Genomic DNA, 72,089 nt, shown 5'->3' on the forward strand with positions numbered 1-72,089 from the left:
CAATGCCATGCATCAAAGCCCTATTGGGCGATAACATTTTTATAAACTTGTAGCCTCTTTCATTTGTATCACCTCATGAAAGGGCACACAAACCGACAAGGCTATCATAACATAATAACATATATCATATATTATATAGACCCAGCTGAATCAAACTGACATACACAACCCATATATACATGTCTATAGTCCTCTAAAATATTAACGACAACATATGACAAGACAGGGCCCCTGTTGTACCCCTGAATAGACAAAAGAATTTTATACATCAGTGGTAGTACCAAAAAACTAGGCTCCGATACAATGGAGCCTCTTCCAGCTGAGCTGAGCAGAATCCTAAGCTGACGGACTCCCAAAACCTGTATATGTACCTATGGGCATGAAACGCAGCCCCCCGAAGGAAGGGGGTCAGTACGACATATGTACTGAGTATGTAAAACATAATATAGCACAACTGGCATATCTGAAAAAGAAAAGCAGGGGATAAAATATCAAATCAGAAACCTGTACCTGTACTCTGTGAATTACAAAAGCATGCATGTTCAAATTATACCATATAGCCGGCCCTACCAGGGATCCAATGAATACATCTGTAAAACCATCATAGGCCTCGTGTTATCACTACCTTATTATAACATATCATCATATATATACATATGTAACAAGGCCGTCTTGTGAGGAGAGGTGGACAATGCAGTGAATTGCACAAATCTTATAACCAGCCCGGGACTCGGTGAAGAAGTGTTATAGTATACACGAATAGAGTAGTGAGTGTCTATATGCAATTTAAATCATATCGGAGACTCGACAGAATAAGAAAGTTAAGCTTTTACCTAAGGACCCGAGTAGTGGTGTAGTCATGTTGAGTGTCCGCTAAATGCCATTATGGGCCATCTCAATTGTAATCTCGGGGACCCTAGACATGTATTAACATAGGGCCAAATCATTTATGGAATTTAAACACGTGGTGTCATATAGTCTTTAAGATTTGGAGCCTGTACATTCATTATCTCCTTAATACATAGAAGTTTTCAGGGAACTAGTTCAACTATTACAAGAGTTCGATATTCAAAAGTAAATAGGAGATGTTTAAGAATGGAGTTACCCTGAAGCTCGTATCATATTTCACTTATAACTAAGATATGCAAGAAAAGAAAGAGAGTAAGCTCTACATAGTCTGTATCTCCCTTCATGTGGTCATCCTGTACATATTTTGTATCCGGCCCATCCTGGGGCTCGGTGAACAAATATGGCATCATAGTCTCATTTTCATACCAAGTACATATCAAGATAAGGGAGAGATATCTTTCCACACACTACTTTTTGACACGTAGAAGCCTTAACAGGCAATACTCAATTCTTACAAAAGTTCTAATACTAAGCAGTGGATAGGGGTTATGAGGCGTACTTGGAGTTCTGGGAATGGAATTATCCCCTCATTTTACATACCATTTACTTAAGGCTAATACATGCCAAAAGGGAAGAAAGACAGCTTTACATACTTATTCCAAAAACATGCCAAGAGAAAGCTTCACATACCTCGTACGGGTTACTCTTTGCCACATTCACCTCGTCGTCCTTTGAACCTATTAAACACAGAAGTAATACGAATATCAACCACTCTTGACATTCCAGCACCGTAAGTTACACCCTAGTATTCATGGAACTTATTTCCTTGTTCGTCTCCTCGACTAGTTCTTTAATTAGTTAGGGCGTTAACAAAAATTGGGTAGCACCTCCCCTATAATGTGCCCTATCCGAATTCCCAATTTCACTCCTAATACCTAAAGCCAACAAAAAACAACCTGAATCATATGTTTAATTAATTCACATCAACAATATACAACATAAACTCCAAACGACTCGCTCGAAACTACGATACCAAAATAAGGTTTCTAGTTTCTATTTTGCAAAACCTTTAACCGTACGAAGCGGGGGGTCATGTGGCTGTAACCAGAAGCTCCCCCAAATCCTTTAGGAAATTTTTAGTCCCTTCAAAATACCACCACACAACCAGCAGCATCCCCCACACGTACAACGCCTCATTTCGACTATAATTTAACTATAACGATTCTAATTTAGTTTATTTCAAACGTTGAACATTTCCATGATTTTTCTTAAACTTACAGCAGACTATAAGGTTTGTAATGCACCCTATAACTACACCATAAAATTCAAATTAGAATAAAAGACCTTACCTTAGTCGAAATTAGCCAAAACTCGCCAAAATTGCACCTCAGAACTTCTCTAGCGCGATTTAAACGTCATGACTGCTTTCTGTCCGATTTGTGCTGAACCAAGACATGATTTTATACTAGTAATACCTCCATATCATTGTGGTATATTCTATATAATTAATTTACGGAACAAAATCTGGACTTACCTTATTTTTCTCCCAAGCCATCACGTTTTTCTCTCTAGGATTAGGGTTGGTTTTCTTGATCTTTGGCTTATGTTTAAGTGTAGGAACTGCTGTATAAATTACATATACACATATATGGGTGGTCCCAAGAAGTGACATGTGTCAGCCCCTATTGGGCCACCGTGTCCATGCAAGCAAGGTGGGGCTGCCACGTGGCAGTGGGGCCCACCTCCCCCAAGCAGGTGGGTCACCTCCTTGACCCCAAGCAGGTGGGTCACCTCCTTTCTTGAGGTGCTTCCATGTGTTACGCCTTCATTGGCTTCCACGTGTTATCTTCTCCTTCTTCTCGTGGGTTCATAATCTCGTCTTATTTTAAAAACTCGTATAATCCCTACCACGTAAGCTTGGTATGTCCTCAAGTATCTCAAGTATGTAAGACTTCTAAGTTAGTAGCTTCCGTAGGTAAATCTAGTCCTACGACTCATTACTTGGCCTCCAATTCCTTTCGGAATCTTATGTCTCTATTTCCAACCTTCTCTACTACAGGATCACATTCTCCCCTCCTTAGAGTCATTTGATAGTGTCTGGACAGTAGGGGTCTCATGGCCACTTTCAACAAGACTAGGAACACGTTTCAAGGTTCAAAAGTGCGGGGTGTAACAGAAGTGGGCGAGATGGCATTGATTGGTCAAGATTTGGTATTAGATGCAATGGAGAAAGTAAGGCTCATAAAATAGAGACTGAAGATGGCTTAAAGACACCAAAAGTCATATTCGGATACAAGAAAAAGAGACCTTGAATTTGATATGGATGATTGGCTCTATTTGAAGGTTTCTCCCATGAAGGATGTAATGTGTTTTGGAAATAAAGTAAAATTGAGTCCTAGGTATGTAGGACCCTATAAATCTTAAAGCGTATTGGCAAGGTGGCATATGAGTTAGACTTGCCATTGAAGTTGGCTATGGTTCATTCGGTGTTCCATGTTTTGATGTTAAGGAAGTTTGTGGGTGATCCAAATCCCATTGTACCATTGGAAAATGTGGGTGTTGAAGAAAACTTGACTTATGAAGAGGTTCTGGTAAAAATTTTAGACCGGCAATTGAAGAGATTAAGAAATAAAGAGGTTGCGTCTGTATAGGTATTTTGGAGGAATCGGCAAGTAGGGAGTGCTATATGGAAAGTGGAAGTGTACATGATGAAGCGATATCCATATATCTTTCCTTCACTCAAGCCTAAGGTATTAGGTGGTTCTTGCTCAAATCACCTAAATTCCTACGTTTCAGTTTTCCTATGTCTTTCAAATGCATGCATGTTCATGAAGTTGATTTTTAAAGTCTATGTTTTATATATGTTCATGAAGTTGATTTTTAAAGTCTATGTTTTATACTAAGTTTGAAAATTTCCATGGTTTATGCATTTTAATGTGTCATTACATTCATATTGGGTTGCTAGTCCTTTTTTCATATCCTTTCTATGCAAGTTGAATCTCATTCAAGGATGAATGATCCCAAAGGAGAGATGTTGTAAGACCCCAAAAGTTAAAAAGTTGGAACAAGGAAAAATTTAAAGAAGAAAGTGAATTTAATAATGTTACGAGAGGACCTACGAGTCTTAGGAGCTACTACAAATCGTAGGAGTGATTCGTAGAGTGGATGTTGAGGCTGGAAAATTGGTTAAGATAGGAAGTCAATCTATGAGTCAATTGACGACTCATGGAAATTATGATAAATCGTAGAGAGAGTTGTAGAATGCATGTCTGATTTGGAAAAAATACAAGCCTTAGTAATTTGGTTACGACTCAATAGGACGAGTCGTAGGAGTGATTATGACTCATAGGATGAACCATAGGAGAAGTTCAGAGACTCATGTTTCAGGTATTTTTTAGAGTTGCCAAGATAAATGGATCTTATGACCCGTCACAATTTTGACGAGTCATAGAATGGACTCGTAGGGAGGGTCCTGAATTCTAGAAATTTTTCTAAGTATAGGATTGGTCTAGGAGTCATTCCTATGACCCGTAGAAAGGATTACGACTCGTAAGGATCCACTCGTAGGATCTTCCGATCAGATTTAATGAGTGGTATTTTGGATCTTTCCCTATATTCCATTAATGAATATGGATAATTTTTGGGACTAGGTTCTCACCTTTTAACTAACCCTATATTCCTAAACCTCTCATTCTCACATTAACTCTCAAAATCACAAAACCTTTTCTCCCAAAGTTCCTCTCAAGAGTCTTCTTCTTCATTAAGAAATTTCTAGGGTTTTCTTCCAGATCAAGTCTCCTTTTCAATCTCAAGACTAGAATTCATCAAGTTATGTGGGACTTCATCCATGGGTACCTTTCACCCATGGAATCCCAAAATTCTCTCTCTAAATTCTCTATGATTCTTTTATTCAAAAAGCCCTAATTTTATGATAATGCATTGAGTCTTCTTATTCATGGTGTATTATATTATTATTGATTAAATTATGCATCTAAATAATATTATTTTCACTAATTATACATGGGTTGATAGAAAGTGTATGGTCATGCATGTTTTCAATCAAATTTCATGATTTCCAAGTCAATTGGTCATGTAATCAATGTTTTACCCTAATTTCAAGTATAAGCTATGATTATAAATTTCAAGTATGAAAGAAAGTTTATGACAAGAGGTAATTTAGGGTCCTTAAACGGTGACATAAGATCCTAATGATATTTCTTATGACAATATGATGTATGAAATTGAGCTAATCTATGAACTATGAACAAGCTTATGAATATATATTAAGTATGATTTATGATATATTTTGTGGGGTTTGACTTAGCACCGAATGAGGTTTGTGGTGGGGGATCGACCTATGGGGTTCTTATATAAAGTCTCTTGTCTCATAACTACGTGCCACCGTAGGTTTGCCTTATCGCCTAGCTAGTGGATCCACCTATAGCACATGTTCATGACCCACTTAGTGGCGTAGAGTTCTACCTTGGCAAGTAGGACTCTCTTTTCCAAATGTACGGGAAGAAATTGGGATTCCATAATATATCTCTCTTGGTCTTATTGTCGGTTAAGGATCTATCCCACATATGTTTACTTTCTTTATGTACTCCTTATGATTTCACTTATGTCTTCCAAATGCTTTGATCAACAATGGTTTTCTCATGACTCTACTTATCATCTTATATAGCATGTACGTTATTTGATCATTGCATCTCATGTTTTATATTGCATAGCATGCCCGCATACTTAGTACATTCAAATGTACTAACGCATACTTTTGCCTACATTGTATCATAATGTAGGGGTTGACGAGCATATCCACCTCCACGTGGTTAGAGGTGAGTTCCTACTTCCTCTGTTGGTGAGTCCTTATTTGTCGATGGTTGGATTATGGTTTCTTCCTTTCATTTCAAAGAATTTGGTTATGTTACATTAAGGGTGAGCTAGGGACATGTCTTAGCCCCTACCCATATTGACTACGTAGAGGTTTGTTAGGAACTAATGTACAATTCTATGTGGTCTTGAATTCTTTCAAGTTTGTGCTTTGTCTTTGAATTTTTATGAGTTTTCGCTTAGTGTTTACCTTATGTATGCTTACGATATGCTAACAGACTTGGTTGGGGTTTCTTCGGGAATTTTATTTGTCGTGTCACGACTAGGCCCTAGTCCAAGTTGTAACATGTGTTCTCGATATCTCCAACTTTCGAGGCTTTAGGTACTCTTTTACTTTATATTCGAGGATGAACATGGTATTTAGTAGTGGATAATGTAATGACCCTAAAGGTCATTTTTTGTTATTTTTACAAAAACCCTCCAGTAGTTGCCTCGAGTCATGTTTGATCATTATCGGAAGTCAGTTTTGTGAAATTCTTTGAAGAGTTAAGGTTTTTGGAAAGATTTGAACTTTGAAGACTTAAGTTGTCAAAAAGTGGTATTTGGTGTCATTCGAAGTTTTGAGTCTTAGAATGGAATTGCATCGATTCCATCAGCTTTGAATGTGGAATTTGGTATAGGAGAGCTGACGAAATTAGATTCGGAGTTATATCGAGGATTTGAGGTTCTAAGTTGGAAATTCTCAAAATTTTGATCATACAGTTGACTTTGGTCAATATTTGGAGATCCGATGCTCAAAATTGAATTCTGACGACTCCATTGGATTCGAGAGGTGATTTAAGGACTAGGAGTGGTCTTCATTGAAATTTTAGAGTTTCCGAGCTTTATTTGTTGTTTTTAGGGCCTAAAACTTCTTTCATTGCGACTTTATCAGATTTTGGATCATGAAGACCTCGAATTAGAATTAAAATAGTTCCATTAAGTCAGGAACATCGAAATTAGTATGGTAGCATATAAGGTTTGTATACACGGGATTCCAAATGAATCTCGAGGTTCATTGAGAACGAGAACTTTGAGTCTTATTTGATATTGTTGATATCTGGTGCCATTTTCCCTTCATCGCATTTGCGAGGCATTATGCCTCTTTAGCGAAGGCAGGCCTCTATGGCTCTTTGTTAGCATAGCCATAATCGTGATCGCAGAGGGCCAGATGGCCTGACCCTCACGTTCGTGAGGTCGAGGTCACAATCGTGGAGGAGGTTAATTTTGTGCATTGGGTTCGCAGGCTAAATGAGCCATGATCGCGAAGGAATAAAAATCCCTAAATAGTGAAACTTCCTAAATTGTCAGGAAAACCCTATTTTCACCATTTTTCTTGTTTTGGAGCTCGTGGGAGGCGATTTCAAAGGGGGATTTTGTGGGAAACCTTTGGGTAAATGATTTCAAGCCTTAATCTTGATTACCCGTTGATTATAACTCATATTTAACGTCAAAATCAGTGTTTTGAATTTCGGAAATTAGAGGATTTTATTCAAGAACTTGAGTTTGATAATTTGATGATTATGAGTTTAATACAACTCCATTTTTTAAATGGTTTTCGCCAATGAGTTCCAAATACTTCAAAGAAGATTTTTGAATAAAAAATTCCAAATTTAGACCCCATTTTTGAAATTGGATTTTTGAGTCATTTTGATCTTTTTTTCTCGAATTTAATATTTTTGGTGTTGTTGGACTCGATTTTTAATGATGAATCATTAATTTGATTAGATTATATCTATTCGGATCATCGACTAAAGGTAAGACTTAAGTTCTGGAGTAGTCGAGGTCAAAATTAAAGCAAGTGAAACTCTAAACCTTCGTAAGTTTTGTAGAACCTTGTGTTCTTGCTATGGGCTTTATGAAGTAACGTGAACTTGGGTTGGGTTGAATCATGAACATACCAAGGGGTGTCAAAATAAGCCCAAATATAAGTAACCCGCCCAACCCGCCCAAACTTTTATGGGTTGAGCTCAAGATAATTTGTATTGAGTTCAATTTCAACTCATTCAAGCCTTAATCCATTTTAAAAGGATCTTCAATTGAGCTCAACTTAATGTTCAATTTCAACCCGTTTTAAGGCTCTTTATTTGCATTGGTGTAATGTATATTCTCATATTAAAGGTATGAATTGTTATCTATTTTATATCTTTTAGGATTAATATATCTATTTTTAAATTTTTATTTTTATTTTCTTGACTTGAAATTCAAATTGTGGTTATAAAAGATGAATATAATATGTTAAAATTATTGAGATTAAGCAAGTCAAATTGGGCGGGTCATAACCTAGCTCGAATTTTAGCTCAATTGAGCCCAAAGTAAATTTGAGCGGGTCATGACCCAACTTAATTTTTATTTTAACCCATTTTAATATTCTCAATTTCAATCCAACCCGCCCATGTGACACCCCTAAACACACCTAATGTTGATTATCGGGGTTATAAAAAGGAAATATGATCTAATGAAGTGATATATTTGAATTGATTAACATTGTTGACTCATTGTGGAGATTACACTGTGATATTCTTGATATGAATTGTGTATAGTATTGGACGTCATTATATGCCTATTGATTACGTGAGCATTTTCATATACATTGGGTAGAATCTTATCATTGAAGTCCAAATTATCACGCCCCGAGAGGGTACCCTAGGTGTGACCGGCACTCAAAAACCATCTCTAGCCTCCGAGAGAACCACTTGGTCTCATCACTTATTCGTTCATCAATGGAAGTCTTAAAGTGAAAATAAGAATACTTATGTGGGCTCTCCATCATCAACATCAAAGGAAAGAAATAATCCTTAGAAGAAGTAGTTTCAAAGGAGAACTATTCTAATTACATCATCAAACTTTATCTACGAAGCCTCTAACACTATCAGACGGTGTTGATGACATTTCAATGGCTACCTCAAAAGAAACATAATACTCAACAATAATAAAAGGATAAAAAGTTTCTCCGAATACAAGAATGACTTACCAAATAACTAGAAGTAATGATCTTCAATGTTGCGCCAGTTGAGGATCTCTAACACCTGTATTTGTATCATAAAATGATGCAGGTAGAATGACGTTAGTACAGGGAATGTACGAATATGTAAAATGGAAGGAAAGTAAGGAAAATATCAAGAAACTCCTCTTAGAAAGACTCAGCTCAGAACTCAACATCAATATGTAATGCAAGTTTAAAAATAATAATAAGAAGAAATGCTTACTCAATTGGGAGTTTCTCTGATCGACAACCATCACTTATGAGATAGTGATGATAGAACAAAGCGATGTTGTTGACATATCCATCCAATACCTTACCAGGGTAAAGGACATAACCATCTAAAATCCAATCATCAAAGCCCTCTTTTTGGGACTTAAGAGGTATAGCCTCCATCCTACGCTGGTGTTACACCCCGTACTTTGATACCTTGGAATGCTTCTTAAGTTTCTGGGAAGACTCTTAAATTTTGTAGAAGTCATCATGTGAGTCGGATAATCTATAATGCTATCAAATAATCCTAAGGAAAAGAGAAGGAGATACTCCATAATAGAGAAGATTGGAAATAGGGTCATAAGAAATCGGAAGAAGTTGGAGGTCAAGTAGTGAGTCGTAGGACTTGACTTACTTGTGAAAGCTATTACTTGGGACATTTTACATACTAAGCTACTTGAGTATACTTTGAGCTTAAGTAGCAAGGAATACATAGGCTCTTGAAGTAAGACGAGATTACGGGCTCACGAAAGAGAAATAAGGAAACGACGCGCCTACTCGAAGCAAGTAGGTGATGCACCTACTTGGACAAGCAGGTGATGCACCTACTTAGGGTCAAGTAGGTGATGCAGCAGCTTGGGTGGACCCCATGCTGCCATGTGGCGGCTTTGGATTAGATGCATGATTGAGGTGGCGCCCTAGGGGGCTGCCACGTGTCCCCACTTAAGGACACATATATATACATGTGTATTGCTGGATCAACTCACTTTTTAGCATCTTTACACTTAAAAACAATTGGAGAAAAACTTGGAGAACATGGAGAGAGAGCTATGGATTTGGTTAAGCAAGGTAAGCCCTCCGATTTCATTTCGTGAATTAATTATTTAAGGTATTCTTCGGTTAAGCAACGGTGTTTAACAACATAAAATTTATAGTTGGGATTTTGAGGAGGTTCTCGTTCTTGTCAACAAACCCATTTTTGGAATGAGACTGTTGTTAGCAATAATAGTATAACTCCTTGTGTAAAGCGTCGTTTCGAGTGATTCAAGATGTTTTGGAAAGATATTTCATAGGGATATAACTTTTGTTTATATTATAAAACCCAGTTTTTCTTTTATCTTCTTAAAAAAGGATGATGAAGTATAGGTGAGGTGCTGCCCAGATTTCATTTCGGAAATCCTACACGGGCTGTTGTTAGTATTTTGGGCATATCTTTTGGTATAGAATTATTGTAGGGTTGATTCAAAATTGTATGCGACCCTAAGACACATGTATATAAATTTAATTGAGACCACAAATCTTGTTTCTCTAAATTACCCCTTCGAAACTAAGCGACAATACAAGATAGTAGGCTGTCAAGAATTCACGTTTTGATAGTTTTGGAGACTTTGATGAGTTTAGGTTAAGGTAAGGGTTTTTCTTTCAATTTGGAGTTTATGGTGTTGTTATGAAGTGTATTACACGTTGTGTAAGTGGCTGGAAATATGAAAATTCCATAAATATGCCTGATGTTCGAAACAAACTAAATTGGAGTCGCTATAGTTAAATTGTAGTCGAAGCAAGGTGTTGTGCTTGTGGTGTGTGGATACAGATGTGTGGTGTGTGTTTCAGGGCCTAAATGTGTCCTAAAAGAGGTGGGGGAGCTTCTTTTTGTAGCCACATGACACCTCCGCTTCGTATGGTTAAAGGTTTTGCAAAACGGAAATTAGAAACCTTATTTTGGTATCGTGGTTTCGAGCGAGTCATTTGGAGTTTATGTGGTATAAGATTGATGTGAATTGTATATATATATGCTGAAGGTTATCATTTTTGGTTGGATGTATCTATTAGGAGTATAATTGGAAATTCGGATAGGGCACATTATAGGGGAAATGCTGCCCGATTTTCGTTAACTCTTTAACTAGTTAGGGAACTAGTCGAGAAAGAGAGCGAGGGGATGAGTTCTACAAATACTCGTGTGTAGCCTAAGGTTCTGGAAAGCCAAGGGTTGTTAATACTCTTATTGCTTTTATGTTACTTAGGTTTAAAGGACGACGAGACGAATGGAATAAAAAGTAACCCGTAACAGGTATGTAAAGCTAACGTTTTCTTCTTTTGGCATGTTTTGGCATACGTATGTAAGGCTTATACTTTCTTTTAGCATGTCTTTTGCATAAGTATGTAAATATTATTCCTTCTCTTAGCATGATTTGACATAAGTATACAAAGCTAATCTCCCTTTTGGCATGGTTTTTACGAAACAAGTATATGACTTTCATATGATTCCAAAGAAGTTCCTATTCTTAAAGCCACTAGGATGGCCAATTTCTCGACTTCCAAAAGATATTTTGTTATGCCTTGATACATATATATGATTCCTAGAAGTTCTATTTTGATATAGTCCATAGTGACTTTCAAAAGGTACTTGATATGACTTTTGTCTCGATTTTGAACGAAAGCTCATTTTGATTATTCCGTCGAGTCTCAAATATGATTTAAATTGCATATAGTTTCTCACTACTCCACTCGTGGATGCCTCAATGTTTCCTTCACCGAGCCCGGGCCAGGTTTTGTTATCGTGCGTACTTCTCTGCATTATTCGTCGTGCCCCAACGTGAGGGGGCAGGTACGACCTGTACATGGGATTTATGGAGTTATGATGTGCCATGTACACATATGATATGACATGATCTGATATGACCATCTGATATGATATGATTTGTTACGGAGATATTTCCTACTCTTGATGTATGTTGTGATGTGGCACCAGTGACGGGGTGGAGACCACATTTTGTTCACCGCGTCCCATAATAGGGCCGGATATGGCATATGTTTATCTGCATACATTATTTGTGGTTATGAAAAACATTTTGATATTCTGGGTATTTAGCTCACTTTTGCACCTTCTGTTCTGGTAATGGCTTTACTTGTTCCAGTCCATGATTTACATACTCAGTACATATGTCGTACTGACCCCCCTTTCCTCGAGGGGCTGCGTTTCACGCCCGCAGGTATAGATGTTAACTTTGGAGATCTTCCAGCTTAGGGTTTCCACTCAGCCATGTTGGAAGTGCTCCACTATTTCGGAGCCTAACTTTTGATACTGGTCATTTAATATAAATGTTTGTTTATTCAGGGGTACGATGGGGCCATGTCCCGTCATATGACTAGGCTAGCATTCTGTAGAGGTCTGTAGACTTGTGATGTGGGTTCTGTATATATATTTTGGGCTTTATGTTCCGTGATGGCCTTAACGGCCTTCGTATGCTACATCTATTTTCGTGCGCTCTCTAGCGATATTTTTTGATTTCTTCATATGTTTATTCGGCTAACATACTCAGTGGGGCTAAGGGTACGTATGGGTGCCCTAATCGGACACCAGTCACGGCCTATGGAGTTGGGTCGTGACAGCTGGCTATGTAGTTCTAGGGTTTGAGTCAATTAAACTCTTACCCAACTTGGTGCGCAATACTACTTTCAAAATTTGTGCTCATATTAACATTATCATCCAGTCTTATTGTAATTTTATTTAAAACATCAAACTCATCTCATTACCTCTTCATCAATCATTAGACTTCAAAACATCATTTACATCTCATCAAAACATCTTGGTCAAAACATCTTTTAATCAAATTTATTTAAATTCAATTCTTTTGCTTTTTCAAAACTCAATAAAATACATATATAGTATTAATTCAAATCACTCTTTTTGTCAATGAATATTAAAATCCAACATCTTTACTCAAAACACGCATAAAAATATTCATGAACATCAAATCAATTAGGGTTTATAGGAAAGTAGCCACGAACAATAATTCTAATAATATAAGAGATAAAAATAATAATAATCTCAATGCATAAATATATCTAAGTCAATAGAAGAAGAATTAATTCATTTGAAATTCAAGATTAGGGTAAAACTCAATTATAACTCAATTATGATGAATTTAAATATTGGGCGCATGGACGAACTCAATCCAATGCTATGAATAGCCTTACATACCTGTAATGTGAAGCTTTACTCCAAATTGAAGAACTCAATGAACACTCTTGAACTCCTAGCCTTTTCTCCTCACCAGAGAGTTTTATGTACTACCCGGAGTATAAGAATCACCGAAATAGTATTTCTACACTACTAAAAATTAAAACTATATTTAAAAATGAGTAAAGAAGTGTATAGAGAGAAGAGTTGTTTGAAAAAGCTTGATGAATAAAATGAGGAAATAAGGTGGGTATTTATATGTGTGGAGGAGAGATCTAACAATAAATAAAAATAATTACAAAAGATGATCTTGAAAATTCAATGGAGGATTGTGATCTAATGGATGATGTCAAATGGAGGACTATTGATGTCATGGGTGATGTCAAATGGATCTAGATCTTTCCATGGTTGGTGAGATGAACATATACCTTTTTCAGAGCTGCGTTTGAAGGATTTGGTGTCCATATGAATTGTATATCTAGAAGTCTATTTTCATGTCATTCAAGAATCAACCGATTTGGAGCATCCTACCATGAGATATGATTTATTTTCTACAAATACTATATTTCATCACAGCACCATGTCTTGCAAAAATTAATTTATTTGACCTACTTATCCTCCGAATCTTAAGATATGGTCTAACCAAAGTTGTAGATAATGACGTTGGAAAAATTTGAATCACCTAATTTGGACTAACCTATGAAAAGTTATGCCCAAAATACAGAAGTAATATTATTTTCATCAAGAATTGAAACACCACATACAATATTTTAGGGGGTGTTACACAAATTGATGGTTATACCGATGGAAAATGGTTCTGACTAAGGTATGATGAAAGAGAAAAACAAAAAGGATTTGAGGGATATGCCACACGCCTTGGTTGTTACTTTATGACATTCGAGGGACGTGCCACACGTCATGGTTGTTATTTTATGATATTCGAGAGACGTGCCACACATTGTGGTTGATACTAAGTACTAATCGAGGGTCGTACCACACGTTGTGGTGGATGCATGGACATGCATGCATTATTTTATTGGACACTCATTGCATTGCATTACATCCATTTAAGTATTTGAGAATTTGTCCATACTTTGTGTAATTGTGACTGATATACATGCGATATTGTTGATACCTAACTAGCCTATCTAAATTGTTGAGATGCACTTTGACTTATGTTCTACATGAGTTATATATATTGTTAGACTGGGATGTTCTACTTGTAAGTTGTAGTTATGGAGGTTCAGATGGCATGTCGGGAGTACTGTTTCTATTTAGCTTTATATTTGTTTAGTGTCTTGTTTGCTGAGTACCGTGTTGTTTGGTACTCAATCTTTTCTATCTACACTTGTGTAGGTTCTGATCCCGGATAGTGATACCATTTTCTTTTCTTCATCCACGACTATTTGAGGATGCTTTAGAGGTAGCTATCAATGCTAGTCATTATGTTTTGTTCTGTTTGAGAAACAAAAGCATCGAGACTTGTATTTATCTTTCATTTCTATTGTAATAAAGGCTTGTACATGTGACAATCAGTCCTTTGGGTTATTGTAGTTGACTAGGACTTTCGCTTTTATATACTTATCTATCTACTTAAATCGTTTCCACATTATTTTTCATATTTTTTTGGATTTGGACTGACTTATCTAGTGAAAAAGGATAAGTGTCATCACACCCGGAATCGAATCGTGATAGAATCAGTGCATTTTTTTAATCAAAATACATGTATTTATGTACTGATATACTAAATATTTAACACCAAATACATTAATAAAATTGACATGAAATATACGGGATGAAATTGATATCAGATATACTAGATGAGATTGATTTTGGATACACAAATACATGAAATTAATATTGGATACACATATACATAATTTGTGAAATTCAGATACATTTTGAAATATAAATACATGGAGAAAGAGGTGAGCGAGAGAGGGAGAGAGGTGAGCGAGAGAGGAGGAAAGACAGCGAGAGAGTCAATGTATTCCAGATACATGTGAAACACGCTTGGATATAGTGTATTTAGAACAAATTACGCTAAATTTGACCCACATGTATCTGAGATACATTTATCTGAGCCCGTTAAATACATGTATCTAATGAACAAAAATAATCTAATGAACTATTGTGTGCAAACGTAATTACAATCTAAACTAGCGATATATATTCCCTATTGATTGTGGCCTCCCCTCCCCTAACACACCTCATCTAGCCCTCATCCTACAATCTCACACCCCTACCTCTCTAGCTCCACCTTCCATGGTATTTGTCTAAATTATATACAAATGCTTTTAGAATTATATTTTTAAATTTACCAAACACACACACAAAAAAAAGAAATTCACTTATTTTCCTAAAAAAAATTAAAAAATATTTTCCTTCGCAGCGGATACACCTTAGAGTAAAACAAAATTCCCAAAATTAAGTAGGCGTTTGGACATGCTCTTTTACGTTGATTTCATATCATGAAATAAAATCTCAAATTCACCAAAAATCATGATATGGGAATTTCAAATCATGATATGGGATATTTTAAATATAAAAATCGACCCACAAGTTTATATTTTATAAAAATAACTCATATTTAATTTATATATATCTACTAGGTATTTGTTTCATATGTAAATAAAATTTATAATTAATATCATTACTTTTAAAATCGTTTATATCTTAAATAACAATTATTCTCTCCAATATAAAAAATTTTTTGACTTCAAATCAATTCTCAGTTTATCATTTATATTCACCAAATTTATTATTTTTGATCAAATTTATTACTACTTCGTTCAAGCCAATGTTTAATAAAAAAAATTCATCATTATATTGAGTGGAGAAAACTAATTATCACTATGGTATATGTCATTAATTGAAAAAATAATTTTCTTAGCTACTAATAACTTGAACACTACAACTTATGTTCAATTTTATTTTTTTATTGAATTAATTAAGGATTGATCAATAAATGTTGTATTTTTTTCGAATAACTTTGTGATAATGTATAATGTGATTTTATAAACTTTTATTTATTTGGTAAGATTGTATAAACAATTAGGACAATTTTGATAGTTTTACAACTTATGAAGTTTTCATGTTTATGAGAAAACATACAACATAAAAAGTCCAAATCGTATGTCCAAACAAAACTTCAACTTCATTTCATAATTTCATATTATAATTTTATATCATAATTTCGTATCGCATGGCTAAACGACCCATGGGCCTAAGTATCTTTTTCAGTTTTGAGTTTTGGATTCAAAATTCGATTCTTCCATCCTCTTTTTCTTCTCTCTTTCTTTTTTTTGGGATAGAAAAGATATTTTATGTTTTTACAGTGATGGTTATGGTGACTTTGTGGAGATCGATGGTGTTGCTAAGAAAATGTGAAATATACGAAAAAATTTGATAAACACTAATATACACGATAAACTCACATGATATACATTATGGCAGTGACTCTCCCTGAAAATCAGTGTATGCACCTTGTATTTCCTATATCTCAGTGTATATATTTCATGTATATCATGATTATATATACATTTAAGGAAAATGAGGCAAATGATTAGAGAAGACATTATACCTTCTAAATATTTTTTCAAATTCACCATTTAGTCTTTTCTTTTCGTTGTAAAATTATTATTTTTAATCTAAATGGTACTAGGTATTATTTTATGGTGAATTTTTGTGAGAGTAGATGTTATAGCTCGAAAAGAAGGTCTGAGTGCAACATCTTCATCCCACGAGAGTTGTATGAGTTGTATCAGCTCTTCAAGTAGCTCATCATGCTGCTCCGGAAGTTCTGGCCTTAACCCATTTTCTGCAACTTCCAATGCTATCTATTATTCCATCACAATGAGTCAGTCAAAAAAATATAGTATTACTCTCTTCCTATACCATATTACTTATCCACTTCTCTAAAAATATATCTTCTTATCAATTTACAAAATTAAGATAAAATTAATTAATTTTTTCTCACTTTGCTCTTAAAATTTATTATTTTTTTTAAAAAGTTTTTCCATTGTTAATCTTGGTATTGATGGATAAGGCACATAGTTTTAAAAAGAGTTAAAAGGTAAATTAGTAAATTAACATACTGATTTCTTACGAGGACGGTACTAATATTTTTTGTTTGTCTCTTATTTCTTTTAAGAGAAAAGGATAGTCCGGCGCACAAGGCATTCTGCGCCTCAAGAGGTGTGATGTAGATCGTCTACCTTAATACAAGTATTAGTGATGGCTTCCACAACTCAAACCTATTATCTATAGACTCACACATAGATAATTTTACCATGGCTCCCTTTTTCTTACCGAACGATAAATGTACATATTTACAAGACAAGAAAGGTGTACGTACCTTAGAAGGAGTATAATGAGTTTGAATGTAAGGATATTGTCCGGTGAGAAGCTCATTGAGAATAATGGCAAAACTATAGACATCGGACTTTTCATCATAAGGTTCTGACCGAATCACTTCCGGTGCCATGTATACATATGTTCCTGAAATCTCAAAACTTTAAGCGAGATAAAATGTGGTGGTCTACAAATAATCTCATTATTAGGGCTATATATATATATATATATTTAAGTAATTAATTATGTCTTGATTTTCTAAATCAATAGTTATTTTAGTTAATACCACAATTAACGAGACTAAATAATTAATTAACAGAGAAGGCTGACCTATTTCTCCTGTTAAAGCCTTTTCTTCATGATTCAAGAACCTAGCATGTCCAAAATCTGCAATCCTAACATGCATGGAATCATCCAAGAAAATGTTACTCGGTTTAAGATCGCGATGAATCACCATGGGCTTGTGTTCATGAAGATATTGCATGCCTTGAGCAATTTCCATTGCTTTACCAAGTCTCTCTTCAAAAAGAGGAAGAGGAATAGCTCTTTGTTTTCTTCTTTTACCAGGACCATGCAGCCAATCTTTTAGTGTCATTGCTAATAATTCTGTCACTATCCAGCCGTGGTGCGGAGGATCAAGGCATGCCCCCATAAGCTGCAGCACAAAACGGTGTCGTTGCCTCGATAGCGTCTCGACCTCTTGAGCAAAGAAGCTAACACCGTTTTCATTCAAGAGAAAGAACTCGGGCAATACGCATTTAACTGCAACTTCATATCCTCTCCATCTTCCTCTGTATATATGTGCTGTGCTTCCTTGAGCCACTTCTTCTTCCACTTCAATCTGGCCCAATGCATGAACTATTAATAGATGCATGTCACTTAAAAGTTTTAGTTGTAAGAGAGAATATACTTTTAATTGGAAACTATGTTTCTGATAATTCAACACCAATTATGTTTCGTAGATATTTCAAAATCCAGCAAATGGTGAAGCTATATAACAAACATTCAAAAATCGGTACATGAAATTATTAATGAACATGAATTACACTTTCTTATAATTAAATGATTATTTATAATTATCTTTTAGCTAATTTTGTAATGTAGAAATCATTTACATCTACTATTTAGTGTATAAAAGTAATTAAATTCACTAGAAAGTATACTAGCAATATCTAACTGTTTGCAACTATAAATTCATGATAAAAGCTCAAAGTGAATTAGTGATATTGTCTAAGAATTTTTCAGAAAGAATAGGTGAACTTAGGTTTATAAGCAGTATAGAACAGAATGAAAACTAAAACTATTATAGGGTTAGTATGTCAATCCTAATTGTATAACGGGGTCTTGGTACGTCAAAATTTCAATATTTAGAAAAAGTTGGTATCATGATTATCCAATTGTTCAACTTTTAACTACTGCGACTATTAATTACTCTTTCACTTTTGGCCCAATATGCAAATGTTGTTAAAAAAATAATCAGCAACTTAATTTTCAAGATAATGGAGAATCCAAAATATTGTACAAGGAGAATGAAAGAAGAACTCTAGAAGGTTTCTAGCAATAAGTGGAAGGTGCAATTCTAGAATATTAACTCCACTAAATTCTTTCATCACCATTTAATTTTTTATAAATAGAAATGGTTTATTTCATGAGATGTATGTTTACTTAAAAAAAAATGAGTTCTCAAGCAAATCAGAAGTCAGTGACCAAGTGACAAATAACAGAGTATATTGCTAGAGGGCTAGTGAGAGAAAATATCCTTAATAATAATAAAATTCAAGTTGGCAGCAATCAATCAATTATGTCTGCCCAATAATTCTCAACAAAGTGGTATCAGAACACAGTGAATCAAGAGAAGTAGCAATTCAAAGGAAATCCACCAAGCTACTTTCAAAGACTACATGTCAATGGACATTAATGAATGAAAAATTTTGCAAGCACCCTCGACAAATTGAGAAGCTCAACGCAAGCATTTATGGATCATAAAGCAAAACAATGCAATATTATTTTTGTAGAAAAGAATTTTGAGATATTATTGGTGGCTTAGACGCCACATCACCAACTCTGTTGAATCAACAAAAAGGAAAGGTTAAAGTGAACGTTTTCTTCTAAATTTTGACCGTTATTTTGTTGTCTCCCTCGATGGGAACGCCGTCGGTGCCGTCACTTGATCCAAAGCATCTTCCACCTGGAAGTACCCTAAGGTTCAATGATACTGATGGAAACAAGATGTCTTATGCGAACAAGCTGACTGATGCACCAAGTTCCTCTGTGGTTGCACATCGCCAGGAACAAGAAAAGGTGAAAGTTAGAAAAACGACACATAATGGTATGCCAGTCGTGATTTTCAAAGCTAAAGACTACTATGGTGTGATGGCAAATCAATGTAGAAGGACTATTGTTGGAAGATTTCTGAAGATTCGACCCCAAATTGACAATCTAAGGTCAAAATTTTCAGAAAAATTCCCTCTTAAAGGTTCGGTTAAAATTGGTGTTTACGATAATTTTAATGTCTTTATGAGTTTTACAAACGATGAGGATTACAATTTTATTCTCTATAAGCGAGTCATTGAGATTGACGGACACCAAATTTGACTACAAAAATGGACTCCAGATTTTAAACCCGAAAAAGATCTGCCGATCGTTCCTGTGTGGATTTTATTGCCAGGTTTGCCATTTCATATGCATAATTGGCATTATATTCGTCAAATTGTGGGAGAGGCCGGTACCCCTATAGAGCTTGATGTTGCTACGAAGAGCATGACCAGACCAAGTATGGCCAAAGTAAGGGTTGAGATTGATCTTCTCAAACTATTGGTTCACAAAGTATGGGTTGGATTGGAAGATGACAAGTGCCCTCTCAAAGGTTATGAACAAAAATTAGAGTATGAGAATATACCTAAATTTTGCAAGCATTGTAAAAAATTAGAACACAATGTGGCTATTTGTAGAGTCTTGGAGAAGATGAGATTAAGGAAAGGAGATGAAGCAAAGAACAAGAAAGACAAAGGTTCTGATGAAAAAAGAGAGGAGGAAAGGAATAGAAATAATAGTGACTTAGACAAATCCAATGAGAAGGATGGTGGTACTGTGCTAAAAAGCTTTGAACAGAACCATGATGCAAGGGGCAGGGCAGCACAGAGGAATAATGGCAATATGAACAATAAGCAAAGAGGAAGAAGTGAACCTCCTAAAGCTATTTTTAAACCAACAGGATCAATCTTTGGAGTTGACAAACCATGGCCAATGAATAATTATTTTACCAAGGATATAAGTTGGGCCAACGGATTTCTACAAAAAGATTTCAATAATGGGGAACCAGGAAAAGAGTTTAACATCGAACACAATACGAACAAAATTGATGACACACATTAGAAACCTATGAGCTATAAAAGAAAAAATGTACAGACTAGTGAGGTTCAGGTGGAAAAAGAAACTGCTGCAAAGGATGACATAAATCAAAACAACAACATGGAACTGGAAAGTGAATACATTCAACTCAAGAATCACAATGAACTGCAAGTTGTTCTGTTTGAAGATGGTTGGAAAGTTGCAAATAATAAAAAGTCCAACAAATCATCTGGAAAGAGGGAGAGCAACAAAAAGAATGTGATCTTAGAAGGTGGCAACAATCAAAAGAAAATCCTTTTTAATGCCAACATTACTCAAAATAGCTTTGATGAGCTCATGAATGAAGAAAGCATTCAACAATCCAACCCAAAATTTACAACTACTTCCACTAATAACAAAAAAAAAACGGGGAGATGAAGATGATGAGGATGAATGGGCTGATGTTACCTCTTCAGAAGAAGAGGATGGAGAAGAGGAAGATAATACATCAGAAGAATCTGTAGATGAAGAGCCTGACCAATCAATTCAAACTATTGCGGGAACATCCTCTCAAACAATGAATTCGAAAGGTGATCATGCAGATATTCAAATACAAGGCAATGTATCAACAACGGAACTTGGAAAAATCAAGATAGGAAATATAGTCAGAGGTTCCCCTATTACTAGGAATCAAAAGATGAATTTCCAAAAAACCAATCAACCCCCACCTTCTCAATGATCAAAGTCCTCAATTGGAATATTAGGGGGATGAAGTCTCGAGCTTCTATTGAGAGATTAAAATTCATGGCTGATACTCACAAAATTTCTCTAGTTGCTATTCAAGAGCCTTTCATTAAGGAAACAAAAATTGAGGATTACAAATACATTCTTGGAATGGAAGGATGTTATGCTAATATGAGCAATAAAATATTGTTGTTCTGGAAGCATAACTTGGATTGCAATATATATGTTAGTGAGGATCAGATGGTGACTTGTAAAATTTATCACAATTCTCAAAATAAGGAATTTCTTCTTTCTGTAGTGTATGCTAAATCTAAAGCAATCGGTAGAGAAGATTTGTGGGGTTATTTGAGGACCATCTCCTCTGTTATCAGTTTGCCATGGGCTGTTTGTGGTGATTTCAATAGCATTTTATCAGTTGAAGAAAAGCTGGGAGGAAAGGATCATAGACTAACTAAGAGCATTCCTTTCATCGAATGTTTGCAAGACTCTGATTTAAAAGATGTTGGTTTCACCGGTAACAGATTTACTTGGTCTAATGAAAGAAAGGAGCAGGCTGTAATAAGGAAAAGGCTAGATATGATGGTGGTAAATGGTGATTGGGATGATTGTTTCTCTACGAATGATGTTCAACACCTACCACGGGTAGGTTCGGATCACTGTCCACTTTTGATATCCTTTGGTAACAATCAGGAGACTCATATTAGCTATTTTAGATTTCTTAACTTTTGGACTGACATAGATGGCTTCCAAGATGTGGTTAAAACTAATTGGATGTCTTCTACTAAGGGAAATATTTTTTGGGAGGTTCAACAGAAGCTGAAATGCACTAGCAGAGCCCTTAGCTTATGGTCTCGTACCAAGATTGGAGACATCTTCCTAAAGGTGCAACAATTAGAAGAGAAGGTTAATCAATACGAAGAGATCTATATAAACTCTATGAACCAGATAGACAGGATGAACTTGAATAAGTCTAAGGCTGAGCTTATAATGTATCATAAGCATGTTGATGCATTTTGGAAACAAAAAGCAAATCTTAAATGGCACATGGAGGGGGATGAAAACACCAAGTTTTTCCATTCAGTAGTAAAAGGGAGGAGAAAATTCTTAAAAATCCATAGACTTAAAGTTGATGATCAGTGGATTGAAGGTGATGAAGATATAGTCATGGCTGCAGTGAACTTTTACTAGAATCTTTTCTCTCAAGGCAGTACTAATATTGATTCAAACATTATGAAGCATATTCCCAGATTCATAAGCGATTCAGATAATGAAATGTTATTGGCTTCTCCCTCTTTAGAAGAAGTCAAGAAGGCTGTTTTTGACATCAATCCTAATAGTGTAGCTGGCCCCGATGGTTTTAGTGGTTTATTTTTCCAGAAAGCTTGGGAAATTGTGGGTTCAGATGTGTTTGAGCTTGTCAAGGCTGTCCTCAGTGGCAAGCAGATTCCTAAATACTTTACTAACACTTGTTTAGTTCTTCTTCCTAAAGTTGATTTTCCTCAAACATTTTCTAAGTTTAGACCTATCAGTCTAAGCAATGTTACTCAGAAAATCATTTCTAAAGTTTTAGATAATATTATTCCTAGAATTATCTCTAACAATCAAAGTGGTTTTGTGCAGGGCAGGTCGATTCGAGAGAATGTTCTGCTAGGGCAGGAAGTCATCCATGAGATCAAACATCCCATTAAAGGAGGCAATGTTGTGTTCAAGATTGACATGGACAAAATATATGACAGGATGTCTTGGTGTTTCTTATGCGCTGTGATGAGGAAGATGGGATTTGAAGAAGCCTGGATTCATATTATATGGAATCGGTTGTCCAATATGTGGTACTTTGTCGTTACTAATGGGAAGAGACATGGCTTCTTCAAATCACTGAGAAGGTTCAAGCAAGGAGATCCTATCTCCCCTTCTTTGTTTATAATTGCTTCTGAAGTTCTTACTAGGATGCTTAATAACTTATATACTAACCCAAATTTTAGAAGTTTTTACATGTTACCAAATGGACCTAAGACCAGTCACCTTTCATATGCTGACGATTTAATTATCTTTTGTGCAGGTAAGACCAAAACTTTGAAGCTGATCATGGTATGCCTGGAGAAATATGAGTTGAATTCGGGTCAACAGATCAATAAAGCTGAGTTATTTTCTGATGAATGATAAAACTTCTGGAAAAAGAGCCGAGATTGTTGCTAAGATCCTGCAGGTCAAAAGAGAAATATTTCCTATAAGTTATCTTGGTTGTCCCTTAACTACAGGATATAAGAAGATGCAATATTTTACAGAGAGTGCTACCAAAATTCTTAAAAAACTTAGCTCCTGGAACTGTAATAGACTGTCCACGGGAGGAAAGATTATCTTGATCAAACATATTCATTGTGCCATGCCTATGTACCTTTTATCTATTTGCCAGCCTCCAAAAGAAATTTTTAAACAGATTGAGATAATTTTTGCCAACTTCCTATGGGGCAATAAGGATGGAAGAAATAGATATCATTGGGTCAAATGGCCTAGTTTATGTGTCCCTACTCTTGAAGGAGGCGTAGGTATTAGACCTTTACATGAGATTGCTGGTAGCTTTGCAGCAAAGATTTGGTGGAATTTTAGGACAAAACAATCTATATGGTCTGATTTTATGAAAGCCAAATATTCTAGAAGAATTCATCCAGTTGCTAGGAAATGGAGTTATATTCATTCCCATAACTGGAAAAGAACGATGAAAATCAAAGACAAGGTGGAACCTTTCATTTTATTGAAGATCAATGCTGGCAACTCTAATTTTTGGGGGGACAACTGGACAGGACTTGGTAAGTTGGCTCAATTTGTGGAGGCATCTACCTCCATAAAAGGTCAGGTATCTTATTTCATTGAGAATGGCAGGTGGAATTACAACAAACTTCTTTCTGTTCTTCCTCTTGGATTAGTTTCTCATGTTCTTAGAATTACAATTAACTCTCCTAATCTACTTGACCAACCTATTTGACGGCGAATGAAGATGGGAGATTTAGTTGTAAATCTGCTTGGAACAATATCAGAGAAGTTCATAATATTTCCTTATTTAACAAGATGATATGGCACAAACAAATCCCATTTAAAGTTGTCTTCTTTCTCTGGAGAGTTTTCGAAAGAAAAGTTGCTATAGACTTGAATGTGGAGAGATTTGGTTTAAATTTTCCCTCAATATGTTCCTGTTGTTCTACAAATCATAAACAAGAAAATGAAGACCATTTATTTTGGCACAACATGATTAGCAGGAAGATTTGGGAATATTTTAACCAATTTTTTGGAGTTAGATTGACTAGTATCAATCTGAGGCAACACATCATTTCATGTTGGATGGTTCAAGGAGAAAATCCAATTCATGACATGGTGGTTCAAGTCTTACCTAGTTTGATTATTTGGAATGTGTGGAAGACTAGATGCAAGAGTAGATTTGAGGATGTCAGGATGTCTTCTAACAGGATTATTATATTGATCAATCGTCATCTCAATATGGTCATCCACAAAAAGTTTAGCAAGATTCCACCTTTCTTGAATTGTGACTTCTGTATCAAATCATTTCAACTGATAAACAACATATTTCCATGACTCTTGTCAAATGGACCTTTCCCATAAATGGTTTTGTGAAGCTTAATACCGAGGTAGCGTTATCAGAGATAGTAAAGGAAATCTTATAGCTGCTTTTGGGGGTAATTTGGGCATCAACACTAACAATTTTGCTGAAACTTTTGCTTTGAAGATTGTAGTTGAATGGTGTTCTAACAATGGCATCAGAAAACTAGAAGTAGAGTGTGACTCTAAACTATTGGTCGAATGGATTTTAGGAACGTATCAACCTCCATGGAATCTGGTGGACAACATAGTCAAGATCAAAAGAATTCTTACTCAATTTGAAATCTGGAATATTCATCATTGTCTAAGAGAAGGCTACAAGGTGGCAGATTCTTTGGCTAATTGGGGACTGAATTGCAGAAATATTAGATGGATTTATACTTTTCAACAACTTCCTAAAGATACAAAGGGGGAGATTAAATTAGACAAGTCTCAGATGCCTATTAGAGTAAATATGTATAAGAATTCTTTCCCTTCAGATAGAAACATGTATAGAATGTATTTGTTTGATGTGCCTTGATTTTGAATGCTTTGTATAGGAGGGTGCTAACACACCTCTAACTCTCTCTATTTGTGAGCTTCCAGTTGAAATCCTGTCAGCCATTGTGAATGGAGTTTATTCTATTTTGGCTGGTTCAAGGAGTCAGATCTCTAATATGTATTTTGGCTTCTTGATAAATAAATGCATCCTCTCTATTGGAGATGGAAAAAAAATGTATGCATGCTTTCATTGTAACAGTTGAAGATGAGTTCTGGTAATGGATTAAGAACGCCAAGACATTTAAAAAAGTCTGGGACATGCTGCTATTGATTTTACGAAGAATAATGATGTGATTACAAAGACTTAAGAATGAGCTTTTGTTGATCTCGCTATGTGCAGGGTTGGGGAAGGGTCCGACCACAAGGGTTACCTTGCATTTTTGCCAGAGGCTGTTTCCAACGATTAAACCCGTGACTTCCTGATCACATGGCAGCAACTTTACGAGTTACTTCAAGCTCCCTTCTAAATCCTTATATCATAAAATATCAAAATTAAATCTAGAAAATGCAATCATTCAGATAAGAATGCGAGGATAATAATTTGAGATCAGAGTATAAAAGCATGGTCACACTCACACATAGAGGTTGACTACATAACCAACTTTATCTAAATTGAAAAATATGTTGGAGAATGAAGAAGACTTGATGAAGATAGATGCTCTTCAATTGAAAAAAACAGACAATCTCTAAGATAATGGAGAATCTATAATGTTCAAGGAATTTTAGAGAGTTGAAAGAATGAACACTAGAATGAAAGTTTTAGAGTGAGAAATTCTAGAAGGATTTTAGAAAGTATATCTATACTATATTAAAAGCATGAAGACCCTTGAAATATTGATTGAATTTTTTGTCCTTCATTAAAAAACCCTGTCATAAATAAAACTGTCATTTACAATTTTTTCAAATTATTATTTAATTATAAAATTAGAATTATGTATAAGACCAAGAATATATTATACATAAGGTGTAAGAAAAAAAATGAATAAAATAGGGTCTCCTACTTAGGTTAGAAACCACATACGTATACAAATCCTAACAATTGGTTCAATCAATAAATTAAAGTCTTCACTCTTTATTAGAAGACCTCAAAAGTCCAATTCACTCTAGGATATATATCTAATTATTCCATTTCATTACGATCTATAGCATATTTATCTTAATTAATAACTAAAATCACTCAATTATTTTTTCTCTCCCTCCCCCCCCCCCCCTCTCTTTCTCTCCCCCGTGCTTCCTCTCTTTCTTTTCTTTTCTGGGGGCTTCTTTTCTTTCTTATTTCTATCTAGTCTTTCAATTTCTTTTTCTCCCCTTTCTAAAAATAATAATTAATTATTCGAATTTAAAACTAATTTAAATAATACCAAAATATTTGAAATTCACATATAATACTTATAATATATTTGTATTAAAATTATTTTAATTATATATTCACTACATTCGTTGAAATATGCCTATATATTGATTTCAAAATGTATTATAATTATTGTTTATTTTTTCTCTTATTAATGGTGCTAAAATATATTATTATATTAAAAATATTTTAGTTATATATTCACCATGTGCATTGAAATATACTTATAATATATTGAATTCAAAATATATTATAATTATTTTTTATTTTTTCTCTTATTAAAGGAATATATTATTGTATTGAAAATATTTTAGTTATATATTCACCACATGAAACATGCATATAATATGTATAATATATTCAATTCAAAATGTATTACAACTATAATTCAATATTTACATTGTTATGACTTCAATTATTGTTATTTCAACAAATATAATACATTTCTAACAACATAAATTAATTTGAATAGTACTAGAATGTTTGAAATTCACACATAATACTTATAATATATTTGTATTAAAAATATTTTAATTATATATTCACCACGTGCATTGAAATATGCCTATAATATGTATAATATATGGAATTCAAAATGTATTACATTTATCGTTTATACATATTTCTTTTATTGTATTAGAAATTCATTATATATGTATTTATATAAAAAAAGATTATTTAATTTAAAAAATAGTAAAAACATTATTTTATAATATTCAATTCAAAATTAAGTTTTAAATTAAAATAATTAATTATTATTTTTAAAACAGGAAGAAAGAAAAAGAGAAAAAACTGAATAGAAAAAAAAGAAGGAAAAACGGACAAAAAGAAAAAGAAGAAGGTGAGAGAGAAAAGAGAAAGAAAAAGAGGAAGAGGAATAGGAAGAGGAAGAAAGAGAAAGAGAAAGAGAAAAGAAAAAATGAAGAAAAAGACTGAAGAAAGAGAAAGAGAAAAAAAATAGGAAAATAGAGAGAGAAAAAGATGAAAGAAAGAGAAGGAGAGAGAGAAATTGATTGACAAAAGAAAAAGAGAAATAAAAAAAAATATATATATTTATTACTTTTTGTTATTTCAAATAACAAAATTAATATTATTTTTGATAACTTGTATATCTTATGTCATAATTTATAATTAATATAATATAATATATTATTTATGTCAATGGGCCTATATTCTATTGTGTTTGAATCAGTCTTCATGCACTTTTAGCATGATAATAATTTTTATTTATGCAATAATAACTGGTTTGATTTTTGACTTGGCATCAATCCAGATTCTTTAATTTATGGTTAAATTTGATGATTTATTTCTATTTTACTGTATTTCTTTGTTATTTTGCGGATTTGTCATTAATTTTATTTTGTAAGTAGGTATATTTATAACTGAGCTTTACTTCGTTTTTACACTGATATTCAGATGGTAAAGCCAATAATTTCTTATCATGATTTTATTGAAGTGTGACAATACTTTTGTTTCTTTTGGTAGGTCCAAATTAAAACTATTCTGATTTCTTTCTCCTCCCATAAAGTAGTTTGGTTTAGATTTCTTTTACCAATTAACGTTATTTATATTAATTTTCTCAAATTATTGTTTAATTAGCTTTAAAAAATCGACAGGTTAAAAGTAATTTAGTTTTCCTTTTTAAGTTCAATGTCCTAAAATTCTTGGGCTATAATTCGTTGAAATTTTCATTATGTTAAGTTAATTTGATTTTCCTTTTAAGTGTAGAATCCTTTAAATATAGAATTCATTAGTTTTTATCCCAAATGTAATTTTTTATAAATTGAGTATTAAAAAAGGATGAGAAACTTATTCTGGGCAAATAACAATGTACGCATGTAGGCCAGTGATTTTGTTGTTATTCAATTATATCTCCAGTCGAATTATGGCAGGTATCAAATTATTAATGTTGACTAAGAAATTGTTTTGCTCAAAGAGTTTGAGTTTGAATAAATTGCTCTCTCTATCCATGTAATTGATCATATGAACTGTACATACATGTCGAATGATATATCACTTATTATTAACTCTTTTTTGCCATACGGGCAACAACTATGTGATGTCACTTATGTTGCTGTTTGACAATAATAATTATTTTTAGAATAGCTCAAGTAAATTTGTGTTAAAGTGATAGAAGATAGGTGGAAAAAAAATAGAAGATACGAGTTGGCTGGTATACTTTTTTTATATTATCAATTTTATAAACAATCTTAAAATATTAAACAAGCTGCATAATATAAATATAAACTACAAATGGGAAGCCATTAGATAATTTGATGCTTGAAAAAGGCCAAATATATTTCAATCATTCGGGTATTATTCTGATCATTGCATATGATGTTAATAAAATGTATCGCAAGCTTTGAACAAAATTATCACTATACAATTTATTATATATATAACTCTGTTTTTATTTATATGTCACTATTTTAGATTTCGAATGTATTAAAAAACTAAGTAAGTTTACTATTCTATCTTTATTTAATTTTTTTTGAAGTCAAGTTTTCAATCATTGAACATGACTTAATTTATTTTGATTAATTAGTTTGACCAATAGATATAAATTATTTACTTAGTTTTTTTTTTATGTTGGTCAAATATATATGTTCAAGGCTACTAACTCACAAGGGTAAAATAGAAAGAAATAATCTCATTTATGCATTGATTTTGTGAAATAACAACTATTAAAGACCATCTATTTTCAATAAGGACAATATATAAATAGGAACAAAAGAAATATTATTTAGCACAAAACACTACAAAGCACATACTAAACTAGTTTCTAGAAATAAGTGTAAGGTGTTGCTCTAGAATATTACCTTCCTAGATTATTTCATCACTACTTATAAATAAAAATATTCATTTGAAATGTATGTGTACTCAAGTAAAAAGTGAGTGATCAAGCAAACAAAAAGTGAATCACCAAATAAGAAATAAGAGAGTACAATAAGGAGAGTTGATAGAGTGTCACTGAAAAACAAAATTGAGTGTAAAAGAAGTGTTGACCAAAATTAGTCCTTACTTAGCAATAATAATGCTAATAAAATTTGAGTCGTGAGAAACCAATTGTGCCAAACAATTCTCGATACATGTATGAGTACAATTGAAGAAAAGTTCGAATGCGACAACTCAGTATCCAAGAGGCCGGCCACACCAAGTAGAACGTACAGTAATGTCAAGAGTTAAAATCCTAGTGATTTTCTGGCCATTTGTATATATCTTCTCTCTTATCTTATTAACTATATGTGAAACAAAATAGTATTTGTGCAAAAAAGCTCCTATTCTTAATAAAGCAGGAAAAAGAGAAAAAAAAGTAATTATTGTACGTATTACCTCGTGGGGTTCAATATTCCAGCCATTCAACTTGGCTTGGTGAATGAGGCATGTGATATCAGAGTGGGGTTGCTGTTGGGGTGGTGTTTGTGGACTGGCAGTGGCATGGATGATACTAGTACTACTACTGACTGATTCTTGTTGTTTTTCTTTGTTGTTGATGATTAAGTCTAGAAAACCATTATCTTGTGCCACCTGAAGACAATACCTCAAATAATTTTGTGTCCTTTCAAGTCTCATTTTGTACATGCTCTTCATCTCTTTCTGCTGCTCTAATTCCTTCTCCCTTTCTTCCACTTTTTCCTAGTAATTAAAAACAATGAACACTCATTAGTTAGCCTTAGTTGATTACAGAAATCAAGTTTCACCTTACATGGATATAGTTCACACTTGACACTAGCTACTGATATTATTCGCTTTTGTATCAAATTATAACTTACTTCCTTATATACCCAATATTTGTTTTGTATTTTATTGATGTAAGATTTTCCCAGAGTGTTACAAGAAGGCTAACTAAGAAAGTGATCATGCACGTACCATATCTAATACAATGGTCCAAAAGTACCATAATAGGCAGAGGGAAATAGTATATATAACTTAAATTCATTGGCATAGAATATATATATAATATATATACCTGCTGAAGTTGGTGATATTGTGGTGTTTGTACAAGTTTTATGTTGCGTGAGACTTTAGGCCCCAAAATTAAACAGTCAGATAGGCCTTTACACCATCCGCCGATGTTCGACTTGAGCGGAGCACCACTGCTTGTGGCCGATGGCGAACTGATCACCGGACTACATATGCCTCTCCTTTTATGTGCTTTGTCTGAAATAGTACCCTCCATCTTCGATACCTTATGCAAGTACGTAGTAATGTTGCCTTAAATTTAAAGCATAATATAATTAGTCTTTGTGTTTGTGGTGAAATGAAGAATTTAAGTGGAGGATGAAGACAGAATGGGCGGACCTTGTAATAAGCCATTTTATATATATATATATATATATATATATATATATATATATATATATATATTTATCTTCTTCGGACGGCCTTTGGGTATAAAAAATTTCATCAAATTAATACTCATTAGAAATTTGTGTTCTATAATGTTAAAAAAGTAGTCTTTACATATGTAAATTTTGTTTCAGAAAAGATTACGAAATTAAATTTAAAATTCACATTGAAGCTGGATGCATTAGTATTACGTACGCACTTCAGCTGTTATAAGTTTTGATACGATCAAACTAGTATTTTTAAAGGAATAACTTTAAATAGGCATATCCTAACAGAGTATTTTGTCACCAATGGCAAATGCTTTTTAAAATTGTTTGAACCCTACGTACTGTCAATTTCCAAGGTATTTCTCCTTGTACGTACGGCTTTCTCGAGGTTTATTCATATACCAACAGAATGTTAGATGAAATCTATATACACCTATTATTTTGGATTCTTCCTAGCTCGCAAAAATATATGTGACAATTAATTGAATTTTATTCATATTTATCAATTATCTTATCATTTGTGGAAGTGTACTGATTACCGATTATTATAAGAAAATGATCATTTCATAATGTTTTACATAGTAAGGTACTTCTTTCGACACAATCAAATGTGACATTTTTTATTTTTCGAGAATTAATTTTTCTAGATTCTGATACTAAATGAGATTAAATCAATTTAATATAATTAAAATTTAGATATTCAATAATTATATATATATAAAAATATTATAAATTATAAATTTTCTTATTTTAATATATGTATAATTTTAAAAATATTTATTTATCAAAATTTACAATTTAAATATCAAAAGCAAAAAGTATCACAAGACAAAGTACTGAAACTGAATGGGAAGGAAATTCTTCCTCCCTCTGATAATTTTCTACATATTGCTTGTTTCGCATTCTTTTGTTATTTCACCAACAAAACGGAAAGAGAAAGACAGAGCCAGTAATATTGGTCAATGAACTTAAAGGAACGTCATAACTACAATTAAAATCAAATTACACGTAACTTTATTTTATATACATTTCAACTTTTCTCTTTGCATATATATAGGAAGTTACATAATATTGAAAACATGTACGGTGTATTTATTGTATCTAATTATCCTTGAAGAAAATTATATATTATAACTATACTTCAATTCACTATAAAAAATGTGATATATAGTTACGAAATTATTAGCTACGACATAAAATTCGTCACTAATTGTTCATTTTTAGTGACAAAAATTACATTTTGTGCCTAAATACACGAGACACATATTTTTAGTGTCGTCACATAAAAAATCATAACAAAGTTTTACCCACTAAAGTTTTTCAAAAAAATAAATAAAATTGGCGTCATTTATTGTGCATTATTACTCACAAATTTGAAGTTATTGCCACTGATGATGTTCCCAATTAGTGACAAACTCTATTTTGTCCATAATTTGATTAAATTTTGGATACGAAAATCTTTTGTCGCAAAAACTATATTGATACATTAGTGACGAATCATTTTTGTCCAAAAATTAGATAAATTTTGAATACAAATTCCTTTTTGTCACAAAGCATATATTGATACATTAGTGACAAACCGTTTTTTGTCCTACAATTAGATAAATTTTGAATACAAATTCCTTTTTGTCACAAAACATATATTGATACATTAGTGACAAACCGTTTTTTGTCCTACAATTAGTTAGATTTTGAATGGGAAATATTTGTCAAAATAAATATATTAATACATTAACGATAAACTAGAGCTTGTAGTTAATCATTAATTGTAAACTTTAGCTGCAAATTTTTATATTCAATTGTGACCTTAATTTTTGTGACTAATAGTTCAAATAATTAGTGACAATTGTATTATTTGTCTCTCTTTAACAACAATTTAGTTACAATAAAATTTTGTCACCAAAAAAAATATTTGTTCAAGTGGCTACGATATAAATTTTGTGGTTGAATAGTGAAATTATTGGATATGAAAAACAATCATAGTTATAAATTATAACATCATTAATTTTAAACACATTTTAACTAACAAATTATTCTTTATAGAGAAAGATATCTACTACACACCACATAAGCATATTTTTTTCCCTCTAAAATTAGACCATACTGCGGACAAGCCACATAGACAGCATCACATAGTAAAAAAAAATGCTTAAACATCAATAAGATAGTTTGAATTTAAAAAAATTACAAACAAAGCTTCTAAAACTATCAAGTCTTAACAAATTTTCAAATGTACGACAATCCGTAGAACTCCCACAATAAGCATAGCCCAATCAATTTGCTGCATTTGTTAACAATCGCTACACTTAATATATGGACCTCATAATCAAATAAAAAAAATAACATAATAACACTAAAATTGTCCAACATATTTTAACAACCCAAGTATATCATCATAAAGCAATATCACTAGTCTACAAACTAAATTCAAACAAAATATTAACTCCAACCACTCTAACATCTATTCTAACTGCACAATCAAATTGTCATAATATCAAATCCAATTACAAGAAACTTTAATACTTTTAGCAAGATTACTGTCCATAAATAATCTTCTTGTGTCAATAGATGATATGGGTTTACTAGGTACATTTCTTGTGTCCCAAAGGCAAATCATAATGAAAATTTATATAAAATTGGGTGTAATTTTTTTTCAGTTTTTGGGCCTATCTAAAAATTTTCTGTCTCAAAAATCAATAACATATTCAACCAATATCGCCAAAATAAGTTATAATATTTATCAACATTCTATTAGGATTATAATAATTCTAAATCCACCTCCAAATATTAAAAGAAGTATAATACTATCACAAGTCGCTAATAACGAAAGAATGCTCATGACACAAGTGAAATGACTAATACAACGACTCTAAGAGTTTAAAAAAGAGGACGATAGAAAATAAATAACTAATTGCCAACGAAAAGCAACGCTTGCTCATCAGAAATTTGTTAACTCATGCACTCTAGCTAAAGAAAGCCTCGTAGACGTCACCTGTGATCTTTATAAAAAAAATAGTGGAGAGTGAGTCACTAACTCAATGAGTAATAATACTTAACCACAAATATTTTTAATAGAAAAAGTCAGAAAACATGTTAGTGTAATAATAAGAAAATATCATGAAATAAATGCCTTTTTAAAAAATGATAACAATAATCATTCTTGCATGTTTCATGTAAGCAGAAATCAATTAACAATTTAGTAATAAAATCAATAAACACTGCCATATCATTTTATTTTTTATTTTTATTTAGAAAAAATTCATTAATTTGATCAATCCAAACACATAATGTCTACGTTGACAGGAATCAAACTACCAGAGAAATTTATGAGTTTCACATTCCGACATGTTAAAGTGCTTAAAAGAAACCACAAGTTTTAATTTCTGAGGATATGCATTGAAAACATCTAGAAATCATTGAAGTTTCTCATTTCTCGATGTCAAATTTGGAGCTCTTATTGTCAGTGGCAACATAAGAATGAACCTGAGGATCCACATCTGGATTAATCCTGAGTAGTGCGTTAACTTTTTTCCCAAGAAAGCTGTTATAATGTTATCCAAGTCAAATGTATAGTCGATGTTTACAAACACACTTTCTTAGGCAGCTAGCACTAGATGCTCTAACAGCTTTTCATTGTCATTAAAAATACATTTGGTAGGTTCAAATTCAGTACAAGTAGTGGGTCATCAATGTTCTCCCCAAATCAAACTAGATATCTAGAAAACGTGGATCAAAGAAGGAATAGAGTGCCTAGAAAGGTGACTATGGAGTGGCAAAGTGAGCTTGTTCAATGACCGTATCAATTTCAACATTCTCACAAACAATAAAAGGGGATTTCCCTCTAAGTTCCAATGTCACAGGCTTAAGATTGCTCTTAGAAGCCAATTCAAGTATGATTCTGTTGATCCAGTAAAAAAAACTTATCCACATTCATATGACTACAGATAGAAGCACCAATAATAGCGCCACAAATTAAAAATGATATTCAGAACACGTTCAGGCAGATCGACCTCCTGCAATATATTTGCTAAATAAAATGCAAATAATGGGGTTTTCTCAGCCTTCTTTAATATGATTGTGTTGCCACAAGCTAAAGCAGGGCCAATCTTTCATGAAAACACGAGGAGAGAAAAATTTTATGAGATAATCTGACCAGCAATCCTAATCAATTTATGCAATATTTGAACATGATACGGTCCATCAACATGAATGGTCATACCATGAATTTTATCTGCCCAACTAGCATAATAACTAAGTAGACGTACAACCATTGGTACTTCAATCTTAACAGGTTATTCATAAGGCTTTCAGTGTCCCAACTTTCGAATGTTGTAATTTTATTGTTATGTTTTTCAATCAGATCAACAAAGAGCATCAATGTATTTGACCTTTCATAAGCAGTCACTCGCTAATCAAGTGTGAGATAAGATCCTGAGATGGATTCAACAAAAAAGATACTTAACAAATGATTGGGAGCAACATCTGACATGCGTAACCTAGAACACAAAAGGAAGAACTATAAGATATCACATCCCTACACGATGTATATTCAGTCCAAAATATAGATCCCTACACGAAAAGAGAATAATTTGAAATTGTTACCAAGGTAGAAAAGAGGGTTGTCTCAAAAGTAAAAAACTAATTTCACGGTTTTTTTTCTTTTGGATATATGAAAGAACAGTAGGGAGTGGAAATAAAATAATAAAATTTAAGTTATTAATAAGCTACTTGACTTTTATCGGCTATTATCTTTAAGTACCAATAAATAATTTTCACTAAAACAATTTCTCTTGTAGTGATAAGGTCACTACTTTAATAGTATTCAAATGAGATATACATAGTTTAGATGAACTATTACCAAGTAATTGACCTTACGTTTATGAGGTTACATCACAAGTCAATGTCGTCACCATCACCTGTGCTATCAACTTTATCATCATTAGTACAATTATTACCTTCATTCTCCTCACGATCACTGATGTACTCTATCATAGTGCCATCCTCTTAGTCAGAATCATCTTTGTTATGATCAATTACAAATTCTTGTTCTATTTGAGCCTCCAATTCAATTACATTTACATCTAAGATAACCAAATCAACATCATCTCTATGTAGTTGACTCAACATATTCACCATATCATTGATAATTAAATTACTTTCAAGTGAAATATCTTGATACACTTTATCATTTGTGATATGCAACTCATCACTTTCTGTCTATTTTCCTTCGTTGGCACATCGTATAAGTGTCTATCTTAAAATTTGAGCACAATTAGTCAATTTCCACCCAATTTTGGATCATCAATATGAAATACTTATTTTTCTTGAGTTGATAGTACAAAAGAATCATGTTCAACAAGATTCTATACACCAATTGATAAATTAAATATTGAAATAATGTCTTACAAAGCAATCACTCTTAATTAAACATCTACAGAGAAAGTGCCCTCAGTCTAATAATACGCAAGAGGTGATCAATATAAAACTGCCCAACACAAATATCATATTAAATAGTGAGTCAGTGAACAACTATTTCAAGTTGAAATTTTGAAATTAAAAACCACAACATGACTGAACCAAGAAACAAAAGAGGGAAATACTGAACTTGGTTTGAAAATCAGGATAGTTTTCTCATAATCAAAAATTAAGTAATATAAGAACTTACCATAAGCTGGAAATACCTCATGGTGCTCAACCCACTTCGTTGATCACTAGGGTACACTCTTGAGTGCTCTTATTATATCATATTAATAGTCTGATACATAAATAGTATAAATTATTAGACATTTCAAAAAGTAAGTAATTTAAGAATTTACCATAAGATGGAAATTCATTTCTAGTACATAAAACATCATCATGCATCTTAAAACATTTTCTAGGTGATGCATCAAATGTCTCTACACTATTACTCCATAACTCTGTCAGCTCATTAATCAAAGGAGGCAAATAAACATCAATATCCTTTTCTGATGCATGAGGATCAGGAATAAGCAATGAAATTATCACAAATGCATCCTTGAAACATTTCCAAGGAAGAAGATTATAAGGAACAAGAATGACAGACCACATACTATACGATGTGCTCATGTTACTGAATAAATTAAAACCATCGGTTTCAAGACCAGGTCTAATATTTTGAGATTTTTGTGAAGACCATTGATGAGTCTTGTCAAACTCTTTCCATGCTTCAGAATCAATGGGATGCCTTAACACATTTTCCTTATCAAGATGTTTTTCTTTGTGCCACCTCATGTCCACACTTATTTTTCTAGACCTAAATAATCTTTGAAGTCTCAGTTTTAATGAAAAATACTGCAAGACTTTATGGCGAATCTTTTTATTTATGGAGAATATTTTTGTTCCTTTCATTATCAATTTTCCACCTCGAGGTAACACAATGTGGACACTCTTGTCTATTATTTTGTTCTGCCTTTTACAATACACAATCATTTTTGCAAGCATGAATCAAAATATATCCTAATCCCAAACTTGCAGCATATTTTTAGTATCATAATATGACTAAGAAAGTGTCTCACCAATACGCAATGCCCTTTTTAGTAACTCCAGCAACATATCAAATGATTTATTACTCCATTGATTTTACACATTTTAAGTGTAATAACTTCACAACAAATGAAAGCTTTGAGAAGTTCACACCCTAGGTATAATTCACGTTCAACTTCCTCCAGTAATTTGTCAAATTTCTTAGATTCTTTCTCACTCATATTACCACAAACATCAATACTGGTTGTCTCCTCTGTAAAATCAGCAAATGATTGTCAAGACCCAAGCCTAGGGCTTAGACGTGACAAGGTGAATGGACACCCAGAGGTACCTCACCTAAGCCTCTTAGCATTCATATATCTTTTCATAGGTAATCACATTTAAAAATACATGGAAAAAAGGGAAATGAGACTAAGGGAGAACTTCATAGAATTAGAGTCATTATCAACTTCAAACATCAAACATCTATGTCCAAACATACCTCTACTAAAGACTTAGCGAGGAATAAGACATGTGTCTAGCCCACTCTCATCATTATCAACTTCAAACATCAAACATCTATGTCCAAACATACCTCTACTAAAGACTTGGCGAGGACTAAGACTGTCTCTAGTCCACTCTCATAGTGAATGAAAATAAGTACCATCATAAGAATCCAAAGTCTTTACATAAATAAGCTAGAAAAAAAAGGAATATTATTCCCGAAACATGGAAATTTACCAATAAAGCATCCTTCAACGTAATCAACTCGCCATATGGGGGTGAATGTAGAGCAACACCGCTCCCTACATGGTGATATCATGTAGGAAAAAGAGTATGCGTTATTACTTTGAATTTACTAAGTATGTGAGCATGCAATATAATGAAAAGCAATAAGACATTTATAAGAAAAGTACATAAGTGAATGCATGCATGAATAATCACGTAATGAGTATTAAAAACATTCATTTATGGGAATATGACTATAACCGATATTTAAGACCATGCGAGCTATACGTGGAATCCAACGTAACCCCCACATTGGAAGAAGGGAGACTACTTGCCAAGGTAGAACTCTGTCAAATTTCATTCATTATTTAACTGTAACTTTAAGGGCTTTTGTGAATCCACTAGCCTAATCCTACAACGGCTCCTGTGTTGGCACATAGTTAATGAGACAAGGGGTTGCTACTAGGATTCTCTTACCGAATCCTACCTTAGTGCCCTATTCGGTGCTAAGTCAAATCTCATGGAAATATATATATATATATATCATACTAACATAAGCATACATATAGGTTTAGACATTAAATCATCATTCGGTAGAATAGCTCATTAAAACCCTTTAGTGATTCAATTATGCAAGAATATTCCTTATCACATAAAGAATCCTTCGCTCGTATCATTTTATCATTCTTTCATTTCATAAGACTCCCTTTTTGATTATAGATATTGTTTTCATAAACATTCATTTGGAGTCAAAAACTTTCAATGCAACTTCATTGAGAAAATAGTGAAACTAGGTGTGTTCTATTCAATCAACCTTTAAATCATTTAAAACAATGATAGCATGCATGAGAGTATTGAAATGCATCAATAAAATATCTTTAAAGCAACCCACCAACATACTTCTTAAAACCCCTTTCATACTTCCATATAAGGACCTTTTTCATAGCCAACCATTTCATGAAATTAAGAGTCAATATAAACTAAAATAGATAAATAAACTTCAAATATTCAAGAATTTATACATTTGGAATCATAATATGAGAACCCATAAAAATCCACCATTCAAATAGAACTATTGAATTTAGAAAATACTTAGGCTCCATAGGTGGAAGAACCCATGAATGAGACACACATACCTTGGGGAATAAATACCAATAAAAGCTTGAAAACGGAGGCTTGAAGCTCTTGGAATAAAACCTTTACTTTCTTGGTGAAGAGGAAGATCTTGAGAGAAACTTCAGAGGTTAGGGTTTTGTATGAGAGAGTTAATGTGAAGAATAAGGGATTTAGAAAATTTAGGGTCTAGATAGGGTCAATTTAGTCCCAAAATGACCACACTTTGGTATTAAAATATGGAAACAGACTAAAATATCCCTCTTAAATTTGGTCGGACTGGGCTTCACGGGGACCCTTCATGGTCCGTGGTGCTTATCATGTCCCTTGGTGGTGTACCATAGTAAATTAGTTGGGGAAAGATTTTGGAGGTTTTCAAGAAAGTCTCTGAACTTCCTCCATGGAGACCTTTATAGTCCTAGGAGGGCATCAAGGTATGTTAAATGCAGCCATGGTGCAGGACCTGCAGGAATAACCACCACGGAGCACACCATTGTCCATGAACAGCTCCACGGCTCATGGTGGTAGATCGTGGTCGTCGCCTTATAATGTTTTCTGCGGCCTTAGGAGAGGGGTCACCACAGAGGGCACTATGGTTCGTGGTTCTCACCACGGTCTGTGGTCCCTTTCCTGTAGATATGAGTCTCTAAATCCCTACCATGGTTTCTCACCATGGTCTGTGGTTCTTACTACGGCCCATGATGGCCTTTCGTGGTCATCATCTGGTGTCAATTTCTGCAGTTCTATGAGATTTCATCCTTTTTTCCTTGTATTAGGACTTTGCAACTTCTTGGGTCTTACAATATCTCCCCCTTAGGAACATTCATCCTTAAATGAGAATCATTAGCATAGAAAGGAAAACGACACGAGGACTAGCAACCGAACATGAATACAATCACATTTGAAACGCATAAAACATGAGATCTTTGAACTTAGCATAAAACATGACTTTAAAATCAACTTCATGAACATGTATGCATATGAAGACTTAGGAAAATTTAAAACATTGGAGTCTTACACATTTGAGAATGAACAACTTAGTACCTTAGAATTAAGTAGAATGAAAGAGATGAGGGTAACGTTTTATCATAACCGCTTCCGCTTCCCATGTAGCGCTTTTAACTTGTTGATTCCTCCAAAGGACTTTGATGGATGCAACTTCCTTGTTCCTCAATCTCTTAACTTACCGGTCAAAAATTTCAACCGGTACCTCTTCATAGGTCAAGTTTTCTTCAATATTCACCACTTCCAATGACACAATGGAACTAGGATTGCCCACACATTTTCTCGACATAGAAACATGGAACACCGGATGAACCATAGCCATTTCCAAAGGAAACTCCAACTCATAGGCAACCTTGCCAACACGTCTCAAAATTCTATAAGGCCCTAATACCTAGGGCTCAATTTCCCTTTCTTACCAAATCGAACTACACCCTTCATGGGTAAAACCTTTACGTATATTCAATCATCCACATTGAACTCAAGATCTCTTCTCCTTGTATTAGAATAGGACTTTTGGCGATTCTGAGCCGTCTTCAACCTTTCTCTAATGAATCTCACCTTCTCTACAACATCAAACACCAAATTAGGACCCAACAAGGTCATCTCATCTACTTCGAACCAACCAACCAGAGACCTACATCTTCTTTCATACAAACCTTAAATAGTCCCATCTCAATACTTGAGTGGTAGCTATTATTGTAGGAGAACTCAATGAGCAGTAGATGATCATCCCAACTCCCTTTTAACTCCAATACACAAGACCTTAACATATCCTCTAGTATTTGAATTGTTCGTTCATCTTTCCCATCGGTTTGAGGATGGAATGCAGTGCTTAGCTTTACCTTGGTACCAAGACCCCTTTGAAATAATTTCCAAAAATGCGAAGTGAATCGAGTACCATGATCTGAAATAATTGACAAAGACACACTATGTAATCTTACCAATTCTCGAATATACAACTTAACATAATCCTCGGCACTATAGGAAGTCTTGACTAGTAGAAAGTGAATCGACTTTGTCATTCTTTCAACAATCTCCTAAATTGAATCATGATGTTCCTGAGTACGAGGCAAACCACTACGAAATCCATGTTCACATCTTCCTACTTCCAAGTAGGAATTTCAATGTCTAGCCCCAGGCCAGTTGGTCTTTGATGTTCGGCTTTAACTTTTTAGCAATTTAGACATTTGGCCACGAACCTTGGTATGTTCTTTTTCATACCACTCTACCAATAAAGCTCCTTTAAGTCTCGATACATTTTCATCGAACTGGGATGGATAGAGTATGAAGAATTATGAGCCTACTTTCAGATCAAACCTCTTAGGCCATCCATATTCGGAACACATAACTGACCTTGGTGGTAAAGTACCCCATCTTCCCCTTTTGAAAAGACTTATACATTCTTTTGTTTTACCAACCTGTCGAGGTATTATTTTGACTTAGCATTAACCACTAAAGATTATTTGGACCCGTTATGAACAATCATACCACCATCATCAGAACCGCTCAACTTCAGTCCTAGTCTAGCCAATTGGTGAACATGCTTTACCAATTCCCTATTTTCTTCATCAACATGAGCCACACTCGCTATAGACACTCTACTAAGTGAATCGACAACCACATTGTCTTTCCCCGGATAATAATGCAAACTCATGTCATAGTCCTTGAGGAGTTCTAGCCACCTCTTTTGCCTTAGATTGAGGTCTTTTTAGTGAACATATATTAGAGACTCTTGTGATCGGTGAACGCATCTACATATACCCTATAGAGTAATGCAACCAAGTTTTTAAAGAAAATACAATGACCGCTAAATCAAGATCATGGGTAGGGTAGTGATGTTCGCACGCCTTCAATTTCCTAGAAGCATAGGCTATTCCCTTGCCATTTTGCATCAAGACACAACCTAAACCAATCTTTGAAGTGTCACAATAAACTATAAACCTTTCTAACCCGTCTGGTAGAGTCAAAATAGGAGCAGAGGTAAGTCGATCCTTCAAAGTTTGAAAACTCCTCTCACACTCATCCGTCCATAAGAACTTTGCCTTCTTTTGAGTCAATTTCGTTATAGGAGATGAAATAGTAGAGAACCCTTCAACAAACCTTCTATAATAATCGGCTAGACCCAAAAAGCTCATATAGTCTGAAGGAGACATTGGTCTAGGCCAATTCTTGACCACTTCCATTTTCTTTGGATCAACCTTTATCTCATCATCGGATACTATGTGACTAAGAAATTCTACCCCTTTCAACCAAAATTGTCACTTACTAAATTTTGCAAACAATTGCCTATCTCTCAAGATTTGAAGAACAACCTTTAAATGATTCTTATGTTCTTCCTCATACCGTGAGTAAATCAGAATGTCATCAATCAAGACCATCATAAAAGTATCAAGGTAGGGTTTGAACACCCTATTTATTAAGTCCATGAACACCACCGACATATTTGTCAACCCAAATGAAATCACTACAAACTCAAAGTGACCATACCTTGTTTAGAATATCGTCTTGGGAATGTCACACTCCCTAACCCTTAGTTGGTGATAGCCAGACTGAGGATCAATCTTGAAGAAATGAATTGCCCATTTCAATTGATCAAACAAATCATCTATCTCTAAGGATTGGGTACATGTTATTAATGGTCACTTTATTCAATTGACGGTAATCTATGCATATCCGAAATGACCCATCCTTCCTTCTTATAAACAACATGGGAGCACCCCATAGTAAAATACTTAGTCTTATGAACCCTTTCTCTAATAAGTCCTTTAATTGTTCCTTCAACTCTTTTAATTCCCCCTGGGGCCATTCAGTAAGGAGGAATAGAGATAGATTTGGTATCGGGGAAGAAGTCGATACAAAATTCACTTCCCTTTTGGAAGGGATACTGAGAAGGTCATCGTGGAAGATATTGGGAAACTCATTAACTACAAGAACTAACTCAAGAGAAGGACTTTCGGAGTTGACATTTCTAACCCTCACAATGTGGTAAATGCAACTCTTAACAATCAACTTTTGCGCCCTAAGACAAGAAATGAACCTATCCTTTACTACCGAATCATGACCTTTTCATTCAAGAATAGACTCATTTGGGAATTGAAACTTGACTCGATGAGTCCTATAATCTATGGAAGCATATGATGCATGTAACCAATCCATTCCAAAAATAACATCAAAATCTACCATGTCAAGCTCAATGAGATTACAAGGAACAACTTTATGCAAGATAGACATGAGACAACCCTTATAGACTTTTCTAGCAACAACCAACTCAACAATAGGGGTAGACAGCAAATAGGGCTCTATTTTGATAAAAAATCAAACCTATTAGCAAGGAATGGAGTAACATACATAATCTACACTCGGATCTAATAATGCATGCACATCAACAACAAAGACCTTTAACATACCAGATAAAGCAACTTGAGCCATCTCTCTTCCCCTTCTGGTAGTCACCAGATAGTCCATCTTCTTATGTCCACTCTTGCCACAACTATAGCAACTATGTGTATCGGCCAGGTACTCCCTTAAATGGTCCTTACCACACCAGTAGCATGAGGGGTAGTCACTTTTCTTCCCATCACTCTTTCTCAAATTTGAGATATATATTTATCCTTTTGACCTCCTCAAACGGTTAAAGTCTTTCCCCCTCATAGCATTTCTTTGGATCACCCGCTTTCTTTTCTTACCATTCGCGTTCACGGGAGTCATCTATTGTTGATTCAGCTGAGTGGTCACACTTCGAGCCAATAATAAGATGGCATCAAGAAATTCTGTATTAGTCACTTATTCGGCTAGAGGATCATTAGGATTTTGTTCCTCATTAGCATCAACCCCTCCTTGAACTAGAGCCTCGGAAATCAGAGAAACTTGGTTCTCATCTCCAACCCTTGCTCTAGATGGAGGTACCTTTCTTGGAGGCATGACCTAGAAGACGCAAACCGATTTGTTAGTTAGAGGAAATCTTATGACCACTCTAGGGCATGATATAAATCATGAAAGAAGGTAAAACTTTCCTAAATGCCTCATAGTCTCCTATTCATAGGTGTGACGCGCTTCACAATAATGAACAAGACCCTATTTGCCGTGGTACATTGGATTCTGAAAACTATTAAAAACTTTGAATTTTGATACCAAGTTTGTCATGACCCAAACCTAGGACCTAGACGTGACACGGTGATGGATACACCTGGAGGTACCTTACCCAAGCCTATTAGAATTCATATAGCTTTTCATAGGTAATGACATTTAATAATAAGAGGAACAAAGAGACATGGGACGAAGGGAGAATGTCAACGTCATAGAATAAGAGTCGTTATCAACTTCAAACATCAAACATCTATGTCCAAACATACCTCTACTAAAGACTTGGCAGGGTCTAAGACATATCCCTAGCTCACCCTCATAATAAAAGAAAATAAGTACCATGATAAGAATCCAAAGTGTTTACATGAACAAGCTACAAAGGAAAGGAATATTGTTCCTGAAACACGGGAACTCACCAATAAAGCAGCCTTCAACGCAATCAACTAGCCATGTGGAGGTGAATGTGGAGAAACGCTGATCCCTACACGGTGACACATGTAGGCAAAAGAGTATGTGTTAGTACTTTGAATGTAGTAAGTATGTGAGCATGCAATTTAATGAAAAGCAATAAGACATTTATAAGAAAAGTACATAAGTGAATGCATCATGAATAATCATGTAATGAGCATTAAAAATATTCATTTGTGGAAATATGACTATAACTAACATTTAAGACCACGCGAGCTATTACATAAAATCCAACGTAACCCCCACATTAGAAGAGGGGTAGAACTCCGAAAAATTTTATTCGTTCTTTAACTTTAATTTTAAGGGCTTTTGTGGATCCACTAGCCTAATCCTACAAGGGCTCCTGTGTTGGCACATAGTTAATGGGACAAAGGGTTGCTACTAGGATTCTCTTACAGAATCCCACCTCAATGCCCCATTCGGTGCTAAGTTAAATCTCACGGAATAATACATATATCATACTAACATAAGCATATATATAGCTTTAGACATTAAATCCTCATTCGGTAGAATAGCTCATTTAAACCCTTTAGTGATTCAATTATACAAGAATTGTCCTTATGGCATAAAAAATTTGTCGCTCATATCATTTCATTATTCTTTCATTTCATAAGACTCCCTTTTTGATCATAGACATTACTTTCATAAACATTTATTTAAAGTCAAAATCTTTCAATGCAACTTCATTGAGAAAATAGTGAAACTAGGTGGGTTCTATTTAATCAACCTTTAAATCATTTAAAACAATGCTAGCATGCATGAGAGTATTGAAATACATATAAAATATCTTTAAAGCAACCCAACCAACATACTTCTTAAAACCCTTTTCATACTTCCATATAAGGACCTTTTTCATAGCCAACCATATCATGAAATTAAGAGTCAATATAAAATAACATATGTAAATAAACTTCAAATATTCATGAATTTATACATTTGGAATCATAATATGAGAACTCATAAAAATCCACCATTTAAAAAGAACTATTGAGTTTAGAAAATATTTGGGTTCCATGGGTGGAAGAAACCATGAATGAGACCCACATACCTTGGGGAATAAATACCAATGAAAGCTTGAAAATGGAGGCTTGAAGCTCTTGGAATGAAGTCCTAACTTTCTTGGTGAAGAAGAAGATCTTGAGAGAAACTTGAGAGGTTAAGGTTCTGCAGAGGGAGTTAATGTGAAGAATAAGGACTTTGAAAGGTTTAGGATCTTTATATAGGGTCAATTCCATCGCCAAAATGACCACAATTTGGTGTTAAAATGCGGGAAAAAACTAAAATACCCCTTTTAAATTTGGCCGGACTGGGCTTCACATGGACCCTTCGTAGTCCGTGGTGGTGTCTTGTGGTAAATGACTTGAGGAAAGATTTTGGAGGATTGCAGGAAAGTCTCTGATCTTCCTCCACGGAGACCTTCACGATCTATAGACGACATCACGTTCCCTGAAATGTAGTCTTGGTGCAACACCTGCAGGAGGACGTGCAGGAGTGACCACCACGAAGCACACCATGGTCCGTGAAGAGTTCCACGACCTATGGTGGTCGATTATGGTCCTCGCCTTGAAATATTTTCTGAGGCCTTAGGGGATGGGTCATCACGGAGGGCACTATGGTCCGTGGTGCTCACCACAGTCCGTGGTCCCTTCCCTACAGGTTTGAGTCTCTGTATCCCCACCACGGTTGCTCACCAAGGTCCGTGGTTCTTACCACGGCCCGTGATGGCCTTCCGTGGTCATCACCTTGTGCTAGTTTCTGCAGTTCTATGAGATTTCATCCTTTTTCCCTCGTATTATGACTTTCCAAATTTCGGAGTCTTACAATGATCTACCACTAGCCTCTTCTAACATGGTACGAATTCCATCATCGTTTTCATGATCTTAATTTTAATCTTCACTATAAACTGCTTCCTTGCTATCTCTCAGTTGTGATTGTTCCCCTTGGTATATCCATTGCACATAACTTTTTATAATTCCTTGGATCAATAGGTGGTTTAATTCATATGTTTGAAAAAAAACATTTACACAGTCTTGACATGGGCATTAAAATTTAGAATTTCGATCAAAGTGAGACCAAATAAGTTGCATAAAAGATTGGACACCCTCAAAATATCATTTAGAGAATTTTGGTTCTTGCATCCAGCCTTTATCCATGATCAACTGCACAAATATTACAATTACCAAGTATTGTAGAAGAAGCACATGCAATGTTCTTTCAAATAAAATAACTGTTAAAATAAATATTTCATCAATGTTGGAATACTAGCGAAAAGTAGCTTCTAGGGATTTCAAACAACAACAACATACTGAATGTGATCCTATAAGTGTGGTCTATAGAAGGTGGTGGTGTTCACAGCCTTACCCCTATCTTGTGAAGGTAGAGAGGTTGTTTTCGATAGACCCTCGACTCAAGTAAATCATATCAAAATCAAGAATGATAAAGAAATATAATAGTAAATAAGCCATGCTAAAGATAAAAAATATCAGATGCAACAACAAACAATAAGATATCCGAAGCAAAGCTAGTCACTAATCCGCATATGTATTGGTGCGTCATGGTTAACTGATGAGATATTCTATATCGATGCATTAATAACTAATTTAATATTGCTTCTCCATTTCTTTCTATTTTTGTCTTAAAAAAATTTAGTCATTCTCTTTCTATCAGTTCTTGTTAGAGGTTGCTAATTTAGAAGTTATAAATGTCAAACAACAACTTTGGGAGTTGTCATTTTAGCTTGTCTAATCTTTGTGCTTTGTTTGTTGGTCACCTCTGTGCTTCTACGTTAATTTGCTCTTATGATATAACTGGTGAAGGAAGAATTGGCCTATTACTTTGGGAGAAGAAATTGTAGGAGTAATTAACTTCAGAAGAAGCTTGATGAGATGACCCAAAGTAGAAATCAATTGTAAAGTTTACTAATCAAAAAGAAAAACATAAACAAATTGTAAAGTTTACTGATCAAAAATAAAAATGAAACTAAATTGTTAAGTTTAAAATAGAAGACATGTAATATATTGGATTACGGCAGAAGGAAATTTTTCGAAGATCCATTTTAAAATAAATTTGTAATACTAGTCGACCAAGCTTACGGTGGTCAATACACCAGGTCTATTCTAATTTCGACGGAAAACTTGTCTGGGACTTAAAAGGTCGAGCATATGATTGTCCACTTATAAATGTCCTAAAATGGTGTAATTTGTTTTTGATGAACCATATTATTGTCTTTGATTTTTGTCAGGTTGTCTCCAGCCCTTGAGCTTTAGGCCTTACCACACCAATTGCAATTCTGATTGGAACCTCACTAGGTCCATAATCAGATTTAAATGTTTTTGGTGTAGCTCACGAAATTTTCTCCATTCTCCCTGTTATGTAGCTATTAAGGACATACCTGTTACATTCCTTATCCTCTTTTGACTTTCTTTTCCTCAGAAGAGTATTCTCTTTGATGTATTTCTTGCTTCATAGACCTAAACTACTAATGGTGATTTATGTGTTCCAACAAACAAATAAAAATTTGGGCTCTTTGAATATCAGAAATGTCAATAACACAAGTAATCGAAAAAGTGGAGTCTAGGGAGGGTAGTGAGTACACAACTTTAACCCTATCAAGATAGAGAAGCTATTTTGGACAGACCCTCGGTTCAAGTAAAACATATCAAAATCAAGCATGAAAAGAAAATACAATAGTGATGACGCCATGCTAAACATAAAGAAAAAAACCAGTAGCAAGAACAAACAAAATAATAACCAAAGCAAAGATAGTCACCAATCCACAATAGCTATTTTTTGGTGAATTAATAAATTGTACTAGAAATGCATCAAGAAGATTCAAGGTTACAAGTGAGATAAAAAGCCGCTTCAGAAAAAAAACATGAAGCAAACTTAACCTTAAACCTTTGAAATAGCCACATGAATTCCCTAAATATTCTACTAAGCAAAAGATAGGGAGCTAACAAAATCCAAAACTTATCCACATTGCTTACAGGGGAAAGAATGTACCAACTGAATAAACATTCTAAATTAACATATAGCTATGCAATTAATTTTTTTCCTGCTTATTTATACTACTAGCTATTGAATATGTGTGTTGGACGTAATTTCCTTCAATTTACACAAAACTTATGATTCACACATATATTCCTTCTAATTATTACAATTCTTGTGATTAACACCTTAACAACAACTTAAACTTTAAAAGCACTGACCATTTGTTTTATCTATGCCGTTCTCATGCCTTAACGATCCCAAAGTCATCGGGAGTTGAAAAGCATTTATCGGCACACTGAATGTCAACTCCTATCTTATCCTACCTACAATATTTTATCTGAAGTAATACTTTGTCCATGTGTACCCGACAACTAAATTACAAGTCCTATCGTAACAGATTAGACATATTTGTGCATCACTCTATACTATTCTAGCATAGAGTATTCCGTGAACCAACAGAAAGTTGCAAAAAATAAGGTAGGGGGAACAAATCTGCGTTGCGGACCTAGGAAACTATTTTTGGCCCGGGGAAATTTGAGAGAGTGGATTGGGCAATGTGTCCGTGTCATAGAGAAGAGAAATTTTTCGAAACAAAGCAAAAGAGAAAGTCCTCATCACGGACCTGGGGGCTTAAATTTATCCGTCACCAGTTTTAATGAGGGTCAAACTGTAAGACACTATAAGTCGGAAAGTCAAAACCAAGAAAAAAATTCTCAAATCTTGAACAGAACACACGTTTATGACTGTCTCTACGAATCGTACGAGTTTACACGACCGTAGAAATGAGTCGTGGAGGGAGTCATTAGTGGTAGTCATGATCAACCTTAAAGGGAGGTCTTACGACTCATGTTGATGACCCTTTCTCACTTAGATAATCCGTAGACACAACTCGTAGGAAGAGTTCTGAGGCTAAGTTCCAGAAGTCCCTCAAGGTCAGGTGTACGACTTGACAGAATGGCTCGTAGAAGCTATGAAGGGTCATAAGAACCAACCATCACAAAACTTCAAAGACTTGTAATTTATAGGTTTTTGAAACCTGAGGGCGAGCTAACAGAATGAACCGTAGACAAGATGACGGGTAGTAAACCTTGCCCATTCCCAAACATCAGAGACTTGATTTTTAATAGTTTTCTCAGACCTGCAGGACGAGTCATTTAGACGACTCATCAACACTTTGAAGACTCATAGAAATGGATTTGTTGGGCCAAATTTTAATATTTATTGAGGGCTAATTGTGTCATTTCCAAAGTTTGATTCAATAAACCTAGACAGTTTTATGGCCAAGTTCAATGTCTATAAATATTCAATCCTTCAAATTCCCCTCCTATTCAATTTATTCTCCTAGAATTTTCAAAGGCAAGAACAAATTCTCTCAAGGTTTCCTCTTCAAGCTAAAGCTAGGGTTTCCATATTTCTACAAGGTTTCTTCATCAATTCTTAGTGAATTCTAGCAAGGTATGTGGGGATTGATTCATTGGCTCTTTTCACCCATGAAGTCCCAAAGATTCCTCAAGTTTTTATTCAGTTTTCAATTGATTATGAACCCTAGTTTTGATAAATTGCATTGGTATGGTTTGATTTTATTTTTCAATGTTATCAATGATCTTTATATGCATTTTCTCATTTGAATTGCATGATTTCAAGTTAAATTATCGATGCCCATGCATAAAGCTATATTTTAAAGCTATGATTATGAAGTTAAGATGAGTTTATGAGTTGATCATGAGTTAAATGATTTTCAATGAAAGCTTTATATGAGTTCAAGTTGAGATTCATGATTATAAATTTAAAGTTATGATGATGGTCAGAGTTAAGATCAAAAGATGTTTTAAAGATGGAGATAAGGGCAATTCTCACCGAAGTTATAGATTCTTATGAATCACCAAGTAGATGAGTTGTCCCTAATATGTTTTAAAGATGGATTGATAGGTAGCTACAATATTTCCCTACTATGTTATGATCATATTTATGAGTTTCCGTTGGGATATTGACTAAGCACCGAGAGGGTTTGTAGGTGGGGTTCGATCCGATAACATAGTTAGTTACCCCAAAAAATCCTAGTAGTAACCTAAAGTCTCAAACTACATTGTCCACGTAGGTTGCCTTTATAGCCTAGGTAGTAGATCTACATAGCCCAGTTGAATAGTTATTTTTGGAGTATGCCCTGGCAAGGTAGCCTCCCCTATTTAGATGAAGAAGTCATCGAATTCCATGATATAGCTCCCATGGACTTAGTTGTTGGTTAAAGGTCCAATCCCATACAAGTTGGAGTTAAGTTATGAGATGTGAAGTTATGAGTTTATGATATGCATTGACCAAGAGTTTCTTATATTTTAAATTGCTTTTAAGCTTTACTCATGTTCATTATAATTGGTCATGCATCTTGTAGAATATTGGTTACGTTCTTTTACTATTTTATTCATACCTCACATACTTAGTACATTCAAATGTACTAACACATATTTTACCTACATTGTCTCATAATGTCGGGCCAGACAATGCTCGTGATCATCCCACTTGTGGCTAGAGATTTCTTTAGATTTTAAAGAAGTTGGTGAGTCCTCATTCTACCAAGGATAAGACTTTTATTCATAATTACTATTGTCTTCACTTTATTCTATTGATAGGGTGAGCTTAGAGCTTTTCCTAAGCCTCCGTCAAAGATTAAATTAGAGGCATGTTTAGATGATATATTGGTGTAGTCCGAATTGGACATTTATAGAGTTGATTTCCCTTAGTCCCATTCCCCACTTAATAATTACTTCAGCTCATCTTTATATTTTTCTTTCCCTTATGCATGCGATGTATGCTAAGATGACTTATGGTTGGGGTCCCTCGCATCCCGATCACTGTATTACAACTAGGACCTAGGTTGGGTCGTGATAAACTTCTTATCGGATGGCTCCGACAGAGTTAAAGGATTTAAAAGATCAATTAAAAGTCTTGTTAGACAAGGTTTTTATTAGGCCAAGTACATCCCCATGGGGTGCTCCCGTATTGTTTGTTAGAATGAAGGATGGTTCACTACATATATTCATAGATTATCGATAATTAAATAAGCTAACCATCATGAATAAGTATCAAATTCCAAGAATAGATGACTTGTTTGATCAATTGCAAGGGGCAAGTTACTTCTCCAAAATAGACCTTCATTCCGATTATCACCAATTGAGGGTAAGGGAGTGTGACATTCCCAAAATAGCATTTTGGCGAGGTATGGCCATTATGATTTTCTAGTCATGTAGTTTTGTTTGACCAATGCTCCCATGGCTTTCATGTACTTAATGAATAGGGTGTTCAAGCAATACCTAGACATATTTGTGATTGTATTCATCGATGATATTTTGGTTTACTCTCGGAATGAGGAGGAGCATGTAAGTCACTTGAGTATTATGTTGCAAACTCTAAGAGACAAACAACTATTTGCAAAGTTCAACAAATATGAGTTTTGGTTAAGGGAGGTGGCTTTACTTGGTGACATTGTGTCCGGTGAAGGAATTATGGTTGATCCTAAGAAAATCGAGGCGGTAAAGAATTGGCCTAGAGCATTATCTTCTTCATATACTAGGAATTTCTTGGGCCTAGCAGAATATTATAGGATATTTTTGGAAAGGTTTTCATCGATATCATCACCTTTGACCAAGTTGACTCAAAATAAGGTAAAGTTTTAATGCTCAAAAGCATGTGAAAAGAGTTTTCAAGAGTTGAAGGATCGTCTCACTACCGCTCCTATCTTGACCTTGCCGAAATGGTCTAATGTCTTTGTGGTATATTATGATGCTTCAAGGGTTGGTCTTGGCTGTGTATTAATGCAACATGGTACGGTAATAGCCTATGCTTCTAGGAACTTAAGGTGCATGAACAAAACTATCCAACCCATGATTTTGAACTAGCAGCGGTTGTGTTTACTTTGAAAATTTGGAAGTACTATCTTTATGGTGTCCATGTGGATATGTTCATCGACCATAAGAGTTTACAATATGTGTTTAAGCAAAAAGACTTGAACCTTCGGCAAAAGAGATGGCTTCAATTATTGAAGGATTATGATATGAGTGTATTGTATCATTCGAGCAAAGTTAATATGGTTGCCGATGTACTAAGTAGATTATCCATGAGTAGTATGTCACATGTTGAAGAATATAAGAAAGAATTGATTAAAGATGTTCATAGATTGACACGTTTAGGTGTGTATTTGGTTGATTCTAATGATGGAGGTGTTCTTGTTTATAATGGTTTGGAATAGTCTCTTGTAGTAGATGTTAAGGCCAAGAAAGACTAGTATCCAATGTTGGTTGAGTTAAAGAACTCGATTGCCAAAAATACTATTGAGGCTTTTTACCAAGGGGGAGATGGCGTGCTACATTACCAAGGTCCTTTATGTGTACCTAACATTGAAGGATTGAGAGAGTTGATCTTGGATGAGGCCCATAGTTCCTAATACTTGATTCATCCGCGTTCCACTAAGATGTATCGTGACTTAAGAGAAATGTATTGATGGAATGGCATGAAGAAGGACATAGAGGAGTTTCTAGCTACGTGTCCAAATTGCCAACAAGTCAAAGTTGAACATCAAAGAATGAGAGATCTAGCCCAAGATATTGAAATTCCTACTTGGAAATGGGAAGATGTAAACATGGATTTTGTAACAGGTTTTCCTCGTACTAAGAAGCAACATGATTCTATTTGGGTTATTGTAGATCGAATGACCAAGTCAGCTCATTTTCTACTGGTTAAAACATCTTATGGTGCCAAATATTATGCTATGTATGTGAGTTGGTAAGACTTCATGGTGTGCGCTTTTCCATTATATCGGATCGAGGTTCATAATTCGCTTTACACTTTTGGAAGTCATTTCAAAAGGGTCTCGGTATAAAGGTTAAGTTGAGTACCACTTTTTATCCTCAAACTGATGGTCTAGTCGAAAGAATGATCCAAACTTTAGAATATATGTTAAGGGTGTGTGTTATTGATTTTAAAGGACGTTGGGATGAACATTTGACATTGATTGAGTTTGCCTATAATAATAGTTATCATTCTTGCATCCAAATGGATCCTTTCGAAGCATTGTGTAGGAAGAGATATAGATCCCCGGTAGGATGGTTTGAAGTAGGTGAGATGGCCTTGATTGGTTTAGATTTGATTATCGATGCTATGGAGAAGGTAAGAATCATAAGGGAGAGGTTGAAGATGGCTTAAAGTCATCAAAAGTCCTATTTTGATGTTAGGAAAAGAGAGCTTGAATTTGAAGTGGATGATTGAGTCGAAGGTTTCACCCATGAAGGGTGTAATACATTTTGGCAATAAAGGGAAATTGAGTCCTAGATACGTTGGACCTTACAAGATATTGAGACGTGTTGGCAAAGTGGCTTATGAGTTAGAATTGCCATTTGAGTTAGGTATGGTTCACCCTGTGTTTCATGTGTCTATGTTGAGGAAGTTCGTGGGTGATCCAAACTCCATTGTGCCCTTGAAAGATGTAAGTGTTGAAGAAAATTTGACTTATGAAGAAGTTTCGGTGGAAATCTTAGACCATCAAGTTAAGAAGTTAAGAAATAAAGAAGTTGTGTCCGTCAAAGTGTTATGGAGGAATCAACAAGTAGAAAGTGCTACTTAGGAGGCGGAAGAGGATATGATTAAATTATACCCGAACCACTTTCCCTCTACTCAATCCTAAAGTAGTAAGTTATTCCTATTCAAGCTAATTGAACTCTTACGTATTCAGTTCCTCATATGTCATTCATATGCACGCATGTTCATGAAAAAGTTGATTTTAAAAGTTATGATTTTGTGTTGAGTTGAAGTTTCATGTTCCATGCATTATAAGATGTTATTATGTTCATGTTTGGTTGTTAGTCTCCTTTACGTGTCCTTTCTATGATAAGTTAATCTCATTTAAGGATGAATATTTCCAAGGGGGAGATATTGTAAGACTTCGTAGGTTAAAAAGTTGGAACCAAGGAGAAAATTCTCAAATCTTGAACTGAACCCAAGTTTATGACTGTCTCTAAGAGTCATAGGAGTTTACACGACTCGTAGAAATGAGTAGTGGAGAGAATCGTTAGTGGTAGTCATGACCAACCTTAAACGTAGTTCTTACGACTCATGTTGACGACCCGTTCTTACTTAGATGATCCGTAGACAAAAATCATAGGAAGAGTTCTAGGGCTAAGTTTCAGAAGTCCCTCAAGGTCAAGTCTACGACTTGACAGAATGGCTTGTAGAAGCTATGACGGGTCGTAATAACCACCCATCACAAAATTTTAGAGACTTTTAATTTGTAGGTTTTGGAAACCTGCAAGATGAGCCAAAAGAACAAACTGTAGACAAGATGATGGGCCATAAACCTTGCCTATTCCCAAACTTCAGAGACATGATTTTTAATACTTTTCTCAGACCTGCAGGATGAGTTATTTAGATGACTCATCAAAACTTAGACGACCCGTAGAAATGGATCCGTTAGGCCAAATTTTAAGATTTATTAAGGGGTAATTGTGTCATTTCCAAAGTTTGATTCAATAAACCTAGACAGTTTTATGGCCAAGTTCAATGTCTATAAATATTCAATCCTTCAAATTCCCCTCCTATTCAATTTATTCTCCTAGAATTTTCAAAGGCAAGAACAAATTCTCTCAAGGTTTCCTCTTCAAGCTAAAGCTAGGGTTTCCATATTTCTACAAGGTTTCTTCATCAATTCTTAGTGAATTCTAGCAAGGTATGTGGGGATTGATTCATTGGCTCTTTTCACCCATGAAGTCCCAAAGATTCCTCAAGTTTTTATTCAGTTTTCAATTGATTATGAACCCTAGTTTTGATAAATTGCATTGGTATGGTTTGATTTTATTTTTCAATGTTATCAATGATCTTTATATGCATTTTCTCATTTGAATTGCATGATTTCAAGTTAAATTATCGATGCCCATGCATAAAGCTATATTTTAAAGCTATGATTATGAAGTTAAGATGAGTTTATGAGTTGATCATGAGTTAAATGATTTTCAATGAAAGCTTTATATGAGTTCAAGTTGAGATTCATGATTATAAATTTAAAGTTATGATGATGGTCAGAGTTAAGATCAAAAGATGTTTTAAAGATGGAGATAAGGGCAATTCTCACCGAAGTTATAAATTCTTATGAATCACCAAGTAGATGCGCTATCCCTAATATGTTTTAAAGATGGATTGATAGGTAGCTACAATCTTTCCCTACTATGTTATGATCATATTTATGAGTTTCCATTGGGATATTGACTAAGCACCGAGAGGGCTTCTAGGTGGGGTTCAGTCCGATAACATAGTTAGTTACCCCAGAAAATCCTAGTAGCAACCTAAAGTCCCAAACTACATTGCCCACGTAGGTTGCCTTCATAGCCTAGGTAGTAGATCCAAATAGCCTAGTTGAATAGTTACTTTTGGAGTATGCCCTGGCAAGGTAGCCTCCTTTGTTTCGATAGAGGAGTCATTGGTCTGTCTTGATGCAGGAGTCATCAGATTCTATTTAATAGCTCGTATGGTCTTAGTTTTTGGTTAAGGGTCCTATCCCACATAAGTTGGAGTAAAGTTATGAGATGTCAAGTTATGAGTTTATGATAAAATTTTATGATATGCATTGACCAAGAGTTTCTTATGTTTTAAATTGCTTTTACGCTTTATTCATGTTCATTATGATTGGTCATGCATCTTATGGCATATTGATTATATTCTTTTACTTGTTCAGGCATACCTCACATACTTTGTACATTTAAATGTACTAACTCATATTTTGCCAACATTGTCTCATAATGTAGGACTGGACGATGCTCGCGATCATCCCACTCGTGGATAGAGGTTTATTTAGATTTCAAAGAAGTTGGTAAGTCCTCATTCTACCAAGGACATGACTTTTATTCATGATTACTATTTTCTTCACTTTCTTCTATTGTTAGGGTGAGCTAGGAGCTTGTCCTAAGCCCCCATCAAAGATTAGACTAGAGGCATGTTTAGATGATATATTGGTGTAGTCCAGATTGGACGTTTATAGAGTTGATTTCCCTTAGTCCCATTTTCCACTTAATGATTACTTCCGCTCATCTTTATATTGTTCTTTACCTTATGTATACGATGTATACTAAGATGTCTTATGGTTGGGTCCTTCGCATCCCGATCACCGTGTTATGACTAGGCCCTAGGTTGGGTCGTGAAACAAACTCATCTTTTCCCTACCTTTCCCAAACTTAACTCAGGCCATTTTGGGACTAAATTTAACCCTTTATCCATACCCAAAGGGGTTTTGTTATCATTCACCCATTGAAACTTTTGAAAGCAAGGAGTATAATGTAGGAGAAGATCTAGGGTTCTCATGTTTCAAGCGAAGTCTCCAATTTGTGAGTAGATAATCATTGTTTCTGGAATGTAAGGCTACTCATAACTCTTGATTGAGTTTGAGCCCTTGCCCTACATCTTCAATGAGTCGAGTTGAGTTTGAGTTTCGAATTTCCATGAATTGAGTTCTTGAGTTATTTATGAATTCTATTGAGTTCTTGTGTATTATTACATATGTATTGATGATGTCTATGAGTTGAGTATTTGAGGTATACATTTATGTCTTCATTCACATAAAACTTAATTGAGATTTCCTTTTATTTATTTTATGCATTGATGGAGTTTTTAAAGCATGATTTGTGAACATTTTTGAATGAGAATGAGCTGAACCTGAGTTGAGTCTGAAAGGTTCTTAAACTTCTACTATTTTGAACATGAGTATTTTTTAGTATAAATGATGGTTTGGGATAGAGTTTCAGGAAATATGAATGAGCTTGAAAGCACATCTTTAGATGAAAGATTTGATGATTGAGATGAGATTGAGCTTGATGAGAGTTCAATGAGACTAGATGAGACAATTTGATTAAATTTATCTAATCGAGCTTATGAGCATATTGGGTCTTTTGGGAGTAGTATTGAGCACCTATTTGGGTAAGAGTAAATAACAACTCAAACCCCATAAACTACGTAGCCAATGTAGGATAGAGAATATGCCTCTCTAGTCCCAAAAAGGACTTTGATTGATTGTGGATCCATTGAGGTTGATTGTCCCTTATCTTGGCAAGGTATTGGACGGATGTCGAAATGACAGTGCAAAGTGCTGTTTCATAACTTGCTCATAAGTGGTGGTTGTTGGTTAGAGAAACTCCCTAAAAATGAATGGTTTGATTTGGTTAAGTTGCATATCATTGAGTCTATTTTCAAAGAACTATTTATTTTTAAAATTGCATGTTCATTGACTTGAGTTAATATCAGAGTTGAGTCGCTTGAGTCGAGTTGCATGATATTGAATATTATTGATCGTATTTTCTTCCAGCTATTTTACATATCGTACATTCCATGTACTGACATGTGGTAGTTTCCCGTGGTAAATAACTTGAGGAAAAGATTTTGGCGTTTGTTGGGAAAGTGTCAGGACTTCCTCCACGGAGATCATCATGATACATGGAGGGAATCACCGCCCGTAAAATGTGGCCATGGTGTAGGACCTGTAGGTGTTACCACTAAAGAACACACCATGGTCCTTGAAGAGCTCCACGACCTGTGGTGGTCGTTCGTGATCATTGCCTTAGGATGTTTTCTGAGGCCTTAGGAGAGGGGTTACCACGGAGGGCACTACGGTCCATGGTACTCACCATGGTATGTGGTCCCTTCCATATAGGTTTGAGTTTCTAAATAACCACCACGGCGGCTCACCACGAGGCATGGTGTATACTACAGCTTGTGATGGCCTTCCATGGTCATAACTTAGTGCCAGTTTTCTGCATTTCTTTGGGATTTCATCCTTTATTCCTCGTTTTAGGACTTTCCAACTCCCGGGGTCTTAAAATATCTCCCCCTTGGGAACATTCATCCTCGAATGAGAGTCATTAGCATAGAAAAGGACACGTCACAAGGACTAGCAACCCAACATGAATACAATGATGCTTGAAATGCATAGAACATGAGATCTCTAAACTTAGCATAAAACACAACTTTAAAAATACAACATCATGAACATGCATGCATATGAAGACTTAGGAAAATCTTAAACATAGGAGACTTAAACAATTCATGAATATCTTAGTACCTTAGGCTTGAGTAAAATGAGTGAGATGACAGTAACACTTAATCATATCCATTTCTGCTTCTCATGTAGCGCTTTCAACTTGTTGATTTCTCAAAGGACTTTAACAGATGCAACTTCTTTGTTCCTTAATCTCTTAACATGTCGGTCCAAAATTTCAACTGGCACCTCTTCATAGGTTAATATTTCTTCAATATTTACCACTTCCAATGGGACAATGGAACTACGATCACCCACATATTTTCTCAACATCAGCACATGGAACACCGGATGAATCACGACCATTTCCAAAGGAAACTCCAACTCATAAGCAACCTTGCCAACATATTTCAAGATTATATAAGTCCCTAGATACCTAGGGTTCAATTTCCTCTTCTTACCAAACCGAACTACACCCTTCATGGGTGAAACCTTCAAGTGAAACCTTCAAGTACACCCAATCATCTACACTAAACTCAAGTTCCCTTCTCCTAGTATTGGAATAGGACTTTTGACGATTTTGAGCCATCTTCAACCTTTATCTAATGAGTCTCACTTTTTCTAAAGCATCAAGAACCAAATCAAGACCCAATATGGTCATCTCATCCACTTCAAACCAACCAAACAGATACCTATATTGTCTCCATGCAAAGCCTCAAACATTGCCATCTCAATACTTGAGTGGTAGCTATTGTTATAGGCAAACTCAATAAGCGATAGATAATCATCCCAACTTCCCTTGATTTCCAACATACAAGCCCTTAACATATCCTGTAGTGTTTGAATTATCCATTTGGCTTGCCCATCTATTTGAGGATGGAATACAATGCTTAGCTTTACCTTGGTACCAAGACCCCTTTGAAACGACCTCCAAAAGTGAGAAGTGAATTAGGTACCACGATTTGAAATAATTGACAATGGTACACTATGCAACCTTACCAACTCCTGATTATACAACTTAGCATAATCTTCGGCACTATAAGAAGTCTTGACTAGTAGAAAGTGGGATGACTTAGTCATTCTATCAACAATCATCCAAATCAAATCATGATGATTTCAAGTATGAGGCAGACCTACTACAAAGTCCACGTTCGCATCTTCCCACTTCCAAGTGGATATTTTAATGTCTTGTGCTAAGCCACCCCACCTTTGATGTTCGGCTTTAACTTGTTGGCAATTTGGGCATTCGGCCATGAACCTTGCTATGTTATTTTTCATGCCATCCTACAAATAGAGATCTTTTAAGTCTCGGTACATTTTAGTCGAACCGGATGAATAGAGTAAGAAGAAATATGAGCCTTCTTCAAGATCAAACCCCTTAGACCGTCCACATTTGGAACACATAACTGACTTTGAATGTGTAGTACCCCATCCCCCCTTGTGAAAAGACTTCTACTTTCTTTTGTTTCACCAACATCTTTAACTCTAAAAATATCGAGTCAACGTCTTGTTTTGATTTAACATCCCCACCAAAGATGATTCGTACCCGTTATGAAAAATCATACCACAATCATTGAAACCATTCAACTTCACTCCTAATCTATCAAACTGGTGAATATACTTTACCAATTCCCTCTTTCCTTCATCAACATGAGCCACACTTGTTGTATCCCAGATTTTATACGGTTGGATATTTTAAAGTAACCGTGGTAAAGTGAAGGAAATGACCATCTTCCAATTTTTTTTATATACAAGTTGGTTATGAATATTATTTATGAACATTAGTAGTGTGGAAATATTGGGAAAGGCTAAGGGCAAAAAGAAAATTTGCAAAGTGGCCTATGGTAATATTGTGGAAGGCTAGGGGTAAAACGGAAATTTCACAAAGTGTTCAAGAAAATTCATGTAAGAGGTGTATATGGGCCCCACTCTTTTATGACCATGTGATGAGTATATATGAACCAAAGTATACATGGCAAGGCAATTAAGCCATCTTTATTTGCTAAAGAAGGTTCTAGAAAAAAAAATGGAGAAGGGGTCATTTGTCTATATTCATAATTGAGGGACTTATTTTCAAATAAGGGATAAGTGATGGAAGATATTTATATATATATATATATATATATATGTGTGTGTCTTATGACTCATTAGAGTCATTCTTATCCCAAGAGAGTTCTAGAAAATTCAAGAGGAAGAAGAGAAGAGAAACTTGAAGCTAGAGGAAGAATGGGTTCGGCCAAAGGAAAACAAAGAAGGTAAGTCTCCAATTTTGCTTCGTGAATTAATTATCTAAGGTGTACCAAGATGTTATGAAGGTATTGGTAACATAAATTTATGGTTTGTAGCTGTCACGCCCCGGGAGGGTACCCTAGACGTAACCGGCACTCGAAGGCCATCTCTGACCTCCGAGCGAACCACTTGGGACAATCACTCATTCATTCAAGTACATTCTATTAGCAGAAAACTCAATTTAAGAAATACTTCTCATATCATAAGGGCCGAAGGCCAAACATTTACAATCAAGACGATAATCAAAATAGGAATCCTCAAGATGGCCGCTCGACCTCCTCACATCTTAGTCTATGAAGCCTCTATTCCAGTCTAAAAGGTGCCAATGACAAGCCCATGGCTACCGACAATCTAAATAAAGAAGAGACAATCCAAAAACTGTACAGGAAGGCCCAATATCCTCCAGGAACTAGGAGGACTCACCGACTGGCTGAAAGTGTAAGTTGATCTTCAACGGAGCGCCGGTTGATGATCTCTAGTACCTGTCTCTGCATCATGAAACGATGCAGGCCAAATGGCGTCAGTACATGGAATGTACGAGTATGTAAAATGGCCGAATACAACGAACATCAAGGAAGAATAAATCAACTCGGGAGCTCAACTTAAAAGGGATGACAACTCAATCAAATGTCCTAAGTCTAAACAAGGACATGATTTAGACTGGACCAATCATATACAATTCAACTCAATCTGACTCAGAGTACTATCAACACTTATTTGGGAGTTTCTCTTAACCGACAACCAATACTTATGAGCCAGTGAAGGTACAACGAAACGACGTTGTTTCCACGCCCGTTCATACCTTGCCAGGGCATGAACGACGAACACTCATGGATCCTATCCAACCAGGTCCTATAATGTCAGGACAAAAGCTCTCGGGGAAGCATCCGACTTTAACGGTTCAATCCCCCCTACGTTTGGCAACACAGGTATTGGGTTCGAGTATGGACTATACTCTTGCCCAATTCGGTGCTCGATACTCCTCCCAAGACTCAATGCTCATAAAACTCCATCAACTCAACTCAATCAACTCATATCAACAAGTCTCATTACAACCTTGTCGACTCATCAACTCTGTCACAATCAAATATCAATCTCAATGCTCAATCTCAATCATATCTTCAAGGAAGCTTTAAATGCACATGTATAACATCATCTAGATATAATCAATCATTACCTCATCCATTTGAGAAAATCCTCATGACTCACCACATCTTCAAGACTTCAAATCGACATTTTTATAATAGGCAACATTTTTAAGAAAGTAATATACTTTATCAAATCTACATAATTAAGAAGATCAATAAAACATATTTAGCAACTCATTCCTTCATCATCTCATACTCACATAAGGGCTCATTTTAGGAACCTCTTAGCTCAACAACATTGGCACATAAATAATTAAATAAAATGGAGACCAAGTTCATTCAAACATGTACCATACCAAGAAACTCAATTTTCATGGATATCTAACCTCAAGACAAGAATAGGGCACATGGGTGGACTCAACCCATGTTTTGGTTAGCCTTACATACCTTAGTGAAGACTTGAAGAAAACCTTGTAGTTGGGTCTTCAATGGAGGACTCAAATCTTGAAGTTCTTGGACTCTTTTTTTTTGGAAATGGAGAAGAAGAGAAGAGAGAGGAGCTAGGGCTTTTAGAGAAAGAGTGAGGGCTGAAGAAAATGGTCCCAAAATATACAAGGCTTGGGTATATATAATTTGGGAAAATTCCCAAATTGCCCTTCCTCCAAAATTCTGAAAAATTAGGCCAAAACGCCCTTGGCGCGATAGTGGCGCGTCGCGCCCTTGCAGCGCCAAGGCCAATTACGCCTAAAAACCTGCACACCTCGTAGTGGCGCGCCGCGCCAGAGACCAAACTACTGAGGCATGTTTCTGGCGCGATAGTGGCGTGTCGCGCCCTTACAGCGCCAAGCCCATTGTTCTGAATTCTGGGAATTTGGCCTGAAAAACCCTGCACACTTTTAGTGGCGCGTCGCGCCAGGGACCAAACTACTGAGACATGTTCCTGGCGCGATAGTGGCGCGTCGCGCCCTTACGGCGCCAGGGCCATTTCCCCAGCAGTGGTAACCCAGGCCAAAATGAAGTCCCTATCGTGCTAGTTCGTCTTCGAATCGTCATATCTTTTGGCCCCGAACTCCAAAATCTACGTTCTTGGTGGCGTTGGAAAGAAGACTCGACGACCTTTAATTTGATAGGTCGTGGGCCACCCGGATTAAAGTATTTCAAACGATAGGGTCATTGAAAGTCGACCCTTACGTGAACTCGTCCTAAACTTAGCCACGACGGATCTTTTGGACTTAGCTCGGTCCTAGGGGTCCTCAATGACCCCACATCACCTCCAACGCTCTTAAACTCCTCAAGGACTCATCTTAACTCAAGCACGTACTTCGAAATAAATACGATAGGCCCCACACGTGTACAAAGAAGGCCCGAATCTTGGGAAAAAGTTTGAGGGGTGTTACAGTAGCATCCCAAAAACGTTACTAAACAGCCCCAAAGTTTTAGCCGCGCTAGGAGAGCTTTCGAGGCAAGTTTTGGAGAGTTTCGGTAAAGGTAAGGTCTCTCCTTTAAAATTGGAGTTTATGATGTTGTTATGAGGTGTATTACGTGTCCTAAATATGGCTGGAAGCAGAGAAAATGTATAAGGAGGCATGATGTTGGAAACTAGTAAATTAAAGTCATAGTAGTTAAATCGAAGTCGCGTAGTGTCTTGTCGTTGTGGCGATGTGGGTGCAGCTGGTTGGATTGTATGTTGCAGGGCTTTAAAGTCTTTTAAAAAGGGTGTGGTTTCTTTTGGTTGCAGCCATACGACCCCCCGTTTGGTATGGTTAAAGATTTTATGAAATAAAGGTTAAAAACTCTATTTTGGTATCGGAGTTTTATGCTAGTTGTTTGGAGCTTGTGTTGTTTAAAGTTGAGGTGATTTGATTGTGTATATACTGCTGGTTGTTGTTGTTGATATGATTGTTGACATGGTGGCCGAGTTGAGATCTCGGGGATGGTGTATTTATAGGGGAGATGCTGCCGAAATTTCGGCAGATTGGAAATTAATTTGTTTGAAAGATTGAGACAAGTATATGGTGATGAATCTAATGGTTACGTCAACTCTCTTGAATGTAGAAAAACAAGTTGGACATAAGCGTAGCTAGTAAGGCGCGGCACAGGTACGTAAAGCGAACCTTTCTTTCTTTTGGCATGTCTTTGTCATAAGTACGTAAAGCTTATACTTTCTCTTCTTTTGGCATGTATTTGTTATAAGTATGTAAAACCTTTCTTTCTTTTGGTATGTTTTTGACATAAGTATGTAAAGCATATTCTTTTGATTTTCATGTTTTGACATAAGTATGTAAAGTCCAGAATTCCTTTTGGCATGTCTTTAGCATAAGTATGTGAGGCTTACCCTTTTCTTTCAAGGCATGATCCCGATGTTATGGTTTCATAAGTTCTTCCATATTTTTTTTGTTTCCAAAAGTTAGGTGTCAATGGTCCCAAGGGAATGACTACCTTTTCTATAACCCGTCAATGTTTTCCAAAATGTCTATAGTTTTCCAAAACAAAGGTTTACAATATTACAAGCTTTTATGACAATGACGATGGACATGTTTTATAACGACATTGATGATGTTGAGGATGAGAATATGTCTATGACGGCTATGATAAGAACGGCTTTATGTATGTAAGGTTTACCCTTCTTTCTCTTGACATGTTTTGACATAAATATATAGAGCTACTCTTTCTTTTGGCATGATTTTTATGAAACAAGTATATGTCATTTTGTACAATTTCAAGGAAGTCCTATTCGTAGAGCCACTAGGATGGTCAATTTTCTTGAGTTTCCAAAAGATATTTTTCTCGTGCTTAAATACGTGTATATGATTCCAAAAGTTTTATGTTGATATAATCCATGGTAATTTTTGAAAGGTACTTGACATGACTCTTATCTTGATTTTGAATCATAGCTCATTCCGATTATTCTACGAGTCTTGGAAATTGGTCCTATGTGGATATGTATACGATTTGGCGTCTTATAAGATTGTGACCTTATTCTACGTTCTCTTAATATTATCTTTCGTTGATAGTCTCATCCTATAATAATTGTTCCTTCAAGGTGAGACAAAGCGACCATGGTTAGTCTATAATACAATCGGAGGTTACCGACCTTCCGTCACTCCGATAAGTATACGACTTTCGTTGGGCTCTCGTGCATGCTGTCTATATGTATATGTATATGTATATGTATATGTATATGGGGGATATGGGGAGGTGTATATGTGGCGCTATAGACGCATTCCCACCTGATCAGTTGGAGTAATTTTCATCCTGGACGCGGGATGCCCGGACGCGGGAAATATGTGGGCACGCCGACGTTGTTCGGTGATATGACTTCTATTTTCTATGCATATGAAAAAGATATGTTTTATATGATAAGACAAGCATGCATGGCATCCGGCCTAAAAGGGCACTCATATGTACAGGTTACTCTCTTATCTCACTATATGTCTATGATTCTACGATATGGTTGTTCATACCTTATGTTCTTTATTATGCTGATTTTCATGCCTTACATACTCAGTTCATTACTCGTACTGACCCCCTTTTCTTTGGGGGCTGCGTTTCGTGCCACGCAGGTACACCCAGACAAGTAGAAGCTACTATAGAAGATGTTCCAGCGGGGTTGGCAACTCCACTTGTTCTGGAGTGCTGCCGAGTCAGAGTATATGCGCTATGATGTTTCATTCGAAGTTAGAGACTTTGCAGACAGAGTCGTGGGAATAGAGTGTCAGCTTTGTAAGCGGCGTCACCAGCTATATGTTATTATGTAGTATGTCATGAGTTTATGAGATGATAGATTTTGGATAGCAAGATTCGGAAAGCGTAGCTATGTTTTTCATTTCTTTTGATGCAAAATTCTAAAGAGATTGAGAATGTAATATGAGTTAGCGGGTTCGCTCGGCTCCGAGTACGGGGTCGGGTGCCCATCACACCCTATTAAGATCGGGGTGTGACAAAGTGGTATCAGAGCAGGTCGGTCTAAGGGTTGTCTGCAAAGTCTTGTCTAGTAGAGTCCTGTTTATGGATGTGAAGCCGGCCACATTTATAAGTAGGAGGCTGCGGGGCATCTAGGAATTGTCGACCTTCTTTCCATCCTACTTCGTGCGATAGAGCCAAGTCATAGGAAAAGAGATTCCCTATATGAGCTTTATACGCTACTGAAGGAGGTGAGTGACGATATGACGAGTTATAGAGGTGAGTCTGGATATATCTGCATTGCTACCTGAAACTGGAAATACTGGATGGCTGGAATGTGTCATATAGTTGTATGTTCTGTGAAGTACTGTTGATATTTTCTACGCACAGATTTTGAATAGTGGGCATGGTAAGGAGATCCTGCCATACTGGGTACGTCTAACAGGAAGAAGCGTGGGAAGGAAATACAGTAAATAAACAATAAGTGAGATGCGTTGTTTCACAGAGGTTATGGCGATGAAAATGCGATCATTACCCTCGGGAATCTGGGAGTCAAGAACGAAAGATAGTCATGCACGAAAGCGAAAGGGGAAGATTGAGAATCAAAAAGGGAAAAACAATAATTGTAAAAGAAGGACGTGTTATGAAAGTATCTCGAAACCTGTAAGACCTTGACTCGCTCCCGATGATGTAATAAAGGTCATGCGAGGAAGTGGACGCGATTATATCGACATTAATGCACCCGATTCCATCAAAGTTACGAGGTTAAGCGTGCTTGGGCAAGAGTAGTACTAGGATGGGTGACCCCCTGGGAAGTATGCAAGAATTCTATATATCCAGACGTAAGAGACAAATGAGAGGTTAGAGTAACCTAAGGGAAAACTAGAGTTATAGAATGGCTGGAAACCTTAGGAGGCCGCGTAAGACGAGGTAGACTAGACTGGTGAAAAGGAAGGAAGCGTGACATGGCTTTCGGATTAAAGTAAGTTAGAATAGCGCTTGGAAATGTTTGTGAGTGAAATGGTAGTATATATATATTTGTATACGACATCTCATTTGTGACTGATTGATAGATAAGTGAATCCCAGCAGTCAGTGTTACGATATATAGAAGGCATTAACCAGACGGAATTCAAAAGGCAGAGTAAAAGACATAGGCTGGAAAGTCCTAACACAGTGGTATTCGGGAACAGAAATAAAATGGGTACATAGAGAGTAAGGAGCTTCTAAAGCAGATGTGTTAAATGGTCATATATGACATCTATAAAGGAGACCTCTCAGATGTATTATACTACACAATAAAGTCGGATCAACATTCGAGGACGAATGTTCTAAAGGGGGGAGGATGTTATATCCCGTATTTTATACGGTTGGATATTTTAAAGTAACCGTGGTAAAGTGAAGGAAATGACCATCTTCCAATTTTTTTTATATACAAGTTGGTTATGAATATTATTTATGAACATTAGTAGTGTGGAAATATTGGGAAAGGCTAAGGGCAAAAAGAAAATTTGCAAAGTGGCCTATGGTAATATTGTGGAAGGCTAGGGGTAAAACGGAAATTTCACAAAGTGTTCAAGAAAATTCATGTAAGAGGTGTATGTGGGCCCCACTCTTTTATGACCATGTGATGAGTATATATGAACCAAAGTGTACATGGCAAGGCAATTAAGCCATCTTTATTTGCTAAAGAAGGTTCTAGAAAAAAAAAATGGAGAAGGGGTCATTTGTCTATATTCATAATTGAGGGACTTATTTTCAAATAAGGGATAAGTGATGGAAGATATTTATATATATATATATATATATATATATATAAATATATATATATATATATGTGTATATATTAGTGTGTCTTATGACTCATTAGAGTCATTCTTATCCCAAGAGAGTTCTAGAAAATTCAAGAGGAAGAAGAGAAGAGAAACTTGAAGCTAGAGGAAGAATGGGTTCGGCCAAAGGAAAAAAAAGAAGGTAAGTCTCCAATTTTGCTTCGTGAATTAATTATCTAAGGTGTACCAAGATGTTATGAAGGTATTGGTAACGTAAATTTATGGTTTGTAGCATCCCAAAAACGTTACTAAACAGCTCCAAAGTTTTAGCCGCGCTAGGAGAGCTTCCGAGGCAAGTTTTGGAGAGTTTCGGTAAAGGTAAGGTCTCTCCTTTAAAATTGGAGTTTATGATGTTGTTATGAGGTGTATTACGTGTCCTAAATATGGCTGGAAGGAGAGAAAATGTATAAGGAGGCATGATGTTGGAAACTAGTAAATTAAAGTCATAGTAGTTAAATCGAAGTCGCGTAGTGTGTTGTCGTTGTGGCGATGTGGGTGCAGCTGGTTGGGTTGTATGTTGCAGGGCTTTAAAGTCTTTTAAAAAGGGTGTGGTTTCTGTTGGTTGCAGCCACACGACCCCCCGTTTGGTATGGTTAAAGATTTTATGAAATAAAGGTTAAAAATTCTATTTTGGTATCGGAGTTTTATGCTAGTTGTTTGGAGCTTGTGTTGTTTAAAGTTGAGGTGATTTGATTGTGTATATACTACTGGTTGTTGTTGTTGATATGATTGTTGACATGGTGGCCGAGTTGAGATCTCGGGGATGGTGTATTTATAGGGGAGATGCTGCCGAAATTTCGGCAGATTGGAAATTAATTTGTTTGAAAGATTGAGACAAGTATATGGTGATGAATCTAATGGTTACGTCAACTCTCTTGAATGTAGAACAACAAGTTGGACATAAGCGTAGCTATTAAGGCGCGGCACAGGTACGTAAAGCGAACCTTTCTTTCTTTTGGCATGTCTTTGTCATAAGTACGTAAAGCTTATACTTTCTCTTCTTTTGGCATGTATTTGTTATAAGTATGTAAAACCTTTCTTTCTTTTGGTATGTTTTTGACATAAGTATGTAAAGCATATTCTTTTGATTTTCATGTTTTGACATAAGTATGTAAAGTCCAGAATTCCTTTTGGCATGTCTTTAGCATAAGTATGTGAGGCTTACCCTTTTCTTTCAAGGCATGATCCCGATGTTATGGTTTCATAAGTTCTTCCATTTTTTTTTGTTTCCAAAAGTTAGGTGTCAATGGTCCCAAGGGAATGACTACCTTTTCTATAACCCGTCAATGTTTTCCAAAATGTCTATAGTTTTCCAAAACAAAGGTTTACAATATTACAAGCTTTTATGACAATGACGATGGACATGTTTTATAACGACATTGATGATGTTGAGGATGAGAATATGTCTATGACGGCTATGATAAGAACGGCTTTATGTATGTAAGGTTTACCCTTCTTTCTCTTGACATGTTTTGACATAAATATATAGAGCTACTCTTTCTTTTGGCATGATTTTTATGAAACAAGTATATGTCATTTTGTACAATTTCAAGGAAGTCCTATTTGTAGAGCCACTAGGATGGTCAATTTTCTTGAGTTTCCAAAAGATATTTTTCTCGTGCTTAAATACGTGTATATGATTCCAAAAGTTTTATGTTGATATAATCCATGGTAATTTTTGAAAGGTACTTGACATGACTCTTATCTTGATTTTGAATCATAGCTCATTCCGATTATTCTACGAGTCTTGGAAATTGGTCCTATGTGGATATGTATACGATTTGGCGTCTTATAAGATTGTGACCTTATTCTACGTTCTCTTAATATTATCTTTCGTTGATAGTCTCATCCTATAATAATTGTTCCTTCAAGGTGAGACAAAGCGACCATGGTTAGTCTATAATACAATCGGAGGTTACCGACCTTCCGTCACTCCGATAAGTATATGACTTTCGTTGGGCTCTCGTGCATGCTGTCTATATGTATATGTATATGTATATGTATATGTATATGGGGGATATGGGGAGGTGTATATGTGGCGCTATAGACGCATTCCCACCTGATCAGTTGGAGTAATTTTCATCCTGGACGCGGGATGCCCGGACGCGGGAAATATGTGGGCACGCCGACGTTGTTCGGTGATATGACTTCTATTTTCTATGCATATGAAAAAGATATGTTTTATATGATAAGACAAGCATGCATGGCATCCGGCCTAAAAGGGCACTCATATGTACAGGTTACTCTCTTATCTCACTATATGTCTATGATTCTACGATATGGTTGTTCATACCTTATGTTCTTTATTATGCTGATTTTCATGCCTTACATACTCAGTTCATTACTCGTACTGACCCCCTTTTCTTTGGGGGCTGCGTTTCGTGCCACGCAGGTACACCCAGACAAGTAGAAGCTACTATAGAAGATGTTCCAGCGGGGTTGGCAACTCCACTTGTTCTGGAGTGCTGCCGAGTCAGAGTATATGCGCTATGATGTTTCATTCGAAGTTAGAGACTTTGCAGACAGAGTCGTGGGAATAGAGTGTCAGCTTTGTAAGCGGCGTCACCAGCTATATGTTATTATGTAGTATGTCATGAGTTTATGAGATGATAGATTTTGGATAGCAAGATTCGGAAAGCGTAGCTATGTTTTTCATTTCTTTTGATGCAAAATTCTAAAGAGATTGAGAATGTAATATGAGTTAGCGGGTTCGCTCGGCTCCGAGTACGGGGTCGGGTGCCCATCACACCCTATTAAGATCGGGGTGTGACAAAGTGGTATCAGAGCAGGTCGGTCTAAGGGTTGTCTGCAAAGTCTTGTCTAGTAGAGTCCTGTTTATGGATGTGAAGCCGGCCACATTTATAAGTAGGAGGCTGCGGGGCATCTAGGAATTGTCGACCTTCTTTCCATCCTACTTCGTGCGATAGAGCCAAGTCATAGGAAAAGAGATTCCCTATATGAGCTTTATACGCTACTGAAGGAGGTGAGTGACGATATGACGAGTTATAGAGGTGAGTCTGGATATATCTGCGTTGCTACCTGAAACTGGAAATACTGGATGGCTGGAATGTGTCATATAGTTGTATGTTCTGTGAAGTACTGTTGATATTTTCTACGCACAGATTTTGAATAGTGGGCATGGTAAGGAGATCCTGCCATACTGGGTACGTCTAACAGGAAGAAGCGTGGGAAGGAAATACAGTAAATAAACAATAAGTGAGATGCGTTGTTTCATAGAGGTTATGGCGATGAAAATGCGATCATTACCCTCGGGAATCTGGGAGTCAAGAACGAAAGATAGTCATGCACGAAAGCGAAAGGGGAAGATTGAGAATCAAAAAGGGAAAAACAATAATTGTAAAAGAAGGACGTGTTATGAAAGTATCTCGAAACCTGTAAGACCTTGACTCGCTCCCGATGATGTAATAAAGGTCATGCGAGGAAGTGGACGCGATTATATCGACATTAATGCACCCGATTCCATCAAAGTTACGAGGTTAAGCGTGCTTGGGCAAGAGTAGTACTAGGATGGGTGACCCCCTGGGAAGTATGCAAGAATTCTATATATCCAGACGTAAGAGACAAATGAGAGGTTAGAGTAACCTAAGGGAAAACTAGAGTTATAGAATGGCTGGAAACCTTAGGAGGCCGCGTAAGACGAGGTAGACTAGACTGGTGAAAAGGAAGGAAGCGTGACATGGCTTTCGGATTAAAGTAAGTTAGAATAGTGCTTGGAAATGTTTGTGAGTGAAATTGTAGTATATATATATTTGTATACGACATCTCATTTGTGACTGATTGATAGATAAGTGAATCCCAGCAGTCAGTGTTACGATATATAGAAGGCATTAACCAGACGGAATTCAAAAGGCAGAGTAAAAGACATAGGCTGGAAAGTCCTAACACAGTGGTATTCGGGAACAGAAATAAAATGGGTACATAGAGAGTAAGGAGCTTCTAAA

General features: G+C 35.4%; 2 protein-coding genes and 1 pseudogene across 2 annotated transcripts; all 3 read right to left on the reverse strand.

Moving 5' to 3' along the window:
• Positions 1-16,332: 16,332 nt before the first annotated feature.
• On the reverse strand, positions 16,333-18,125 carry LOC129889194 (serine/threonine-protein kinase STY17-like). The gene is made up of 3 exons (XM_055964393.1): positions 17,559-18,125; positions 17,233-17,375; positions 16,333-16,714 (listed from the first exon to the last, which is right to left on the reverse strand). Exons 1-3 carry the CDS (start codon positions 18,100-18,102, stop codon positions 16,526-16,528), a joined length of 876 nt encoding a protein of 291 aa, XP_055820368.1. The 5' UTR covers positions 18,103-18,125; the 3' UTR covers positions 16,333-16,525.
• An 11,809-nt stretch (positions 18,126-29,934) lies between these two features.
• Positions 29,935-31,057, reverse strand: LOC129890576 (uncharacterized). Its single transcript, XM_055966104.1, has 3 exons — positions 30,776-31,057; positions 30,139-30,441; positions 29,935-30,036 (listed from the first exon to the last, which is right to left on the reverse strand). Exons 1-3 carry the CDS (start codon positions 30,983-30,985, stop codon positions 29,935-29,937), a joined length of 615 nt encoding a protein of 204 aa, XP_055822079.1. The 5' UTR covers positions 30,986-31,057.
• A 3,847-nt stretch (positions 31,058-34,904) lies between these two features.
• On the reverse strand, positions 34,905-37,394 carry LOC129890577 (aldehyde dehydrogenase family 2 member B7, mitochondrial-like; annotated as a pseudogene).
• Positions 37,395-72,089: the final 34,695 nt, after the last annotated feature.

The sequence above is a fragment of the Solanum dulcamara genome, chromosome 5 (genome assembly GCF_947179165.1).
Source record: "Solanum dulcamara chromosome 5, daSolDulc1.2, whole genome shotgun sequence".
Taxonomy (NCBI): domain Eukaryota; kingdom Viridiplantae; phylum Streptophyta; class Magnoliopsida; order Solanales; family Solanaceae; genus Solanum; species Solanum dulcamara.

Excerpts from the sequence above, each read along its gene's own strand:
- LOC129889194 (XM_055964393.1), bottom strand. The coding sequence starts at position 18,102 with ATGCATCTATTAATAGTTCATGCATTGGGCCAGATTGAAGTGGAAGAA. Across the intron at positions 17,376-17,558 it reads GGCTTTAACAGGAGAAATAG|GAACATATGTATACATGGCA; the intron begins GTCAGCCTTCTC and ends TTGAGATTTCAG. Across the intron at positions 16,715-17,232 it reads CTCATTATACTCCTTCTAAG|ATAGCATTGGAAGTTGCAGA; the intron begins GTACGTACACCT and ends ATGGAATAATAG.
- LOC129890576 (XM_055966104.1), bottom strand. The coding sequence starts at position 30,985 with ATGGAGGGTACTATTTCAGACAAAGCACATAAAAGGAGAGGCATATGT. Across the intron at positions 30,442-30,775 it reads AATATCACCAACTTCAGCAG|GAAAAAGTGGAAGAAAGGGA; the intron begins GTATATATATTA and ends TTTAATTACTAG. Across the intron at positions 30,037-30,138 it reads GGAATATTGAACCCCACGAG|ATAAGAGAGAAGATATATAC; the intron begins GTAATACGTACA and ends ATAGTTAATAAG.